General features: G+C 46.1%; 1 protein-coding gene across 3 annotated transcripts; it reads right to left on the bottom strand.

Moving 5' to 3' along the window:
- Window positions 1–17015: 17015 nt before the first annotated feature.
- Window positions 17016–44850, bottom strand: PMP22 (peripheral myelin protein 22). 3 transcript variants are annotated; one of them, XM_020878124.2, is made up of 5 exons: window positions 44701–44850; window positions 40432–40548; window positions 39148–39247; window positions 24580–24720; window positions 17016–18332 (listed from the first exon to the last, which is right to left on the bottom strand). In XM_020878124.2, the coding sequence occupies exons 2-5, from the start codon at window positions 40507–40509 to the stop codon at window positions 18169–18171; spliced, it is 483 nt and encodes a 160-aa protein (XP_020733783.1). In that variant the 5' UTR covers window positions 40510–40548; window positions 44701–44850; the 3' UTR covers window positions 17016–18168. The 3 variants fall into 3 exon arrangements, with proteins under 3 accessions (XP_020733783.1, XP_020733785.1, XP_020733782.1); XM_020878126.2 differs by lacking the exon at window positions 44701–44850 and adding an exon at window positions 42115–42283 and having other exon boundaries at window positions 40432–40543; XM_020878123.2 differs by lacking the exon at window positions 44701–44850 and adding an exon at window positions 42115–42282.
- Window positions 44851–72089: the final 27239 nt, after the last annotated feature.

A 72089-nucleotide genomic window follows, 5' to 3' on the forward strand; every position in this document is an offset into this window, starting at 1 on the left:
ATATTCTGGGAGGTGGGTCATAGAGGATCTTGCTGTGATTTATGTTGGAGAGTGTTTTGCCTATGTTCTCCTCTAGGAGTTTTATAGTTTCTGGTCTTACATTTCGATCTTTAATCCATTTTGAGTTTATTTTTGTGTATGGTGTTAGAAAGTGTTCTAGTTTCATTCTTTTACAAGTGGTTGACCAGTTTTCCCAGCACCACTTGTTAAAGAGGTTATCTTTTTTCCATTGTATATTCTTGCCTCCTTTGTCGAAGATAAGTTGTCCATAGGTACGTGGATTTATCTCTGGGCTTTCTATTTTGTTCCATTGATCTATATTTCTGTCTTTGTGCCAGTACCATACTGTCTTGATGACTGCGGCTTTGTAGTAGAGCCTGAAGTCAGGCAGGTTGATTCCTCCAGTTCCATTCTTCTTTCTCAAGATTGCTTTGGCTATCCTAGGTTTTTTGTATTTCCATACAAATTGTGAAGTTATTTGTTCTAGTTCTGTGAAGAATACTGTTGGTAGCTTGATAGGGATTGCATTGAATCTATAGATTGCTTTGGGTAGTATAGTCATTTTCACAATATTGATTCTTCCAATCCATGAACACGGTATATTTCTCCATCTATTTGTGTCCTCTTTGATTTCTTGCTAGTATTTCATTTCAGTGTTTTTGCATCTCTCTTCAGAGGTTAGGTTGTTCTCCACCTGTATTCTTTGTGCAATGCTTATCAGATTGCAAGACCAGGGGTGTGACAGGACTTCCATCGGCCCCTCCAGGGCCACCTCCACCTACCTCCACCTGTTGTCTCTCCCCTGGGAGGCTGACTCACAGGGATCACATCAACAGACTCCACTGACCTGTGGCTTCCAGTTGCATTTGACCAATGGGGAACCAGGAAGGAAATTGGAGGATGGGAGGAGAAGGGGGTGAGGACATCTATTCTCCCAGGCCTGCCCTGCAAGGTCTCAGGAAGCTGACTAGATCCCAGGAGCAAAGATCACAGCTCCTACCAGGCCCTTCTGAGAAACTCTGATAAAGCCTGCTTCCTGGTCCCTTCAAGCCAAGGTGGGGAACAGGACTGCACTGCCACCTAGAACTTCTGAATCCTCCCCACTCCTTAACTGAGCTCTCTTCAAATTAGCCAATGTGAGAGTGACATCTCTTTCCTGCCGGAAACATGATGGACACATGTGGTTAGGCTAACTTAGTAAAATGAGTTGGAAAGCCTTCTATTTTTATCTGTGCTGTGGAACACACAAAACAGTGCAAGAATCTTCTAGTCTTGGAAGGTCAAAGAGCTAGTCTTTAGTGCCCCCTTGGCCTAGAATTTTCGGGATGGGACAGTCCTTTGACAAATGCTTAAAAATTTTCTCATGGTGATTGCTTTATTTCAGTCTCTTCTTCTTGTGTCAACATCTGAATTTCCAAGAAAAGCATCCATTTCTGTAAGAATTTGAAATAGGTTTGCATGGAATTGTTTACAGAATCCTCTCTTTGCTCTTTTTACCCACTCAGAATCTATGGTCAGCTTTCCCATCTCACTTCTAATGTTGTCTATTTGTTGTCCCTTATTTTGATTAAGTTTATTTTGTGTGTGTGTGTGTGTGTGTGTGTGTGTATGATCTGACCCAGGTGTCATATGGGTATCAGGATAAAATATGTTGTAGTGCCATGGTAAAGAAGCCACCTGCCAATACAGGAGACTCAAGAGGTGTGGGTTTGATTCCTGGGTCAGGAAGATCCCTGAGAAGGAAATGGCAACCCACTCCAGTATTCTTGCCTGGAAAATCTTTGGACAGAGGAGCCTGGTGGGCTACAGTTCATGGGGTTGCAGAATTAGAAGCAACTGAGCAAGCATTTTGGTTACATTTACCCAGTTTGTGTGTATATGTTTATGTGTGTTTGTGTGATCTGCCCCAGGTCACATGGCTATGGAACCAAAATATTTTCCCTGTAAATGGCAGTCTTTCCAAAGCTTCTGCCTGCCAGTCATCCTGGCAAAGAATCAAAATGAGCCTCAGATCTAACCAGAGTCCCCTCCAAGGTGAAAATATCAGGAATCAACTGAAGAAGGAAGTTCTTTCACAGCTCTGGGTCCTTAAGGCCAAGTCATACCTTGGGTAGAGCCTGTGATGTGGGTGATGGCTCTTGGCCAGATCACCAGGCACATGAGAGAGAGGGCAGGAGAACCCCCACTCCGCTGATCAGGGTCCCTTGATCTTCTGGGCGATAATACTTTTAATTTTCATCAGCGTGAGATGCCGTCCCAAACCAGAAGGGGTTTGCCTAATTCATCATGCTCCCTGGCCACACAATGGGAGCCCTGACAGGCAGAACACTGGGCACTGAGAGAAACGGACATCCTGAACGCTCATGAATTGCAAATGCTTCTTCGTTAAAGGATGCTCTCCTGCTTGGGACCATCTGCTTGATGTAACAGGGCCCAGGTCCTCAGGCTAGAAACATCTGCCACTTTAATCATTTTACCTCTTAATTAAAGCACAACCACAAGGGGGCCAAACACAGCTATGACCCTGGACATGTCAGACCTCAGCCACACAGAGGAGAGCGTACATCTGCCTGGACAAGCCATGAATGAGAGCAGGTAGGTGTGCTGTTCACCCAATACATGTGCTCCCCACTGAGATAAAACAAATGTGGGCAAATGAATCCCCTTTCTTTATTAACTTTGTGTATTCTTTCAAAGACACTTTGTCTTCAAATTTAATTGATCTTCCACCCAGGGCCCCCTGACCAGTTGTCTCTGAGCTGCTCTGGCCTGAGGCATCTTTGTCAAGTAGTTAATGATCTATAAATAAACACATTAATACACAGGGGAGATGCCATTTAAAGGAACCCCATGCTAATCCTCTTGTACCACAAAGAATTCTTTTGTAATGCAAATAGTCACCCTTTAATTGATCTATTTTGTAAGTTCAGATTTTCATATCCATTTCCCACGCGGTGTCAAAGAAACAATGTGTGGAAACACTCCAGTGCTTGCCCAGTAAAGCACTGAATAAGTGGTGGGTGACACTATTATTTCTCAATTTGGGATGTGCCCGTATTGTTTTGAGCTTAGGTCAAATTGCAAGGATGCCACAGAGATTTTGGGTGTACATTTGTCCACCCTACCCCGTTGGTCTGTAGTCTCTCTGAGAGCCTAGATGCTTAGATTTAATTCATTTTGTTTCTCATAGAGCTGTTTTGTGCTTACTTCTGTACCCCAATTGGTAAAATGTTGATATCAATAAAAATCATATATGTATCTTTTAATATTTAAAATGCTAAAAAACACTATACAAGATACCTAAAAGAATTGAAAGCAAGATCTCAAAGAGACATTTGTACACCATGTTCACTGCAGCATAATTCACAACAGCTGAAATGTGGAAGCAACTCAAGTATCCATCAATGGATGAATGGAGAAGCAAAGTGTGGTCTAAACATACAGCGGAATATCGTTCAGCCTTCAAAAGGGAGGAGATTCTGACACCTACTGCAATAAGGATGAACCTTGAGGACACTGTGCTGAGTGAAATAAGCCATCACAAATGGACATGACCTCATTTGTACCTACTGTGGTCAGCTTCACAGAAAAAGAAAATTGGTGGTTTCCAGGGGTTTGAGAGAGGAGGAATAGGGAGTTAGTGTTTACTAGACGTAAAGTTCCACTTTTCCCAGATGGAAAGAGCTATGGGGATGGATGGTGGAGATGGTTGCACCACCTTATGAAATATTTAACACCACTGAACCGAATATTTAAAAATGATTGAGATGGCAAACGTTATGCATACTTCACCAAAAGAAAAGGGGAGGGGAAACACTCTAAAAGATCTTTGTTTAGACAAACTCTATAAAAAAGTAATGTGAGATTGGTAATACATGTGAAAATTAAATATATAACAATAGCACAAAATGCAAAAGACACAGAAGGGCTGCAAGGACTTGAAACAGATCAAAGTATGGTAGTTGTGTAACATAGCAGGACGCACTGGGCCCTCCTTCCCAGGACAGGTCTTTCCCCTCAGCCTCTGCTTTAGCTCCTCTCAGAAGTACCCAGATAATGGCATTTGATGCAGATTTCCTGAGTTATTTCAGTTCAGTTCAGTCGCTCAGTCATGTCCGACTCTTTGCGACCCCATGAACTGCAGTACACCAGGCTTTCCTGTCCATCGCCAACTCCCGGAGCCTACTCAAATTCATGTCCATTGAGTCAGTGATGCCATCCAACCATCTCATCCTCTGTCGTCCCCTTCCCCTCTTGCCTTCAATCATTCCCAGAATCCAGGTCTTTTCCAATGAGTCAGTTCTTTGCATTAGGTGGCCAAAGTATTGAAGTTTCAGCTTTAGCATCAGTCCTTCCAAGGAATATTCAGATGTGAAAACCTCCCACCAAACGGAAGATGTTAGATGACTCGAGGACCATGAGCCCATGGCCCCAGGCCTCCTGGAGCCTCAGGACTGAGAAGGTTAACCCCTGTGACATCACCGTCTTCTCTCACCCATCAGCCAATCAGAGAACTGTACCAGCTGATCACGTACCACCCCTTCCCTCACTTGACTTTTCAAAACGCTTTGCTGAAACCCTTCAGAGAGTTAGGGACTCTGGGGGATGTGAGCCACCTGTCTCCTTTCATGACCCTGCAATAAACCTTTCTCTATTCCAAACTCCAACATTTTGGTGTGTTTGGCCTCACCGTGCACCAGGCATGCAAACTTGCATTAACAGTAACACTATCTAGTTTCCAGACTTATTATAAAGCCACAGAAATCAAGATAGTGTGTTTTAGCATCAAGATAGACAAATAGATCAAAGAAACCAAGTACAGAAATAGACCTAGACTTGTCGAAAAACTGATTTTCCACACTAAGGAAAGTTTAGTGTAGAAAAGATTCTTTTCAACACACAATGGTAGGACAACCAGATATCCACATGCAAAAAAAAAAGATGAAAGGAACTTTGACCCACACCTCACACTATACGCAAAAATTAACTCAAAACAGATGAGAGACCTAGATGTAAAACCCCAAAACTATAAAACTCCAAAAGAAAATACAGGAGAAAATGATTACGACTTTAGGTTTGGCAAAGGTTTCACAGCCACAAACACCAAAATCATAATCCATACAATTAAAAAATCTGTAAACTGGGCTTTTCCAAAATCAAAAACTTCTGCTTTTTGAAACACACTGTTAGGAGAATGGAAAAATGAGTCACATCAGGAGAAAATATTTATGAATCCTGCACCCAACAAAGGGCTTGTAACCAGAATGAATAAAGATATACCAAAACCCAATACGAAGAAAGCAAACAACTCCATTCAAAAATGACAAAAACATGTGAGCAGAGAGTTAAGCAAATACATGCAGCTTGAAAATAAACACATTAAAAATGTTCAACCTTGTAAGTCATTTGAGGGTGAGAGTTAAAACTACAATGAGATACGACTACATACTGATCAGAATGTGTAAAGGAAGAACTCAGTTATCTATCTACCGCCTGTGTAGGGAAAAACCAAGTTCTATTTCTTCTCTGTACAATGTACACACGCACTTCAATCCTGACGCTTCTGGTCACCGAATGAGTGAAGATTCCCCCACCCCCATCAATTCTTGGTGACACCAGCTGGGGGTCCCATAATTTAACTCAATTCTGACACTAGTTACCCAGAGATAGTGTCAGATCACATGGGTTAAGGGCTCAGTCCCACAATATTCACACACACACACACACACACACACACACACACTCCCCCTCAGACCAGTGATAATCTGGACTTCTGACCAAGCAGCTAGAGATGGGAGATTTCAACGAATTCTGTTAATTTGCTCAAGTGGCTCACAGAGCTCAGGAAAACAATGGGCTTATGCTTATAGGTTTATTACAAAGAATATGATAAAGGCAGAGACATCACTTTGCCAGAGTCTGTATGGTCAAAGTTATGGCTTTTTCAGTAGTTGTGTACAGATGTAAGACTTGGATCATAAAGAAGGCCAAGCACCAAAGAATTGATGCTTTCGAATTGGAGAAGACTCTTGAGAGTCCCTTGGACAGCAAAGAGATCAAGCCAGTCAATCCTAAAGGAAATCAACCCTGACTATTCATGGGAAGGACTGATGCTGAAACTGAAGCTTCAATACTTTGGCCACCTGATGCAAAGAGCCCACTCATTGGAAAAGACTCTGATGCTGGGAGGGATTGAGGGCAGGAGGATAAGGGGGCAACAGAAGATGAGATGGTTGGATGACATCACTAACCCAATGAAAATGAATTTGAGCAAACTCCGAGAGACAGTGAAGGACAGAGGAGCCTGGTGTGCTGCAGTCCATGGGGTTGCAAGAGTTGGACACAATTTAGGGAGTGAACAACAGGTGAACATGCATGGAGAAGAGGGGTTAGGGCAAGCTATGGAGGAAATGGGGCTGAACTCCACACCCTACTCTGCCAGCATCTTCACATGTATATCAACCCCAACCCAGAAGCTCTCTGAACCCTGTAATGTGGGGATTTTATGGGGCCTTCCTCACATAGGCACAATCCATCATTAACTCCATTTTAGTCCTTCTTCCTTCTCAAGAGAATTGTAGTAGAATGGGGCAGCTGAAAATTCCAAGCTTCTAATCATGACCTGGTCTTCCTGGTGGCCAGCCCTCATCCAGAGTTGCCTCATTAGAACAAAAGACACTCTTATCACCCAGGAAATTCCAAGAGTTTGGGAGCTCTGTGTCAGGAACAGAGGTCAAAGACCAGTATTAGAATGAGGTGCTCCTAGTGTTTTTATCACTAAGGAAATTATGAGGGCTTTAGGAGCTCTGTTCCAGGAACCAGCAGGCAGAGAATGACATATATTTTCTATTATCTCCCAAAACTGCTAAAATCAAAGACTGACCTGAAGATGGTAAGAATGTAGAGGAACCAGATCACTCTTGCCTTGCAGGTGAATGTGTAAAATGATGCAGTCACTTTGCAAAACAGTATCGCTCCTTCTTATAAAGGTAGACTAACCCTGACTGTGAAGTCAGTCACTTTATTCCTACACCCCATGCTGCAGCCCATGGGGTCGCAAGAAGTCGGACACGACTGAGCAACCGAACAACAACAAAAAGGAAATATCAATATGTATTCATTCAGACTCGCACTTGAATGCTCATAGCAGCTTGATATATAATGGTCTCTAAACAGGAACAATCTTAATATCCATTAACAAGTGAATGGACGAAGTGTGGTAGCCAAACAGTGGAACACTTGTCCACACCTAAAAGGAACGAACCACTGACACATTTTTAAAATATATTTTCACGTATTTTTAAAAATGTATAATGAAACAATGAAGTTATTTCAAAAATATATTCAACCCAGTGTATCTAAAATATTATCATTTCAATTTATAATGTGTGTGTTAGTTGCTCAGTCATGCCTGACTCTTTGTGACCACATGGACTGTATCCCATCAGGCTCCTCTGTCCATGGAATTCTCCAGGCAAGAATACCAGAGTGGGTAGCAATTCCCTCCTCCAGGGGATCTTCCTAATCCAGGGATCAAATCCAGATCTGTTGCACGGCAGGCAGATTTTTTACCATGTGAGCCACCAGGGAAATTTTTTTCAATGTATAATAAATATACAAAAACACTGCACATGAATTCAATGTAAATTATTACTGAAGTTAAAAATTCAGCTCAACACACCTACCACATTGCAAGTGCCCATTGGACACATGTGGCTGCTTGTTCCTGGGCAGGAGAATGCAGCTCGAAACCACTTGAGAATACTCCACACTTTCCCTGGCTCTGTATCTATGCAAAAAACAAAGGTCAGTTTAATCTTCCCAGTGCTTGCTACCCGCCTACAATGAGTGACAGCGAGTCCACATTTAGCAGCTAAAAGGCAGACATCTCTTTTCTCCTCCTGGTGTCTTAACACTTCATTTTTAGAAAGTGGTGGCCAGTGGCATTTGGGAACAGCTGGGTGTGTCCGAGTGGTCCTGATCCTTTGAACTGACTGTCCCTCCCCACTGGAAGCTGCTAGAGCTCCCAGAAAATAGTCATTTACTTTTGCAACCTCAGGTTCCCCCCTGCACCCATCTCCATCAGTTCAAAGTGAAGAATTACAAGGAGAAGGAGCTTTCCACACCTCCTTCTAGGAGGGGTGTCCGCAAAAATAACCCCCAACTCAGCAACCCCTCCTCTTATTTCATTCCCTCCAGACCTCCGGAACATCCTTCACCCAAAAGGCAGATCATGTAAGAGATTAAAGGGAAAGGGGCAAAATCAATGGGGAAAAAAAAAGAAGGCTTAACAACAGCAAATGTTTCTATTGTCAAAGCAGAAATGAGAGTGACTCTCAGGAGAAGTCCAATCAATAGAGACCAATTGAAGATAACCAGTTCAGCCCAGAACATATGGATTAAAATCTGAAACTGGATATTGAGGGTTATGCTAATAATTTTAGGTTGTATTAGACAAGAATTTATAAGATTACATTGGTGTACATATATTTACAGGAGATTTTCTTCCCCCTAATTAAAAAAGTTTCCAGTGCCTTGAAGTAAGAAAAAGCAGCATTGGATCTGTCTTTGTAGGTTTTGCTTTCTAAGACATTTTCCTCAACAACTAAAACGAGATCTTGTGTCCACCCTCTGTCAACCCTGTCCCTCCCCACACCCTCTGCCCCGGGGTTTTGGGAGCAGGAGAAAGGTATGAGAACCCTTCAACTCCCTTTGATACCAAATGATAAATTATGCACACAATGTAAAGTGAGGGAAAAATTACATAGTGTATTACAAATGACAATTGCCTAATTATTCGTCCTACAGTTGTCAGCAAGCTGCAAGGGTGAAGCAGAATTAAAGGATCTCAGGGCAAGAATTTAGGACCACAAAGGCAAGTATATTGGATTTAATAAAAGCAACAAGAGCAATAATGCCTAACATATAAGGCTCTTATTATTTGCCAGCATTATGTCACCTGATAGTCAATATTCAACCCTGTATGGTAAATACTGACATTCTCTTGGAAAGGTTGCACAATGCATCCAAGTGACAGTCAGTGAATGGAAAAGCTGGGATTTGAACATAAGGCACCTGATTCTGAACCTCAGGCTCTTAACCTCCACCACCTTCAATTCATTCTCACCACAGGGCTCAGAATGCCCCTCTGGAGGGGACTAGTGAGGCCTAGACTGAGCTAGGATCCTCTGTCCATGGGATTCCCCAGGCAAGAATACCAGAGCAGGTTGCCATTTCCTTCTCCAAGGGATCTTCTCGATCCAGCGATCAAACCCGGGTCTCCTTTATTGCAGGCGGTCTCCTGCAGTAGCAAGCGGATTCTTTACCGACTAAGCCACAGGAATGGCCAATTACCAGGCACCAAAGCCAGGATCCTGAACCCTGGGCAATTCTTGCCCTGGGGTCTAGCTGTAGAAACAGTCATTTCGTTCATTTCTGCAAAAAAAAATAATAATAATAATTAGGTACTTAGTCTACACATAGAGCTGGAATGGTGCAGTGGTGGAGCTCAGTGATAGCGCATTTGACTACAAATAGAGCTGGAGGTGGAAAAATTATGCTAATGAATTCTATTCAAAATCTTCACTGTGAGTTTTAACGAAGGTAAAAGGAACACTCTATTACCCAAGCAGGGGCTCCCCCTGCTGGAAATCTACTTTGAAACCCATACAGTGTAATTGACTCTGAATTACCTCCTCGGGAACGGAATGAGAAAAGCACCCATAATTTAACCCTGCAAGACTGACATCCCCTGTCTATGTGGGTAATGAAAGCCTTTCTGGTAGTTATGAAGCCAAGTTGCTGATTTAGTGAAGTGAATGTTCACTTGCTCTAAGATGAACAGGGTGAGTATAGAAAGATGCTATGAGTTTTAGGGAGGCACTCTTAGAGAATGGTTTTCTTGTTGTTAGTCTTAATTTGGCAGGCAATAAAGTTATCCTGGGATATACCTAATGGAAACCAAAGGAGCACAAAGAATAAAGGGAATGATTTTTCATTCAGTTAGAAAATGTGTCTTGGCTGCAGTCCATCAGAGATGGGGACTCACCGTATATTTCTCAGAGATTCAGGTTCTGATAAATAGTGTAGGAGCCTCAAGATGATTCCATGCGTCTCCAGCTCTTAAACCTACATGCCTGCCCGCTATGGATCAGTGGGTTGAAGATTTTACGTTGTAAATCTGAGTGCAGTAATAAAGCTTGGGCATTTTGAAGTCTTGTTTTCGCTTTCTTCTTGGGTCCATTTGGAATTCCAAAAAGAAAAGGACCAATTTAAATTCCAGACAAGATCCACTTGAAATTCTAAACATGTGGAGTTAAATTTTGGAGTCCACTGATCAGACTGTGAATGACAGGGTCTAAATGTCACTATCAATTATGTCAAGTCGATAAGTCAATCGATTGTGAACTGTCTTACAATTTCCAGCAGTCACTTGCACAGAAGTGTGCTTTACATGAAAACTGCCAACTGTGCAGAAAATGAGAATCCCCATACTGTACCCCAGAAAAACAAGCCAATATTTTCTCTGTACTAATACAGATGGAATGCATGTCATTTTCCATCCTCCACACACACATATCCCTAAAAATCAATCTTATTTGCAAATGTAAATACCTTAATAAAATATAAGAAGCCTTAATAAAATGCTAGCAAAAATATTCCAACAAGGGCCTTCCCTGGTGGTTCAGTGGTGGAGAGTGCAACTGCCACGGCAGGAGACACGGGTTCAATCCCTGGTCCAGGAAGATTCCGTATGCAAGGGAGCGACTTAGCAAGTGTGCTACAGCCAGTGAAGCCCCAATGCCCTAGAGCCCACGCTTCACAGCAAGAGAAGCCACCGCAACGAGAAGGCCCTATACCGCAACTAGAGCGTAGTCCACACTCACGGCAACGAGAGAAAAGCCCTTGCGGCAACAAAGGCCCCAAACAGTCAAAAATAAATAAGTAAATAACCCATCAATGTCAAAAGAATGCCACTTTCCCAAAACTGGTCTTTATTTCATTTACAAAATGAATGAGTCAATGTTAAGAAAACTATTGATAGGGTTCACCAGAGTACCTGGTTAAAAGCATAACAAAATTAAGTCGTCTTGATAAAGATTGTGGAGAAGGAAATGGCAACCCACTCCAGTGTTCATGCCTAGAGAATCCTGTGGACAGAGGAGCCTGGTGGGCTGCTGTTCATGGGGTCGCACAGAGTTGGACACGACTGAAGCAGCTTAGCAGCAGCAGGAGCTTAAGACTAAAAACATTGGGTAATATGTAATATAAATTCCTGATTAAAATTTCTATTAAGCTGAGAATCAGAAATATGCACTTAGCAAAATAAATTATGTTTAAACAAGTTAACTATAAACATTAGCATTTCCATTAAATTTAGGGGCAAAAAGTGAAACCGTGTTTACCATCCCAACTATTACTTGGCATGTGCTGGAAGATCTAGAAAATCAAACAAATAATTTTAAAAATGAAGAACTGTAAATATGGAAAAGTGAAAAAAAGCACATTACCTCTCTCTTTTTTTTCTGTTTTTGCATTGCTGTGATTATCTATGTAAAAAGCCAAGATAATCAACTGGATAAATATGGAAAACAGTAAGACAATTCAGTTAAAGAAACAATTATAAAACGGGCTGAGAAAAATCTATGTTTCCAACACACGCACAAGAGCTAACAACAAAACACCACAGAATAAAAGAAATTCATAGAGGCCATAAAGCATGTTAATGCCTAGAAATAGAGTTAATATAAAAGTATAGAACCTATATAATGAAAACAAAAAAATGTTATGAAGGTGTAAACAAAGAACAGACTCATTAGCGTTTGTTCAGACTAGGAGTCTGCCTGAGACAATATCAATGTCTCCCCGTTGACATTCATTTATACATTTAAATTAACTCTTTTGGAATTTCCCTGCTAGCCCAGTGGTTAAGACTCTGCTCTCCCAATGCAGGGGGCTTGGGTTCAATCCCTGGTCAAGGAACTAGATCCCACATGCCACATAAAAGATCCTGCATTCAGATAAATAAATTTTAAAAATATTAAAAATTAAATGACCTCTTTCAAAATAAATACTGAACTTCTGTTTTCGAAACAAAAGGGCCTTCTTGTAGAATAGCTTGTAGCATCTTATAGAAAGACAGATTTTTCTGGCCAAGAACTGTTAGAAAATCTGGATTAGATTTTTCCTTCTGTTTAACAGCATCAAGAGATACCAAAGCCTCCAGGATTCAGGAGCTCACAGGTGTGAGATGAACCGCCACCCCCCCCCCCCAACTGGGACCAGTCCAACATCTCCTGAATTCCTGCTGAAAGAATTTGCCAATTAATAAGCAACAGACGAAGAGACTGAAAAACTGCCCTGAAACCACTTGCTGAGGGCAGGAAGGCTAACATCGTTCTCAGGAGCTCAAAGAGCTGGGAGACAAAATTGGACTTCAGGGTTTCTAAGACATGAAGGGTTCAAGGTCTTGGAGAGAAGACAATCGCAAAGAAGCCAGCCTGACCCCTCTCTGCACTCACCATTTCCTAAACGGTACCCTCCCTGAGTGCAAAGCACAAAGAAACTGTCAGGAGGATGGTTTTGAACCAAATTTCCATTGCTACAAATTCTTAAGATTGCATTATTTCTCAGAAGAGCTCAAGGACGGAAAATAAATGTCATTAAAACAATCCTCTGGGAAAACTCAAGATTCTGAGTGAAGAACTATGTTAACTGTTCATCTCCAATATCCTGTGTTGCTTTAAATTTCTCAGAAGGAGTAAGAATCTCTTCCCTTTAAAATATAGATCCAAAACCACAGAAAGAAAAGAGGTATTGCTTTCCAGAGAGAACAGACTGAATGAGAAAATTAGAAACAGCTAAAGCAGACAGCTGTCAATTTTCTTTTTTAGAAACTTTATTGAGATGTATTTCTCCTCCTATACAATTGACCCATTTTAAGTATACAATTCATTGAACATTAGTGAAAAGAAAAGCAACCATCATCACAGTCCATTTTAGAACATTTCATCAACTTGAAAGGAAACATCACATGTGTTAGTTTTTACAACCCTACATCCTCACCTGCCTTTTTGCAGCTCTAAACAAACCGTCAGGGACTTTCTGTCTCTAGGACTTTCCAGTTGAGAATTTCATGGGAATTAATCACATAAAATGCAGTCTTTTATGATTAGATTCTTTCATTTAGCATAAGATATCCTAGGTTTGTCCATGTTGTAGCACATAGCAGTATCTCATTTCTTTTTTCATGGCCAAGTAGTATCCCGGCACATGGATAGACAGCCTTTTATTCATTCATCAGTTGATGGACATTTGGGTTGTTTCCATCTTTTGGCTGCTATAAATAATGCTGCCATAAACATCCAAGGAACACACAAGTTCCTGCTCAGACATATTTGCTCATGTCTCTTGCATGAGGACCTAGAAGAGGAATTGCTGGGTCCTAGGGTAATGCTATGTTTAACCCTTTGAGGAACTATCAAGGTTTTCCAAAGTGGTTGTACCATTTCCATTCCCACCAGCAGCATATCAGTTTCCAATTTGTCTACCTCCTCATCACCCTATGCTATCATTACACTTTTCAACCCAAGTTCACCTAGTGGGTGTGGACTAACAGCACCGGACTGTGGTTGGATTTGCATTTCCCTGATGACCCATGATGCCGAACATTTTTTTCAGTTTCTCATTAGCCATTTGTATATATGTTGTTGTTCAATCACTAAGTCGTGTCCAACTTTTTGTGACCCCATGGACTGTAGCCCACCAAACTCCTCTGTTTATAGAAGTCTCCAGGCAAGAATACAGGAATGGGTTGCCATTTCCTCCTCCAGGGGATCTTCCCAATCCAGGGACTGAACCTGGGTCAGCTGTGTTGCAGGTGGATTCTTTACCATCTGAACCACCAAAAAGATCCCCTAATTGGATGGTTTGTCTTTTGATTGTTGAGTATGAGAGTTCTTATACTTGCTTGAAGCAGGAGAAAGGGATGACAAAGGATGAGATGGCTGGATGGCATCACCAACTCTATGGACATAAGTCTGAGCAAGCTCTGGGAGTTGGTGATGGACAGGGAAGCCTGGCGTGCTGCAGTCAATGGGGTCACAAAGAGTCAGATACAACTGAGTGACTGAACTGAACTGACTGATAAGAATTCCTTATATATATTCTGAATAAAGTCAATTTCCAGATAAACGATTTGCAAGTATTCTCACACTTAGAATAATCTATAGCAGACAGGTTCCCAGATCAGAAAGACTGGCTTGTGGATAGAAGATCCATCACAGTCACATACAAAAGAACTGGCAGCAAATACCTGTTTCTACTCAAGTGTTTTTATTTTAACATGCGTCTGTATTTGGCAGGCCTCATGAGGTATGTTTAGAAAATAAAGCTCACTGTCAGAGTTGGTATAATTTTTTTGGAGACTAAAGCTGGCCATAGCTAGTACATTTTTTAAAATATGCATGTCCTTTTCTTGGCAATATCCTTACCAGGAATTTAGCACTTGGATGTACTCTTAAAATGCACCAATACTCACATGTAAGGATGTTCACTGACATATTTTGGGTAATAACAAAAACCAGGACACAGTCAAAGTGCTTATCATCGAGTAGCTGGGAAGTCAATGTCTGTGCAGCTGCACAGTGAAATACTATGCGGATTCTGAAAGGATGAAGCAGTGCTCACTAAAAACAGAATAAGGTATATGTTGCTATAGAAAGATCTCCAATTTATATCCTTACAGGAAAAGAACAGCATGGTGTAGAATAATGTGAGTACTTTGCTCCATTTTGTGGAAATCTTACAAATACTTGAATAGATATCTATGTGGGTATCCCTTTTTATCCTGGAAGAAATCATAAACCATGTCTTCTAGTTACCTTTGGCAAGAGATTATAGGGGAAAAAAGGAGGAAAAGAGGCTTTCACATCTTATCTTTCCCTCTGGATAACTTTAGGATGTCATGATCCTAGACTTACTTTTTTTTAATGCCAAAAGATTTATCTGGATGGAGGAAGAAATGGCAACCACTCCCATATTCTTGCCTGGAGAATCCCATGGACAGAGGAGCCTGGTGGGCTATAGTCCATAGGGTTGCAAAGAGTCGGACACAACTGAGCAACCAAGACGCTTACCTGGATGGTGAGATTCGGGCCATTTCTGGTTTTCTTCTTTGTTCTTAACTGTATTCATTTTAAATTTCTAGTTAAATGTTACAAAGAAAGCTTATGAAATGAAAGTGTGTATCTTCAGTGTTCGAGCTCATGAAGTGAAATTCCCAGTTTTCTCAGTCACCTCACGGCTATCTATGCCAACTTACCCAATCTACCCAAGTCAAAACAGAGCATGTGGGTCACTATCAGAAACCTTGGAAGGGAGAAGGCCTTCCATCACAGATGTTCAAAGACATGGGAGCATGAGGTGCCTGAAGGTGACCTCATTCGACATCCTTGTTGCTCAGAGTGTGATCTGGGCCGGCGGCACCAGCATCTCTCAGGCTCTAAGTTGGAAATACAGCACCTCAGCCCCCACTCAGATCTGATTCTATAGGACTACAGGATTCCCAAGAGATTCACTAGCAGATTCAAGTCTAGAAGCCCTGGACGAGCTCAGAGCTTGTCACCCCGAGCTGAACGCTGCAGTCACTGGCGATGTTCTTTAAGACTATCCAGGCAAGATGGGTCCCACCACCAGCACAAGGAACCTGCATCTCTGGGTGAGCCCTGCACAGGCGATTCTAATATGTAGGTATTGATTCCCCAGAACAGCCAACATCTTCCAATACACCTCTAACATAACTTTGGGGATAAGCACTCATTTATAGAGTGCTGTCTACCGCTGGTCCCTAGGCTAAATGTTTTACACACATTGATCACCTCCTTTTAATCTCCACAATCCTGTAAGCTTGGAATCAGCATCTTCATCTCACAGACGAGGAAACAGAACCTTAAGAGTTTAAGGAACCTGTCCAGCCTCACATAGCTGGTAAGGGGCAGAGGGCAGGTTCAAAGCCAAGGTCTCTAATTTATGTGTACCCTGAATATTCACTGGGAAGACTGATGCTGAAGCTGAAGCTCCAATACTTTGGCCACCTGATGCAAAGAGTCAACTGATTGGAAAAGACCCTGATGTTAGAAAAGATTAAAGGCAAGAGGGGAAGGTGGTGGCAGAGGATGAGATGGTTGGATGGCATTATTGACTCAATGGACATGAATCTGAGCACACTCTGGGAGATACTGAAGGACAGGGAAGCCTAGCATGCTGCAGTCCATGGGGTCACAAAGAGTCAGACACAAATGAGCCACTGAACAACAAGAACATTGTAACATTGTTAACTCTCTGCTCTGCCTCTTACTAAAATGTGACCTTGGCGATCAAGAAGTATGTCCATCAATATATATGCTGGATAATGCTGAAGAATAGCAAGGTCATCATTAGCTCAAAGTACTGAGTAAAAGAAAATGTGTGAGTGAGACACAGCTTGGGACCCTGGAGCTGACAGCACTGTGACCCCACCTCCCTGGGGACAGCATGGGGAGGAGTTGGTGCTGACTAATGTCTGACCTGAAAGCCTGGCCTCAGGTCATCATCATGCAGATGGTCCACCGACAATCCACCGGATCACACCTGCACCCCAAAAGTTAGGGACCAGCACTGCTCATGCCAACATCTCATACATTACACTGAGTGTGTGCAGTGCCCCAGACCCCCTGTGGGTCATCAGAAATCAGAACAGGAGAAAGATGGTTCGGCTAAATAACACTGGAGTCCCTCCAGCCCACTTATAGGGTCTGTTTCAGCCACAAGGCCTAGCCTCTCCAGCTAGCAGATGTTTGCACAGGCTTCTAGAAGGTGTAAGATGCCCCTGCGAGCCTGGACAAAGGTGATCATTCTGGTTCCTTAGCACCAAACTACAACCCAGATCATCTACCCAACAGCAGCTTCACGACCCTCTTCCATCTGCTCCAACACACACCTCACACCCTCGCCCACAAAAACCCACGAGAGCTCAGTGAGTTACTCTGATGTTTATTTTAATGCATCTTAGTCCACACAGTTGGTATAAAATCAGAAAAAGCAAAGCAAAAAAGAGGGAAAAAACAAGGTCTGGAGTCTTGGCATCAGAAGGGCCCCGTATATACATCTACAGGTGGTGGCCAGTACAAGTCATTGCCAGACAGTCCTTGGAGGCAGGGGACAGTCTAGACTCCGCTGCATCCTGGGATCCCGCCGTCCCAGGGGTCTAGAAGCTTGTCCGGATGCTCCGACCATAAGGAAATGTGGGAGTGATAAAGGCGGTGCGTAGTTATGTATTATAGTAATAATAGCAGCCTAGCCAGGTACAAAAGCGGTTATAAACCATTTATATTACACAGAATTATTCAGGTCTCCGTTCGACTTTATGTTGTAAAATTGTTAACTGAATTTCCAGTGAGGCGTTTAGATGATTAGTGATCGTAAGGAATGGTAAATACATAGCACCACTTCGTAGGTTTGTTGTCACCGATTTCTAACCTAGACGCGTGACTGGGACACCTCGCCCTCTCCAGGGCAAGGATTCCAAGGCCACAAGCCACTATCCTCCGAGGGCTCCAGTTTGGGGGTTTTGCTGAATGCAGGTAAGGCTGCACACAGAGGCATGGGCAGCACATGTCTGTGTCACACAGCGGGCCACCCACAGTTAAAGGCTTTGGGCCATCCAGGGTTTCTACCCACACTTTGGTTTCCTAAATAAGGTGGAGTGGGAGGGAGGTAACTTCTTTCAGATGAAAGGGAAGGGGCATTGATGGGCTTACTTTCTTTCTGGGCAAAACAAACAAAGAAAAATGAAAAAAAAAAAAAAACTGAGCTTGATTATATGGTTAGGATGTCAAGTTCCTTAGCTACTTTAAGGTTCAACCCAAGGCTGATGGTCAACACGTAAAGCAAACAATACTATGTACATATATGTAAAAAGTGTTATAAATAGGTTTTATAAACCGTCGATATTATATACATCTTCAATCAACACTAACCACCCCCCCGCCCCCCGCACTGCTTTCTGTTTGGTTTGGTTTGAGTTTGGGTTTTTTGGCTAGCTCGTTTCTTTGTTTGTTTTCCTGGCTTCTGGTTTGCTTCCTCCCTCCCCACGTGAGCTCAGAGCCTGGGCCGTCCCATCCCCGGGCCTCATTCACGCTTCCGCAAGATCACATAGATGACACCGCTGAGAAGCGCCAGGGGGAAGGCCACCCAGGCCAGGATGTAGGCGAAGCCGTAGGAGTTGTCCGAGGTGGAATGCCACTCTGGGTGCCGGACCGTGTAGATGGATGCCGCACTCATCACGCACAGACCTGGGAAGGAGGGGGACCAGTTAGGAGCAGGAGGGGTCACGGGGCAGGGACCCTGCGCCAGCCCCAACCCAGACTCCCCAAGACCCCGGGCACCTCCCCCACCCACTCTGCTCTTCCCCCAGACTCCAGCTCACCTCACACTTGCACACACACACGCACACACACACACACACACACACCAGGGCACCCCTCTCTCTTTCTTAGGGAGATGGATGTAGGCTGCAGGGAGGGAAGGCAAGTCCATCTCAGGCAGGAATCTGCCACCAGACCCAGAACTGCGAGGAGGAACAGGAAGATACAGGAACCAGGCAACAGTCTCTCTCTGCGTCCAGTCCGCCTGACCCAGGTCACAGGCCCCTCAGCCTCCTCCTGCCGCATCTCCCTTAACTGTCACCCATGGCCAGTCAACACGAGGGCACCAGCGAGAATTCAGGTGGCAAGAGATGCCCGTCCATCTCTTTGCAAGGATGGCTGGCTGTGGAGCCCCTGGAAGCTGGGAAGCACTCGACAGACGGGTGGGAGCAGTCTCTGAAACCACGGAAAGTGACACTTTATCATTATCTGAGTGGGACTCACGCCAAGCGCAGGGCAGAAGGCTGTGCTGACCCCCTTGGCAGGGTCACTACATCAGAGACAGGGCAACGACGCCCGTGAGCACCGCTAGGCAGACAGAGGAACACATGGGGAGGAGCAGGGTGGTGGGGGGAGGAACGCAAGAGGAAGGACACAGCCAAGAGAGGAGGCTGTCACGGACAAGCTTCATGGCGCTGGGTCCCTTTCGACTCCCCATGGTCCCCCAAGGTTGGTCTGCAGCCCAGATGAAGGTAAGAAGGTCTCAGATGGGCAGGCTGATCAGGCCACCCCTGTTTCATTGACCATGCAGCCTCTGGGGTGGAAGGGACAAGAAAAACCTCCACCTGGGACTTCACGCAGCAGGCAAGTTCCAGCGTGACGGTCCCTGCCCACGAGGACGGTCAGCATCCCTGCGGGGAGGGGTCCAGTGAGGTCAGCGCCCCAGCCCCAGCAGCACAAAGGCCACTCTGTCCCCTCCTGAACACAGGGGCTTTGACAGGCTCTGAGTGACTCTATTATGAGTCCAGCAAGCATGTGGGATGCCTGTGGGTCCGGGGCCCCCTAGGCCGGACCACCTACATCTAACCTCAGTGCTATTTGGGCTATTTCACTGGACACTGTAGCTCTGTCTGAACAAAGTGCAGAGGTGGGAATGTGTCACGTTCAGCACCCCGATAAGACTGTCCTTCTGCAAGTCTGAGAGAGGAGACTCCCACTGCATTGCCCCCCCTCCGCCCCTTGAGAGAGCCACACAGCAGGCCTGGGACCCCAGGGGGGTCAGCTCCAGGACCTTCTACCTCCTGAAAGCCCGGGAGATGCAAAGACAGCTGAGTCCATGGGGATGTCATAGCTGGTGAACTGTCATGGAGGGGAACTGCAGTGTCGACCTGCTGGAGACACACCGTATTTGCCTTGAGGTCTATGGCTCACCTCAACAGTGTGCTAATTCATTGTCTGACCTCCTAATGAGGGCAGAGCTCTCAAAGGGGAGGCCTGACCAAGGGAGAGGGAGGTTTAAACAGAGCATCTGAAGGGTAGGACAGTGCCCACCCCCTTGGCAGGGCTTCCAGATGGGGCCCATGTCCACCCAGCATGGAGAAATGCCATGACACCTGTGCGGACCAGTTGGGCCCAGAACTCCCCAGCAAACAGAAAACAGCAAAGGGAAAACACTCCATCTGTGACCTGGGGGGAGGAGGGGCGAGAGAAACAGGACGCACAAGTGCAGTGACTGAGTCGATGGCTTAATTATATGACATACGCCCTGGGAGAATCTCAGAAGTAAAGGAATTTGTGCTTCGCTTCAAGAAGCCATAAGTTTATGCACTTGCAAAGCCAACAAGAAGAGACACACTTGTTAATTATCGTTGTCGGGAGACTGATGTTTTAGGGAATATATCATTACGAGGCTGTCTGTGTGCAAAGCAACAGACGTGCCCAGGAATACAGAGCAGGCAGTGACATACACGAATCCCAAAAAGACAAACACTTCCCCCGTAAGGGGACTGTGGCTCACGTTCTCAGCCACCAGTAGGTGGTGATGCATTTATGAAGGTTCCCGTGGAATAGATAAGCCGCTGTCCCTCCTTCCACTCTCAGCCTCCGAGTGACCCTGCAGCCTCACACATCACCCTCCAGCCTTACTAGATGCCCATCTTGGCCCGGCCAGGATGACAGCTGGGATGAATCACCCAGAAGCAGCGTTTCTAAACGTGGTCTCCGAATTCAAACCACTCAGAACAGAAACGGCCCTGGGTTTTTATTCCTCCCCCAGCTTTTTATTCTAAATGCCCTTTTGTTGCTGTTCAGTAGCTAAGTTGTGTCCGACTCTTTGTGACCCCTTGGACTATAGTCTGCCAGGCACCCCTGCCCGAGGGATTCTCCAGGCAAGAATACTGAAATGGGCTGCCATTTTCTCCTCCAGGGGATCTTCCCAACCTAGGGATCAAATCCACGTCTCCTGCATTGAAAGGCAGATTCTTTATCATTGAGCCCCCTGGAAAGCCCTTTTTAAAAGTACCCCCTTTTAAAAAAAAAATGTGATTCTGATGTGCAGCTAAGATTGAGAAGCACCAAAGAGGATGACAGGGTGCCTCTCAAAACGTCTCCAGGAAACAGCCGAACTGAGAAATATGTAATCAAGGAAAGATAGTTCTTACAGGTGAGACTCTCAGCTTATTATAAGTGGAGAAGGGATGATGCAGCAAGACAGGCAGTGCCAGGCAGAGACGGCTCCCAGGTCTGCAGCCAGCGGAAGAGCTCCACACACCTTTCACCTGCCTTCCTTGCACACTCACGTGCATGTCTGGAGTCCACATAGCCAGGCCCTCCAACAGGAAGCTCCACAGAGACCCTCCAACTGCACAGCCCCAGGGATGCTCAGCGGATTCTGGGGGCTTCCACCCAACAGGTTGCAGTGTTTGAAGAAGCACCTGCCCTGCCCTGAGTGGACCTTGCCTACGGTGGCCGACCTGCCTGTGGACTGCACCCCACGACTGTGGACCTACTTCCTACTTTCTCCTTCCTTCCTCACTCCGGTCTACTCTTCTTTTTGTTTACTGCTTGGCTGTTTTTGCTTTTCTGATTTGTTCCTTGATATTTAGGGGTAATTTCTCGGGCTATCACCAACCTTTATCACCAACAACCCTCCCCGAACTGTCTCCCTAGTTTGTTGCTGTTGTTGTTCACTCAGTCGTGTCCAATTCTTTGCAATCCCATGGACTGCATCATGCCAGGCTCCTCTGTTCTTCACTGTCTCCTGGAGTTTGCTCAAATTCATGTCCATTGAGTTGGTGATGTCATCCAACTATCTCATTCCCAGCATCAGGGTCTTTTCAAACGAGTCAGTTCTTCACATCAGGTGGCCAAAGTATTGGAGCTTCAGCTTCAGCATCAGTCCTTCCAATGAATATTCAGGGTTGATTTCCTTTAGGATTGACCGGTTTGGTCTCCTTGCAGCCCAAGGGACTCTCAAGAGTCTTCACCAGCATCATAGTTCAGGAGCATCAATTCTTTGGTGCTCAGCCTTCTTTATGGTCCAACTTTCACATCCATACATGACTACTGGAAAAGCCATAGCTTTGACTAGATGGACCTTGGTTGGCAAAGTGATGTCTTTGCCTTTTAATATGCTGTCTAGGTTTGTCATAGCTTTCCTTCCAATGAGCAAGCATCCTGTAATTGCATGACTGTAGTCACTGTCTGCAACCTCCCTAGTTACTGGATCCTTTTGATCATGAGATGAGAAACACACAAGAGCAGGGTTGTCAGATGCTGAAAGTCACGAAATCTCTAAGGGAAGTCCCCACTCTCTTAGATCCCAACTGGAGTGGAAAGATGATTCAGCAAGTTCAAATGCAACATTCTAGAAAGCTGAAGTTTCTTAGACCAGCTCTCGCGTTCTTCTGCCCAGAGGGAACAAACACAGAACACTCTTAGACGTATAGAATACAACTGCTATTCTGGATCAACATTTCTAATTCAGTAACTTCCTATTCACAGATGGACTGCTAAGCTGACAAACCAATAACCGAAAATGAAGTCTCATGAGAGATAAGAAGCTAGATTTGGAAGGGATAATGCAAGAACAAATCAAGTGCTTCTAAATTCAGAGGTTTTCGTGGCAGAGTACCCAACAGCTTGGACTGAGTTCGGAGAAGAATCCAAATGGTGAAACAAATAGGAATGAATAAATAAACTTTAGATTAGAAAAACTCAATGCCTAAGAGTATTCGGGCTGCAAGGAAGTACTCATCTCTGGACTCTAGTTTTGACTGAAAATGACCTTGCTAAAAAGACATTGTTAGAGAATTTTAAGCTAAAATACCTCAGAGGAAAAAAGATAACATACTCCCTGCCTTGAGATGCCCCTTCAACAGTAGCAAGGTCACTCTATCTGATGTTTTCAGTCTGACTACTCATTAGTTCTGACACAGACTCATTCATCACAGATGTTTGGGAACTTGGAGATCAAAAAGGATGTAGATTTGAACTCATCTTCCATGGTCAATCAGGTTCAATGAAAGATCACATAAAAAGCAGTTTCTGTCTTGGATGTTGTGTTCATTAAAAACTGAAGTGGATCCTGAATCTCTAAATATATTCATTCCATGTGGGATGGGAGGAAGTGGGGACATCCCAGGGTCCTTGCATGAGCTGCACTTTCATGTAGCCTCTCCTAGTCTTAGCTTATTTATCAGTAACATAACAAGAGTGTATAGAGCAAATATAAATATTTTATGAAACTTCTGCTTCCTAGGTCTGTGTCCCTTTTTCTTGAGGACACAGTCACTGATACAAAGGAGATGATAACCTCTGATATCAAATGGTAAATAGGGAGCCAAAAAAGAAATCCCAAAATACATCCTAGTTCTCTGTTACTTCTGGAAATGGGGTGACTGATGGTCACTGCTCCTAACATCCCCAGAAATGATTTCTCATGGCAGAATTAGTAATTTAATAGCGCTGGCAACACCTGAGAAGCTTAGCTGGTATAATGAAACCTATGCAACTAGCCAAGCTCTATTTGATTTTGAAATTCTAAACTGTGCACATTGACCTGCTGTATTTAGGGATTTGAAGAGAAGCAGTTTTCTAGTTTACTTCCTTTTTCCAAGAAAAGGGACTCTCTGTCTTCTAGAAAAGGGTCATCGACGTCAAACTTCAGGCTGTGTCTTGTCATACAGCCCTGCATAAGCCATGAGATCTGCCTGCCCACCCATCCATCCATCTGGGACATGTGGGTTGTTTTCAACCCTCCAATGACTGCTTGGGATCCAGCAACTAAACAAGAGATGCTACTCACTGCCCAATCAAGGGTCAGAATTGAGAATACTTCACAGTCCCCAGATGTACTCCAGCACATACAGGGTTTGTGGGTTATTAGCCTGGACTACAGAATCCACCACATCCACCTCCTATGTCTCTCTGGTGCCCTGAGGACTCAGTCAGCTGGTCATCGATGGACAGAAGGATAAGAGGCAATAAAGCGAGAGAAGGGCCAGAATCCAGAGACAAGAGCGGGAAGGCGTCACATCTAGGGCTCTGCACACAGACCGTGTGATTAACCTGTGCGACGGGGGTTGCTCGAGGCAGTTCAGGGAGGGGGCAGAGCAGACCTTGGTGTCAGGGCCCCATGTCTGGAACTGACCGTGCATTACATGTTACACAAAAGGAAGATGCCAGTAAACAGGAGCCCAGTGGACTCCAGGGGCCGGAGTAAAGGAGAGAGATTTGGCAGGTGGCTCCACCACCGCTTAGAGAGGGAGACACGCACCCTAGAGCAATCTGGGCAGTACATCCTGGCCATTTCCACCCGGGAGCAGGGATGCTTCCCAGGGCACACAATGTGAGCTACAGAAATCCAGCCTCAAGACTGGCCTCTGCTCTATGGACACTCTCAACATTTACCTCCGAGGATGCATCCTGGACTGTAGCTCCTTCCCACGGTTAGGGACCCTCCTTCCAGAGCCCCTAAGTCCTATTCCCCATGCACCCCTTTCCATGGAGAGTTCCCAGACTCACACCCACACACACCCCTGTGCAGTATGAAATCCATCCAGGGGGCGGACTCACGCACGTCAGTCATTCCGGAGCCACGCCCCCCTGACTGACCATCCTGCCTGCAGTCTTGGGGAGCCCAGCCCCCGGGGGGACTTGGTCCTCTCCAACTTACCAGCGAGGATCTGGAAGACCCCAGTGATGTAGAACCGGCCGCCCTTGGTGAGGGTGAAGAGCTGGCAGAAGAACAGGAACAGAGACAAAACGCTGAAGATGACGGACAGGATCATGGTGGCCTGGACAGACTGCAGCCATTCTAGGGGAGGAGACACGGGGTTAAGTAAAGGCAGCCCTGGCCAGCCAGGGGGCGGGGCTCTGCCACGGGGCGTGGCCTGGGCAGCAGAAAGCCACACCCACCCCCAGGCAGGAACAGCTGCCCTCTTCTGAATGAAACTCAAGCTATTCACTTTCCCACTCTCAAAAGTCATTCTTTAGTTCATGCTTTCTTTTGGAGGAAAAAAAAAAAGAGGTATTAATACATGTTTAATTGTAGACATTCTAAGAAAAGGCTGTCGGAAAATACTCAGTCCCACCACAAGGAGCTAAAATCAAGTTAAAATATATTAAATTTCCTTCCAGTCTTTTAGCCAAATGAGTTACTTACACAGATACGCCTGTGTTCAAGGGGCTCTGAACCCTGCCCTCTGCCTCCTCTCTCTCTCTGTCCTCAGGGGGTTTGAACGGCTTCTTGGAGCCCCTGGATTCTGAGAATAGTTACAAACCACCGTTCAAAATGTCAGCATCCCCCAAGGAGTCAGACAGATCCTGGGGACGGCTGGGACGAAGAAAATGACGTTGGAGCCAAGACTAATTTTGCAGAAAGTTGGAAGACGATGCTGATGGGAAGAGTATGCTTTATTTAGCTATGAACCACTCGCTCAGCCACACTGTGTCTGTTCCCAGCTCATCTCAGAGCAGTCAGCGCTCAGTCTGGTCATCAGATAGGAGCACAGATGACACTTCCTTATCTTAGCTGAACCACCAGCCTTAGATCAAATCTCCAAGTGTCCAACTGAAATTCAGGCAAGGAAGAGAACTCTGTAGTTCACCATCTACTACAAATGAATGTCAATTCCAGAAGGAACCAACAAGAGGCAAAAACCTGGGTTTGGCATCAGAGACAGGAACCCACCAGGTTCCCCCTGGAGACCTCCAGGGTCCTTGTCATCCTTCCTTCCTGCCTCCCTCCTTCCAAGTGCCAAAGAATCCTGGGGATGGGTGCTGCTCTAAATAATGAAGATCAGTTAGAGGAGACCCAGGGTCTGCTCCTCCACAGTCAGGAACAGACTAATGTGCAGTGACTTAGAAAAATACATGCCTATGCTTAGCACAGTAGAAAAAAGTGTGAAATATGGATGGCTTATCATCAGTACCTCACGAAGATGACACTGGTTTGAGTTGCAAGTAGTTCATAGAAGAATTTTAAGGATGCTGATTAGGTCAACTGTAACTAGAGTTTCGTGGAAGATTGGAAGAATCTTTTGGAAGCATTTTAGAGTTGGAAGAAGCCTGTGGGATCAGCTAACCGAGGCCCTTTGTACTGAGAGAGATTTCCGGAGATGTTCGAATGAGCCCCATTGGCATGGCCAAGGTTGGGAGGCCCTTGGTTCTAGTCTGGTGTTCTTTCTACCTTGATGGACCATATGCTTTTTTTAATCTTTGCAATTTCTTTGTCTATTAAGGTTAGAAAAGGATATCTAATGGGCTGTGAGCCATCCTGACTTCATTTTTATATCTCATTGAACCACTCTAACCAGTATAGTTGGAGAAGGAAATGGCAACCGACTCCAGTATCCTTGCCTGGAGAATTCCATGGACAGAGGAGCCTGATGGGCTACAGTCCATGGGGTCGCAAAGAGTTGGACATGACTGAGTGACCTTCACTTTGAGCGACTATCACTCACTCACTCACTCACACCCAGTGCAGTGGTTCTTCTGGAGGAGCAGTCTGCAACAAAGCTACTGCCGCCATAATATTATCTTTTTACTATTTATTTTAATTTATTTATTTGGTTGCACTGGGATCTTCATTGCTGTATGTGGGATCTTCAGCTGCAGCACGTGGGATCTCGTTCCCTGTCCAAGGATCAAACCCAGGCATCCTGCATTGGGAGCATGGAGTCTTAGCCACTGGACCACCAGGGAAGTCTCTACATTTTGAATAAAGCAATTATCCAGCAGTCTGGTAGGTGAAGCTGGAAACATAAAGAAATCTGAGCCACAAAAATAAATCTAGAACTAAGTATAGAACTAAAACAGAGATCATGGGGAATGTCCTTCAAGGCACACCCTTAGAAGGTGCACAGTTGGTGCAGGCAACATCCTAGATTTCTTTCTCCAATTCTGTGATCTTTTCCTTAGTCTCTACCTCCACTCTCATTAATAACAGAAACTTCTGCCAGGCCTCACATTTAGAGAAAACTCAAAATCATACAAGTTAAAACTACATCAATAGGAAAAGTCTCTTAAATTTAATAATTTTAAATATTAATAATTTAATGTCACTATTAAATTTAATTTAATAATGTCACTAAATTCTTCTCAAAACTTAAATTTTACCAGGAACTTGAATTTTAATGCCAACCTCATTACAACTGAGTTAATTTTCCATAAGTTAGTTCTCTAATCAAATCAGAGTTAAGGAATCAAGGAAGTTTTTATTCAGTGGGCCTTGGCTAAAAATCTACTGTTTTGCGCTCTGGGAATACGAAGTTGAAGAAGAAAGTTTTCAACCTGAAGCACAATAAATAACACACATACATGATGAAAGGAGGATAAATTCAACTATATTATCAGTCACAGTAATGTAAATCATTATAAGATGTAGAATTCCATCCTGAATTATGTAATTCCTATCTAGAGTCTGATAAGAGAGATATACCTAAAACCAACAATAGCTAAAAGTTAAAATGTTTTTTAAAAGAGGCACCAGGCAAATATTAACAAAAAGATATAGTAATAATAGCATCAGACAACTGGAATTCAAACTGAAAAAGATGAAGATGGCCAAAGAGGGATATTTCATAGGATATTTCATGGTATGTCCAGTTTATCATAAAGAAACAAGAGTCATAAACCTCTGTGCACAGTGTGACCTGGAAAAAATATAAAGCAACAAATGACTGAAGTATAAGATGAAACTGATACAGCTAAAAGCACAGTGGGAGACTTCAGCATACCTCTCTCAGAATAGGTAAATCAAGTAGATCAAAAATATGATAAGATATACATTATTTTATGTCTCTATAGTGATGATGATAAAATCTTCAAACACACATGGGACAGTCTTACCAACTACGCAGTAGGCAACAAAAAAAAAACCTCAATAAATCTCAAAAGAAAGCACACAGGATGTAAATATAACTAAAGAAAAACAGAAAGTAGAAATTCAAAACAAACCAGCCAAAATAAATTTGGAAATGTTAAAAGACTATTCCAGATAATCCCTTGGATAAAGAAACCAAGATGAGAAGTAAACCTTTCTTCAGCAAGGAATTCTACTGACAGTATGTACCTTAAAATTTCAGGCTGTGGCCCCAGCCAGGCTAGGCCATGTGCTCCATCAAAACAGGCCTGGGTACCCCCTGCTTAACTGGCTAACAAGAGGGACCAACTACCTCAGAGGACTGTAATGATCAAATAAGAATGTTGATATAAAAGCTCTGTACAATACAAATAGCCCCATTAAAAGGCTGAGCTCAGGAGCAGAGTAAATTAGTCGCTGTAGACTATGGTGGAGGGTGGGGAGGGGGTCCTTAGGATATCTTTATCTGTGCCACACCAAGGAATAAGGTGGACAACTGTGTCCATATAAGCCATTATAGGGTGCCAACCAGAATGCCACTTGAGAGCAGAGCCCATTTCAATACAATTCTGATACCAGTTCCTATGAGAGCTTCAGCACAGAGGTTGGCAAATTATCTGTGAAGGGTCAAACTATAAATAGTTTAGGCTTCTCAGGTCATATGGTTTCCACGGCAACTGCTAAAGTTTGCCATCTTAGCACAAAATCAGCCTCGTTTAATATGTAAATGAGTGGGTGTGGCCTGTTCACCTTAACAAAATCTTATCTACACAATCAGGCAGTGGACCCAACTGGATCTGCAGGCCATTGCTTGCCAACCTCTGTTGATGTTGTTCAGTTACTAAGTCATGTCCAACTTTGTGACCCCCTGCAGCACACCAAGCTTCCCTATTCTTCACTGTCTCCCAGAGTTTGCTCAAATTCATGTCCAATGAGTCAGTGATGCCATCCAACCATCTCACCCTCTGCTACCTTCTTCTCTTTCTGCCTTCAATCGTTCCCAGCATCAGGGTCTTTTCCAATGAGTCGGCTCTTTGCATCAGACGCCAACCTCTGCTATAGCCAAATACATCCAGTGTACGGAAAGCAGTGATTAGAGTGGAGAGACCGGGATGCAGAGGAAAATGCTGTCCACTGCAGTCCTGTTTTATACAAAGTCAAATTAATGTGAGGCCAACAGGCCAGGTGGCAAATCTGAACTTCTACCCAAGCCCCAGGCCAGTGATACTCTATTCTCTCAAATTGCAAGTTCAGGGTCATTAGCAGAGCCCATGACCAGCACCCACGGTCATTCTCCAGGCCTTGCTCAGTGCCCGGCAACTATCTGTGGAATGCCCAGTGACAGCATTTTAACCTCCAACGTTGTTGCCAAGCCTGGGAATTAAAAACCCCCGAATTCCTCGCAGACCTGCTGTTCTGACGAGCCTGTCAGGTAATAGGGTTGCTGACAGCTTTCTGACGTGGGCTAGTCTGTGGCGGCCAGCAGAGACCTGCTCCCCACCACAGAAGGGAAAGCTGGAGATGCCCAATGACCAAAGGTCAGATTCCTACCGCCACAGCAGCTAAGCTATGAAGGAAATACATCTGCCCCCTCAGCTGTATTCTTAGCCCAGGGCCAACAAGCCGGCAAGCAAAGGGCTCAGGGAGGCTGCAGCCCTCTTCAATGCACCGGCCCCTCTGCGTTCTTCTGCCTCCTTTCCTCCCAGCCTAGAGCCACACCCGAGTGCCTGCCCCCCCAACCTCAAGTCCCACTCTGGCAATTCACAAAAGCTCTCTGACTCCATCAAGAGTGAAAGGAAGGGCAGTGGCAGTTGAGTCAGAGCATGAACTGGGGAGGCCAAGCCAGGAGGAAGAAGCCATTGGGGTGAATCACCACTGGGGGAGTGAGAGCCGCCCTTGTCCAGAATGCTGGGCCGTCTTCAAAGCAGCTGACCCACCCGCTAACCTCCTTACCCACTGTTGTTGTTATTGTTGTTGTTTTGTCTCTCAGTTGTGTCTGGCTCTTTGCAACCCCATGGACTGTAGCACTCCAGGCTTCTCTGTCCATGGGATTGTCCAGGCAAGAATACTAGAGCCAGTTGCCATTTCCTTCTCCAAGGGTTCTGCCCAAGCCAGGGATCAAACCCACGTCTCCTGCATTGGCAGATGGATTCTTTACCATGGATCTACCTGGCACCCTCCCCACTGACATCCCACAAATTGCCACTTTCCTTCCTTCTTGGGATGGATGCCATTCCAGAGGCTGCTGACTTGCGAGCAGCCTCCATCCTATCCAGGAGGACTTTGCTGTATGTTTGCTTTGCCCACTGGCAGGAGCCTGAGCAGGGACCGAGTGGTCCTTGCCCAGGGTTCCAGCTTCTTCCCATCCCACCCAGCTGGGAGCTCTGAAATTGGGCCCCAGGTCCACTTTCCCTGGGACCCACAAGGATGCAGCCAGAGGGGAAAGCCATATGGGGTCTTTCAGCCCACAGACCCTGGCCGGGAGCTCACAAGGATGAGGAAGAGGCTCTTTCAACTCAAATCCTGGGTGACATTTCAACTCCAGCTAAACCTCTGGCTGACGATGAGTGAACTCATGTTCCAGGCGCTCAGGCTGCACCTGACACTGTCACTCTTAACTGCCCTCCTGACCAAGAGGCGCCCTCGTGGGCAGAGGAATTTGTTCCAGAGTCTAATTTATAGGTGTGGTTTGACACCAACAGTCTTATTCCCACTAGTCTTCAGACTGGAACAGGGAATATAATACAGTCATTGAGGTTCCGAGGTTACTGAAAATGTCCAGCTATTTCAGGCTTCCTCCATTCCCTGGTTGGAAAACTCTAGTAACAGGAGGGTCAGATTAGGCTGTGTGTCCCCCAAAATTGTTGTTGATTAAACAGAAAAATGGAGGGCTTCCCAGGTGGTGCCATGGTAAAGAATCCACCTGCCAATGCAGGAGATGTGAGTTTGATCCTTGGGTCAGGAAGATCCCCTGAAGAAGGAAATGGCAACCCACTCCAGTATTATTGCCTGGGAAATCCCAAGGACAGAGGAGCCTGGTAGGCTATAGTCCATGGGGTCACAAGGAATCAGACAACTGAGCCACCTCACACACACACACACACACACACACACAGAAACAGAGGAAGTGGCTTCCATGGTCAAGTATATTAACGTCCCTCCTTGGACACTGCAACATACAGTAAGGTACTCAAGGTTTTGAAAAGTCTTACCATTAAAAAGAATAGCCTGAGTAGATTTTAAATAGTCTTTTCCAAATTGATTGATCAGAGAACCCCTTGTGTAGGTGTTGTCAAGAACACTTGAACATGTGGAGTCTGGCCACAGACAGTGACTTCAGAAAGGAAGAGAGGAGAAAGACATTTCAATTGCCCAGGAGAGGTAGGGGATGTACAGAGAAGAAGGGGACGCTTGGTGGAGGGAGGTGTTCAGGATCTTTGGGTTTAAAAAGCATTCTCCATATGCAAACAATCAGAGGCCTTCTGTCCAAAGCATCATGGAAATTAAGAGCCACTAGCCTACCAAACTCAGTAAACCATGCACTCTCCTCTCTCCCCATACCTACTGAAGTTCTACCCAATTTCCAAGGCCCAGCTCAAAGGCGGTGTCCACTCAAGATCCCCCCATGTCACAATTATATCCTGAATGGGAAGAGGACTCAGGATGCATGGGACGTGATGGGCAACCACCCCAGGTCTTGCCTCCACAGTCACCCTATTAGGCCATGAGGGCACTTGCCCCAGGTAACCAGCTTGTGAGAGGCAGATCCCGTGCAGAAAAGCAGGGACTCCTGGTGCCCATCCACTGGGGTGCTGAGAAGTTCAAAATGTTGTTAGTCTCTCAGTCGTGCCCAACTCTTTGCAACCCCATGGACTGTAGCCCACCAGGTTCCACTCTCCATGGGATTTCCCAGGCAAGAATACTGGAGTGGGTAGCCATTCCCTTCTCCAGGGCATCTTCCCGACCCAGCGATTGAACCTGGGTCTCCTGCTTTGCAGGCAGATTCTCAACTGTCTAAGCCACCAGGGAAGCCCAGGAAATTCAAAAGCATGTTTGAAATCTAAGGAGTTAAATGATCCTTCAGCCTTTCTTTAGGCTTGGCATCCGCAGAGCCTGGCAGGGAGGAGAAGTAATGGGGTGGCCACAGGAGAGAGCCCCCGCTCTCTGTGCATCTACCTGCCAGGCCAACCATGAGCCAGCAGAGACAACACGTAACATAGGCGGGGATGGGGGGCAGAGGACTCTCACCAGCAACAGAAAGGTCACTGCAAGGAGGAAGCACCACCTGGAGAAGGGGAGACCCCGGAAGATAAAACCACAGCTTCCAGGGACACGACAGGGATTTAGACACCTTGAGGATGAGGTCCAACTCTCCAGGTATGAATGAAGACAACCAGAAACCACTGAAAATTTAGGGGACTGACGTGGCCTCAGCTGAGTGATTTCTTTCTTTTTTTAAAGTTGTTTTATTTTTTTATTTGCTGTACTATACATACAGCATGTGGGATCTTAGTTCCCTAACCAGGGATCAAACCCATGCTCCCTGCAATGGGCGCTCAGAGGCCCAACCACTGGACCACCAGGGAAGTCTCACAGCTAAGTAGTATCTTAATGACAGTATCCCACAGCAGTTTGCCCCCTCTACATCATGGGCCCCTCCTCCCCAACCTTTCTGCCCACTCCTTCCTGCCCCCATCAGCCACCAGATGTCACAAGACTCACACTGGACCCCTTGCTCCTCCTGCCTCTCCTCTCATCAATTCCCCTGAAAACATTAAATACCCTCCTGCAGACACCGAAGACCCCAAATCTGAATGTCCATCCCAGACGTCTACCCTGAGCCACAGATTCCTAAATCCAAGTGCTTTGCTGACACTGTACCTTCTCAATGTATCAGCCAGAATGCGTTTTCAAAACACAAATCAAATCACACCCCCCTTCTGCTCCAGACCCTTCCGTATGTCCAGCCTGGCTTTTTCAGCATCAGAGCCTGTCCTCTCCACCTGCAGCCTTGCACTCAGTCATGCTAGCCCAGCACTGGTGGACACACCAGACTCCTCCCTGCCTAAGGAGCTGGCCCTTTCCGGTACCTCCTGGAATGTTCCTCCGGTGGTTCTTCATACAGCTGGTCCCTCCCATCTTTTAAGCCTCTGTCCACGTGACTCTGGCAGGAAGAGGCCTTCCGTGACCAGCTGCTTCCTCCCCAATGGCGACCTACTATTCGTTGCTCTGGCCCTCTCCTGCAAAGCACTGTCCACTGCCCACAGTGACTCATTCATTGTCTTTCCTCCGTCTCCCTCGAGTAACTGTGAGCTCCATCCACTGGGGCAGGGACTGGTATTTCTCGTTCAGCTCCATCAGCTCCGTTTCTGGAAGAGTGCCCAGTACCTAGCACATGCTCAGTCTAGTTAAAGAATGGATGAATGGACCAATCTGTTAGCTCTTCGAAATGAAAGGGAGTCTCTTGAAAGGTAGTGAGTTCCCCATCACTGGTAGGATGAGCATATAATGCTCATTGCAGGGGGGTCTGAAGTGAGTGACATGGGGCAGGCAGATGGGTCTGATGACCTCTTAGAGCCCCTGCCAGCGTCAGAATCTACGTGTGTGCTGAGGAGCGCATATCAGAAGGCTTCCTGCCAGGCATCCTTTTCTTGGGCACCAAAAGCCAACATCCATGCCCTCAAGCCACCCTATGGCCAATCCCGGCTTCTGAACTACAAAGGATGCTTTCTCAACACTGGTAAAATCCCAGGAAAGCAATTTACATTTTTTAAAAAGCAAAGACTGAGCATCCAGCACCATATGGTGAGACACAGGTCTGCACAAGCCTCTGAATTTACTCCTAGGTGCTGGCATCTGATGAGAGACTCCAAGGGTTGAAACATCAGCATCAGGATGCCTCATCCCACCCCTGCACACCTCCCTTGCCTGCCAGGACCTCCACATCTCGCAAGGGCGTGTAGAATCCAGAGGCACTGCTGGGGCAGAGCTTGTGGGTTAGCCCAAGGAGCCACAAAGATGCTAAATTGCAAAACATGAGCCCCTAAGTGCAGAGGGCCTCCTGTGTTTTTAAAATTGTTGACCAAAAGCTGAGCCACAGATGAGGAAATGGTCTGATGTCCTTGCCGAAATGGTGATGCCACCAAACGGATAAACAAGATAAACCTGGCAATCATAGGAGATACAGTCCCAGCATACACAGAGTGCTCAAGTCAGTGAGGGGCTCCTGAGACTGGCCAGACTTATTGTTTTCTGACTTTCAATCCAAAGGACTGCTCTAAGGCTGGCCACAACCTACTGCTGGCCATGAGGTTGCTACTGCTGGAAATAGATAGGTGGGTTTCCACTCTGTAAGATTTCTGACATATTCTGCCTTATAAAGGCACAGGATTGTTACTCCAACTTAGAACAGAACAGCTGAGAAATGTATACAAGACAGAGCAGGTCTAAATGAAATCAGGAAACTTAGAACCCCATCCACACGCCCCAGAGCCCTCCCTGGGATCTAGAAGGCCCTGCAGGCTGGCTTGCTTCTCCATCCCCTGTGTCCTCTGCCCATCGACTTTGCCAGGCTCCTTCCCACCCCAGGGACCTTGTCCCTGGGAGCCCCACTGTCTGGAATCTGCCCACTGATGTCCCTGTGGCTGACTCCTTCCTGGTCATCCTCAAGAGGTCATTCCTTCCCCACCCCAATCCCTCACATCACCATGTTTTATTCTCCTCCTCCTTCCTATCACTGCCTCCTGATTACCCACATTTATTGATGGATCTACCAGTAAAGATCATTTATTTACTGATCTTCAGTAAAATGGAAGCTCTCATCCACTGGCACCCTAAGTGTCTGCAGCGGAATCTTCTGCAAGACAGGTGTTCAGTGAATAGTCCTGCATGAAAGGACACAGGAGAGAAGGGAGGAGACTGGGGAGAAAAGGGAGAAAGGAGGACAGGGGACATCCTGAGGCAGGAAGTCCATGATCACTGAAGTGAGAGAAGGCTGAAATTCCTAGATGAAGGGGAGAGGAGATGGGGTGAGGTTTAACAGAAGCAGATCATTCAGGTAGACATATGGACCTTAGCAAAGATGTTCACCTGAAGATGAAGACCAAAGGGACCTCCGAGAGGTTTTAAATTGAGAGTGATATGACAAGGTTTGTATTTTTAAATATCACCCTGGATTCAGTGTACAAAAGGAAGAACAATTAAGAAAGATCGGGAGTAAGGAGGCTGCTGCAGTGGCCCTGGTGCAATGTGGGTGGGGATGACCAGTGACCAGTGGGACCAGGATGATTCTGAGGAGCAAGAAGAGACACATCCAAGGCAGACTCTGAGTGTGAAGCTCACTGGACGGTGAGACAGCATCCACTAAAATATTGGAAACTGTCAAAGGAGGAGACTGGGTGGAGGAGGACGGAGGCTGGCTGGTTTGGGGACGCCTCTGAGACATCCCAGCAGAACTGTCCAGTGGGTGACTGGCCAGGCTGGTCTGGAGGTCAGAAGAGAGGACCAGACTGGGAGGAAACAAGGATTCAACAGACGTCATGAAACAGTAAAAGCTGTTAATGACTGGGGAAGTAGAGAGAAACAGAAGGAAGTCGAAGGACGGTCCGATTGCCAACATGGGTCATTGTGCTACTGCGGGGACCCAGGACACGGCAGAGATGGACTGTTTGCAGAATCCTAAAGTAATTTGGCTCCACTCTGAAACAGCATAGGACACACCAGAGCTATTGTCAGAGTACGACTGGGTATGGACCGGGGGTAGTCACAGCCTTGAAGAGAAGTGTTTCACGCCAGGCTTACTGGGAGGTGCTTGCTATTAAATTTCTGTGAATTAAGAAGTCATGCATCCCATAAAGTCAAATGACTCCATGCTCAGCCTCCCTTGACACTGGGTGTGGCTCTGTGACTGACCTCCAGGAAAAGACAAAAACAGAAGTGTGTGGTCTATCTGAAGATGTTTCATTAAAAAGGAGGGGGACACATTCTTCTCTTCCTCCTTTCTCTATTCTGTGGCTTGAAGCAGAGATGAAATGGCTGGCGCTGTAGCAGCTGTCTGCTCCATAAGGATTAGACAAAGAAATGAGGTAGAAAGTGCCTAGGGCTCTGACAGTTTCTTGGAATTACCATATCTATGTTAGGCTGCCTATTTCCATACTTATTTTGAAAGAGAGAGAAATAAGCTATCTTATTTAAGTCACTACCATTTAAAGATATTTTGTTTTATGGGGTCAATCTTAATCCCAACCAGAATGCTAGCTGCTTTATCTAATGCGTCCCCCCATTGCCTTTCCCCTAGCTTTAGGTCATGTCATTGCCTCAACAGGGAACTGCCTCCTCCTTGCCTGTGTTTATATAAATCCTGCCCATCCTTTGGAGGATGGATCAAATCCCACCTCCCACAGGAGACCTGCCTTCCACTTCCTCCCCTGAACTCGGGCTCTGCCTGCCTGCCCCGACTCCTCGGGCATCTGGCCTGTGCTGTCTTCATCCCCCCGCAGTGATCTCCTGACTCCTCACAGAGCTCAGGACCATCAAGGCCAAAGTCCAGAGTCTATAAGTCCTTGTAGGCCCTGGGCCAAGAGGCACTCAAAACAAGGTCATGATAAATATTCCCTCACTGGCCTCCTTCACCTCTGCCTGCAGCCAGGATCAGGATAGAGCCAGGGATTTATATTTTAAATGTATGTAAATGCATTTAGATAATTGAAAAGCAGACAAAGTTGAGGGCATTTAGTGAGAAATCTAAAACCAACTCTAATACAAAGAGGGAGTTCAAGGAAAATCTAATATGTCTCCTTCCAGCTATGTAACACAGATGTTTGACTGTCATGCAGTCAATGTGGTAACAAGCACCATTCATATAAGAGAAAAAAAAGAAGAATGAAGCCCTGCAGAGGTGCAGGGCTCCAGCACCACTCACACAAAGACATGCCCCTTCAAAAAAAATAGCAAGTCATGTAAACCAACGTATTTTCACATAACAAGCTTGCTGACATATTCTTCACAAACAAGTATCAACAACAAATTACTTTCAATGACTTAAATAAAAGGTATGTTTGAAACATTCTAAGAGCAAATACAAACCAAGGTGACTGGTTTATGACTAAGAGGGTTCATCTGTAAAAGCAGTCTAATTTTTTTCTTAATTATGCTTTTTTTCACCTCTTGTGTGGCACAGAAATGGTTAAACACAATCCAAAAGGCAAAGGAGGCCTAGTGGCTTCAAATCCATTAGAGCTTAGACTGTAACACAAGCTGACCCATTAGAAGAACAGAGATACTGAGACACTGACCACCGGGGAAGCTGAAATGGGAACATCTTACTTAGAAGTTCAGGTGCAAACAAACACAGCTTGTCCAGAACTCCTCAAAAATGCCCTTCCTGGGAGAGACGAGAAGGCAGGTGTAGGGGAGAAGCAGGATCTTGGAACTCCCCACCCCAGGAAAGCCACAATGTGGATCTGGATAAAGACCCAAGATGAAACACTCCAAGGTCACTGTCAGCAAATCCAAGAAGATGAAGTTGAACACAAAGAGCCAGCTGAGCAATGGGAAGTTCCCAACTGAAACGACACTGATGCATCTTTGGTAGCTGCTGGGAGGACGGTACAGTAGCCATTCCTAACCTATCGTGGCCGATGCAGAAGGCAGGCCAGCAGTACCCGAACATCGCTGCCCTGCTGCAGGACAATTTAGATCCCTGCTCCTCTGCCGACTCATCCCTCTTGAAACCCAGCCGGGTTGGAACATGCCTGCCAAAACTGCCCCTTCCGGGCCTGTGAGTGTAGAATCCGCTGCCAACTCCACATGGCCACACACCACTTGGGGGAGGTGTGAGTGGGTACCCGGGGTCTCAGGGAAAGCCAGCCCTTGTGGGCGGAGTCACCATGCATGGCCACCAGGTGTCAGTAGGGAGCAGAGCACCTCCCATCCTCAACCTTTCAGGGAACTTCAGCCAGACCTTGCCCAGGAGACACCGGATGCTGTGGCTTTCGGGCCAAGCAGTGCTCCGGCCACATGCTCAGACACTCCTGAGGGTGTCAGTTACTTGGCTACCAACTCACCACGCAGTGGTTTTAATTCAATATCCTTCACAGACTCAGAGAAAAGAATTAAGGACTGCTCCCTTCCACAAGGGCTGGGATCTCTCTCTTCTTGCCCCCAGGAAAGCAGACTCATAAAACAGTGTTTTCTACTGCTTGGCTATCCTCCTTGAGTACTTGTAGCAGTTTCTGTTTATGCTGAGGTTAGAGATGTTTGGTTAGTGATGCTTCAGGGACAATTTGGGTACACAGCCCAGAGAAGGAAAGTCCAGCAGTGAAACTGGACTGTGAGAAGCCAGAACCAATGGCCACTGCCCTGCCTGCTTGGTTCAACTGCATCTGAAATGATTTCTCTCACTGGCTACAGCATCTTCCACAGAAATATCTGATCAAGGGGCAGCTGTGGCCACACTGAAACCTCATGTCCAGGCTGAGGACACATCCTTTGGACCATGAGACTGTGAAGAGCCTGGCCCACTGTTTTCTCAACACCAGGCACTGTGGCCCCTGCCAGGGTCCACACTGCCACCAGACACTTCCCAGCCACCAAAAAGACTGCATCATATTTGTCACTGCCTCTCTACATTCACAGACCCCAAGTCCCTGCTGAGCCCTCCTTCCCTCTGGATACTGCAAGGATCTAAGGCTGTGCTTCCGCTGCCAAATAATCTCTTTAACCTGAACCCAAGAAAGCCCGGTTTCCAACATCTCACAAGCAAAGATGCTGAAGACAGAGTAAAAATACCCCAGGGCTCAGCTTGGGGGTGTGCAAACAGTGTCAGTGCCCCAGCTTGCAACAAGGAATCACTCTACAGCTCTGATGGCTAAATGGGATCACTGAGGCCCAGGACCCAGAGGAAGTCCTGTAACTGGAGACCAAAAGGGGCCCATCGATCCCTAGGACAGCCCCTCAATCACTGCACCAGGAAGACCCAGGGCACCCCTGGATATTTCACCACCAAACCAAACTTGCTTGTTGGATCAAAACTACCAGAAGAATCTGCCTGAGATTTTGCATCATCATTGCTTATCTGCATCCATATTTCTTCACTCACTAAAAGAAGTACACTAAGTGATGAGCAGAACAGGCGGGCAGGTCTAGGGCTTCTCTCCACGTAGAGAGAATGCACAATTCCCTGAGATCTCAGCTTAGCCAGTGAAGCTACCGCCCCTCTCCTTTCATCTTGGCTTCCCAGCCCCTGGCCACATCTCACCCCAGCCCAGCAACACCGCTCTAGCTTTTGAGTCTTCCAAGAACAAGTGCTTCTAAGTCTGGAGAGAGAGGCATGTCACCGACAGACCAGGACGAGTTTGTGGAACAAAAAACCATCCTCACCATTTGCTGATGACGAGAAACAGTGCTGGACACCGCCCATCGAGGAGGTGCTACAGTTTTGCCAGAGGTCAGTCGCGTGTCCATTGCCCACCATCCATTGCTAGAAAGAACAGATGCAGTAAGTCAGAAGAGGCAGTGAGGAGTGACAGAGAGGGGGAGGGAGAAGACCAAGGCAAGGCAAAGAGCAGCCTCATCCACTGTCCAGCCAGAGCCCACGGTGCTAGAGAAAGGGGAGAGGTGGTGCTCTGACCCAAGCCTTTTGTCCAGGGGAGGGCCAGGACTTTGCAAGTATAAAGCACTTTGTAAGTGGAAAAGAACCTCACAAATATGAGTTGCTCTGTGCCAAGGTGTGTACGGCAGTAGAAGGAGCCATGGACTTAAGCCAGGACACCTGCATCTAAGCCGTCTCTCCTCCCCTGATCTCCTGAGTGCCAGTCCCCATGCCATGAACTTATTTCCTTATTGGTACTTCCTGTCAACCTACAGTTAAGATGTTGGGAAGATGCTGGTAAGTGATGAATCAACGCATCAGTCCCCCAAATAATTGTTTTTCAACCTTTGAACCAAGCAAGAACATCATACCTGTGACTTGTTGTATATTAAGAAGTTAAGACCACAGTTGCATGACTGCCCAAGTCTGGGCTCATTTTTAAGAATATAAATTTAAAACCTACTGAGCTGGATGTTTGCTGATTTTGTAATGCAAGTTATCCCAATGATCTGTTTGTACTGGGGAAGGCTTTTTTCTAAGAAGGTGCCCTGTCCACAGCACAAAACAGACCTGGGACTATGAACCATTAAGGAAAATCTAGTTTTAACTTGCCAGTTTCAAGTCCTAAAGGCCGTTTTATGAACTAAGTCACCTATGTGATGGATGCCATTTGGAGAAAAAACAGACCTTTCTAAATTCTCCACTTCCTTCCTCAAGGACAACCACCACCGCCCCTCCTCCCCTGCCCCATCAAGAAAAATGCTAAACAAGCTTATCACAGGAAGGGGGTAGGGGGGACCCTGGATCTGCACTGACTTTCTTTAAAGAGAGGCCTGCGTGCTGATCTAGCCCAGCGCTTGCTTGCTTCCTCCCCTCCCCTGAATCCGCTCTGATTTTCTCAAAAACTACTGAAAAGGCGCGGATTGCCAGAAACTGCAAAAGGCCCGAGGATGTTTGAGACTCGCAGTCTGCAAACTTGAGGGGGCGCGGCGGGAATCGTGGTCCGGAGGCCAAGCTCGGGGTGAGCTCCGGGCGCCCCGGCCCGCGCGCGCACTGCCCGGCCAGACACTCACGCTGACGATGGTGGACACGAACAGCAGCACCAGCACGGCCACGTGGAGGACGATGATACCCAGCAGCAGGAGCAGCATTCTGGCGGCGGGTTCTGCTCAGCGGAGTTTCCGTCTGGTCTGACAGGAGACACAGCCGAATTGGACGTGAGGTCCGGCGAACTGGCCCGAGCGGGCGAGCGAGGGAGGGAGGGAAGAAGGGAGGGGAGGCGGGAGGAGAGGAGGGAGGGTCCTGCGCTCGGAATGCCCGGGCTTGGCTCGCCGCCCGCCCACCCCGCCCCGCGGCCGCCGAGAGAGGGCAGCAGCCGACCGCAGCATCCCCGCCCCGCAGTCCGCCGGGCCGAACATCTTTTGCTTTTGGAACAAAACAAGCGGTACGCACGACGCACGTCGAAGTCTCCCCGGGAGGGGAGGTTTTTCCAGAGTGCCAAGCAGAGGCTGCAGGGCGTCTCCACCCACCCGGGCGCTCCGGGGGCGGCCCAGCTTGTGGAAGGGGGGCAGATAAGGGAGAGCCAGCGCTCTCCCGGTGGAGTGGAGGTGGGGGCCAGGGCCAGGGGCCTAGGTCTCTGCGAGAGGCCCAGTGATACCAGCGGCGTGCTGGGAGGGAGAGCGCGCGGCGGGGAGCCGGGTCCCCAGACCCCAGAGCGCTCCGCATTTCGTTAGGCTCCGAGTTTCTACCCAAGTTTGGCCCGCGCCGGGGAGCCGCCCCGACCCCAGCACCGCTTGGCAAAGACGCCCGCGGCCCCGGAAAGAAGGCGCAGAGCCGAGGGAAGAGGAAAGAACCGCCCGGGAGAATTGCTGGGGCCGGCGCCTCCTGCCCTCCCCGGGCGCTGGTCCGGCCGATGCGCTCAGGGGCCTGGCTGGAGGGGAGCAAGTGTCCGTGCGAAGGAGAGGCGGTGAGGCGAGGGGTGAGCCCCCCAGAAATAAGTGCAGCCGCACGGAGCCGGCAGGACCTCTTCTATCCGCCGCGGTGCGGTCCTCACCCCACACCTCACATCCCGCGTCTGATCTGCGGGAAGATCCGCCTGTTTGCGAAGACGGAGCTGCGTTTAAGGAACTGCTGAAGGACAAAGTCTTGGGCTAGAAACAACGATTCAATAACTTCAGTGTTTAAAGTACCCAGTCACAGGCCCCTCCGTCCTCTCCTTCAGCGACACTTAAAAAAAAAAAAAAAAAAAAAACCCTGGAACGTGCAGAGGAAATAAGCAGGGTTTTCTGACGTCTCCCAGAAGGTTTAAATTAAATCCAGTGACTCCTCATGCCGAGGAGGCGGGGGGGGAGTGGGGGGAGACAAGAGAAATAAGAACGGGTATGTAGCTAGAAATTGTGTGTGTGTCGGGGGGGGGGGGGGTCCGGGGACCCTGTACCCTGAAGATGTCCACCGCAGGGACTGCTTTGCCAGCGAGTCTCCGAGTAGGCGACTCTCCAGCGAGAGGAAAAGTCCTCCGCCCTTGCCCCACATCCAGACATCAGCACCCGCGCTCCCGGCGGTTCACAGACCCACAGGCTCTCCATACCAGACCCTTGCAAGCCCCGCAGGAACGACGCCAGACAGGCGGTGTTCTGCCAGCGATCGGGGAAGGCGCCAGCCCGAAGCCCCCTTTTCTCCGCGCGTTCTGGCGCCGTCGATGGAAGATGCCCACATTCCTCCTCCGTCTCCTCCACTCTCCCGGCCAAAGCACTTACGGCCCAAAGGATAGCTGTCCCCGATCCTCAGAGATCCTCAGAGCTGCCTCGGGCACACACTCCGTGCGTCCGCTCAGCGGCTGGCGTCCGCAAAGACAGCTGCGCTGCGGGGCTACGCGCGCCAAGCGAGGGGCAGGAGGGAGGCTCCCGGCGTTCCCCTTTAACGGGAACAACGCCCTGTCTGCGTCGCTGCAGTAGGGTGTGTCCCTGGGTCAGCGTGTGCAGGGGGGCGGGCCTCGGGGAGGGGAGAGGGCAGCGGGGAGAGAGGGAGGGCAGGAGACAGCCTGGGCCTTACGCTGCGCCCCGGGAGAAAGTCGATGACGGCAAAACTGCTGGGACTTATCCTGGAAACTAGCAGACCGCGCAGCTTTCTCACCTCCGTTTCCCCTGACTTCGCTGACTTTACCGAGACCAAGAGTTGACCGATATACTGGCCCCTCCGCCCACGTGGGAAACTCGACCGGAGGTTGCCCCCGCGGGTGCCCAGCGCCGGGGTCTGAGGCGCACGCATTCGGACCGCGCCCACGCGGAGGCCCAGCCTGGATGCCCCTCCCACGGATAGGGGGAGATGGCTCTTAAGCGCAGGCAGACATCCCTCCCCTGGAGTCCTGGCGCCCCCGGCCTGCCCCGGCGTCCTAGTGCGGCTCACCCGCACCAAGCCCGCCCGCGCGATCCCGTCTGAGCCCAGACGGTGCGCCAGGTGCCTCGGATTCCCGGGACGGATCTAGCGGGCCTGTCTGGGGGAGAGTTGGAGGAGGAGGGAAAAGGTTGCCCACTGCAGGACAGCGCGCCCGGGGGTCGCTGGGCAAATCCAGACCACAACTGGGTACGCTCCAGGCGAGTTTGCTGGCTTGGTGCCCGGTCTGGGCTGGCGTCCCCGGCCACAGGGTGGGGAGTTGGCCATTTGAGGTGGGGGAAGAGCAGCCAGGGAAATCAGCTGATTCATAGCCGCCTGAAGGCGGTCCGCCCAGCGTCACGGGGAGAGAGGATAGCCCTTCCGGGCGCAGGGTGGGTGCGCCCCGGTAAGAGAGTAAGACGCTCTGGGAGCGCGCCTTAATGCAGGAACGCGGAGCGGGAAGGTGGGCGTTGCAGGTCTGCCTGCCAACGCAGCAGGTCATACACAAGTCACCAGCACCTGCCAGGGCTCTGTGTCACAGAACATCACCGCTCTGAATGACTCAACTACACCCATCTACTTATTTTACTATCTGAAAGCAGCTGCCTGTGGTGGCTAATTATACATTCTTCAAGCAAAGATAATTTGGGAATTTTCTTCAAACAATGGTCTTTCAAAAATCCTTAGATTAAAAAGACGAATCCTTGGGAAATTTTTGTTCACTGCCCAGTGATATGGCAGGTGGGTTAGCAGGACTCTGAGGCAGTGTGGTCCAGTGGTTAGGCATGGAGGCTCAAATAAACCTGATTTGCCTGCTTACTCAGGGCTGTGGATTTGATCAGTTTGCTGAGGTTTGGGGTGCTTCAGTTTTCTCATCTGCAAACAGGACTGAGAATGCCCATTTTAAAGGGTTATGGTGTTGATTAAAAGAGATAGTGTGTGAAATAGCATAGTGTCTGGAACCAAATAAAGGATCGGTAGTACCCAAGAAACTGTCACTATTATTATCATTTCACATTTAATCCTCACAACAACCTTTTAAGGAAAGCCCGACCCCCTAAACTAAAATCGCTTATCAGCCCCCTAGACTGAAAGCCCATTCGTAGGTAGAAGGACTAACTAAACGAATGAGAGTGATCACTTTCCTCCTGGGTCATATTCTAGGCTGGGTTTGCCCTGGGAATTATTGCCTGCCTTTGTGCCATTCAGACTTTTTATTTATTAAACCAACATTGACATGATCACCAGGTTCCCAGGACTGTTCTAAGCACTTTATAAATATTAGCCTATCTACTCAGGATTTTCTTCCCTTCTTGTCTTTTTTTCCAGCTAAGCTTCTGAATGAAATATAGACATCTAGAAAAGTGCACACATGGTAAGGTATAGCTCATTTCTTCCTTTCCTTTGCACCCAAGGTTTTAGTCATTAACCAGGTCACACAATAGTCACACTGCAGGACATCTGAACCCACCCATCCCTGTCAATCAGTCACTTCACTGCCCCTCGCCTGCCTCCTACCCACTCAGCTCGCAGCTGTGGAAGACAAATGCCGCCACCTAGGGCGCTGTCACCAGCTCGGCCACACCCAGGTCCCGGCCGGGGCTCCATTAGAAGTGGAAGCCTCTCCCCAACCTGCTTACAATCCAAGGTCACCTGCCAGCCGTGTGCGTGGAGTTGTTTTCCATCAGAGCAGGCATGTCTGGTCCCCTTCCTCCCTTCAACTCTGGATGTGCCGGAGTTTCTAGGTGCTTCCAGAGGGCCCTTCTGGCCTCCCCAGCCAGAGTGTATATCCAGCTCTTAGCCAAGGATTTTAGAAACCCTCGGATTCTCTGGTCATTTCCAACACACACGCGCTGTCTCCCCTGCGATCCTTTCCATTTGTGGTTTGCAGGGCGTGGAGCTGGGCAGCAAGTGCTCTGTAAATCACGAGCACACACCATCCAGAGGCACAGTCTGCCAGGACAACTCACCAGGCCAAACAGGGTCACCCCTTCCTCCACGCGGCTCTCTTGGCACTCAGACGCGTGTCAGGCAGGCCCCTCCCAGGACAGGGCAGCCGAGACACCAGCAGCTGGCAGGTCTAGTCCTGCTGCTTCCCACCGGGATCCCCGAAATGCGCCCTGGTGGTGCTCCCCAGTAACTGAAGCCAGACCAGGCGTCCATCCAGTTTATTCAGGGGCTGGTCCAATGCTGGGATATGTCATGGTGGCCTGAGAGCGGCTCAGCCTCTACTGTTTAAAGAGACAGCACCCAGCTTTGTGTCCTCACCAGAACACAGTGATCCCAAGAGGCCCTTGGGGCGTGGGGAGCCTGGACTGGAGGGAGAGGAGCTTCGGGTGTGCCCAAAAACTGGGATGCCAAGGCCATTCTCACCACCAGTGCCAGCCTGTGTCAGAGCAAAGAGAGCAACCAATCCTCAGTGCCCCCCCCACCCCCAGTGAAGTCTGCTGAGATGAAATCTAGGGTTGGCCAAAAGGTTCATTCAGGTTTTTCTTTTATGGCGTATGTACAAGTTCAAACAGACTTTGAGGCCAATGCAGTACCCTATGTGTATAATGTGTGTGCAGGTAGGTTTCATCTTTATCAACAACATCATTTTAAGGCACTCAAACATTTCACAGGTCATCTCTTCACAGGATCTCATCAGGGAACCAAATCAGGGCCCCTGTCCCAGCCCCCAGCCACAAAGGGCTCCCGACACCTGCCATGACTGTCTAGACCTCGCTCCGCCCTGTCATACGGGCAGGCATTGAAACGCAGCTCCTGGAAATGGGTTCCTACAGCTCTGTCTTCCGTGGGCTTTTAATCGAGTCAGGATTAAATGTGGACCTCCGTGAGATAATTCAAATAAACAAGCCTCTGTTGAGAATAGTCTAACCTGTCGGGCAGGACAGGTTGGAAGAATGATGGAAAAGCTGCAGAGGCACACAAGAAAGAAAGGAGGGTGCTTCTCGGACTCTTTGCAGCTTGGACCCCTTCAAACTCTCAGAAAACGTTCTCCAAGCGGTGGGAGAACTGGGAGGCTGGGATGGACACATTTGACAGGTTGATACTATGTTTAAGATAGATAACTAATGAGAACCTACTGGATAGCACAGGGAATTCTCCTCAATGCCCTGTGGTGACCTAAATGGGAAGGAAATCCAAAAATGAGGGGATATATGTATATGTATAGCTGGTTCGCTTCATTGTACAGCAGAAACTGACGCAACGCTGAAATACAACTGGACTCCAATAAAAATTAATTTCAAAAAATAAAAAGAAAGAAAGTGTCCTCCATCTCTAAGCAAGTTCCCTAGGTGGAAGCTTCCGGGCAAGGGGGCTTGGTTTCAGTGAATGAGTTTCCTAAAATTCTGGCAGTTTCTCTGCCTCTTCTGTGAAGGGTCCCCCGTCTGCAGCACGCATGCCTGCAGGGAGGTCCTCCTCTGCCACAGACACTTTGTCTTCTGTTCTGCTGGACTCCATAGTCAGGAGGGAGTTCTGCCCCCAGGCAGCATCTCCCCAGTCACAGGGAGACAATTTAGTCTGTTTTCATATCTCAGATTTCAGTTCTGGCTGCTCCTCAGAGTCAGTCCTTGATTGGGAATGTCCTTGCCCAGACCCAGAGCCACACAGGGACACGGTGGTCTGGGAGGGGGCTCAGGTGTGGGACATTTCTAACATTCACTGGGATGTTCCAGCATCCAGTCAGATCATCATGTGGCATCAGTTCAGTTCAGTTGCTCTGTCTGCCTCTTTGTGATCCCATGGACTGCAGCACGCCAGACTTCCCTGTCCTTCACCATCTCCCGGAATTGCTCAGACTCGTGTCCATAGAGTCGATGATGCCATCCCACTATCGCATCCTCTGCAGCCCCCTTCTCCTCCTGCTATCAGTCTTTCCCAGCATCAGGGTCTTTTCCACTGAGTCAGTCCTTCACATCATATGGTGTCAGGTGGTCCCAAATTGAGGTAAGTCCCAGTGCAGGCTGCTGTGTTACACAGCTGTGGTCAGTCTTGGTAGGCATAGCAGGTGCTTGTGTGTATATCTGATAGGTGTGTATGTGTGTGTGTGAGAGAGAGAGAGAGACACAGAGAGAGAGAGAGGAGTTTCCCACAGTCCTCTGCTGACATGGTGGTGATGGGGACCAATGAGCATGGTGTCCCAGCAACCCCCCCCCCCCCCAGACACCCCACCTTCCTGGATGCTCCCAGGATCTGACTCTGAAGACTGTACTGCAGAGGCTGCTGCCACTCAGGCCAGGACTCAGCCTGGAGATTCCTGCTCCAGGGCCTAAGAGTTCAGAGGACGGAGACTGGGGCAAGATGGGGTGTGGGGGAAATCAAGGCACAGTAAGACATGGAGTGACTGTCTCAAGATGCCCCATGAGGAAACTGCAGAGGACAGCTTCAATCTGGGCAGCTGGCTGCAGAGTCCACTCTTTGTACCCACTGCTTTTTGGAGCCTCTTATTGGTGTCTGGGGGCCTCCCTGGTGCCTCAGACAGGAAAGAATCTGCCTGCAACGCAGGAGACCTGGGTTTGACCCCTGGGTTGGGAAGATCTCCTGGAGGAGGAAATGGCAACCCACTCCAGGATTCCCATGGAGAATCTTATGGACAGAGGAGCCTGGTGGGTTCCAGTCCATGCAGTCACAAAAAAAAATAAAGAAGTCGGACACCACTGAGCAACAAACACACATAGCTGTCTGGATTCATAGTACATCTATACTTTTTTCATGGTGCTTCCATAGATGTTATGTGGTCTAATTCCCTTTTTTCACCAAAGATACTGACATGTTTTATCTGTTTATGCATCCCAGTTTATTTTCTCATTTAAAAAAAAAAGTAAGAGAACGTCTTACTTCTACACATTGCCCCATCCTGTGTGGCCCCCATCCCAGTGCCCTGACTCATCCTGCCTCCGAGCTATCAGCGTCACTCACCTGTGCAGCCGGCACAAGGTGGCCCCAGCACACGGCTGGCGGTTTGATTTCATGAGACCCTCACTGCTCTCTACAGGGAGGAGAATCAGAGTAGATGCATGGAAGTGAGAGGCAACCCTTGTCTTCTGCTCTTAGAGCGGCCAAAATGCCATTCCGTATAGTAGGAATGGGAATTGAAGGGAATTCAGGGACTATTTTCTAGCTGGAAACTGAGGCTTGGAAAATTGAGGGTCTTTCCTCTGCAGACCAGCAAGTACCTGCTGGGACTTAAAACCAGCTCCTCTGGTTTCCAAACCTGTGATGTTTTTCCATTATACAGAATTCTCCAAAGGAAAAACAGAAATGAGTCTTAATTGGGCATTTGTCCAGGGGATGAATGTCGTTGGCGCATCAGCCCCACCAAGCACTCAGTCAATATCTGGGGAGTGTTTACGCCAGCAGGGTGGCCTTTCCTGTTTCCTTACAGCCTGCAGCCTGTGTGGGCGTTCCTGGCGGGGCTGGGACACAGCTGGTCTGAAAGGGCCTCGGAAGGCTGGTTACTGCCCCATCCAGACCCATTTAGACTCTGAGCAGTTTGTTATTAAGAGAGTGAGCCTAAGAGGGGGATGAAGGAAGAGAGGGAGGGAGGAGAAAGGGAAGAGGAGGGGAGGACTGAAGCCAGAGTTGACTTCCGCGTGCAGATTCCGCTATAGCTGGACGTGTCTGAAGTTATGTCATCTCCAAGCCCCTAGAAGATATTCTCAATGAGCCACGAAGACGCAGGTAAAAAGCAGCCTAGTCACACAAACTCAGGCTGGCACAGGGCTATTCCCTCAGTTACACAGACCGGCGGTTTATCATGGGATACATCGCATCTTTAGCTGCCCCACCTATAGGAGATAGAAAGTACAGAATGGTCGTGTGGAGCCGTTGGCATGATCCGAAGTACAAAGAGCTCTTTGTTCCCAAACACATTGTTGCTGAGAAAGGCCGAATTCCATAGATGCAAGTGGAGGGCAAGGCGGTCTTCCCTGGCATCTCACGAGCAGGCGAGAGCGGGGATTCCGAAGCAACCCAAGAAAGAGAGGGTCCCATGTGGATTTGCTCTTGGGACTGAGAACTCTGAAACTTTTCTAAAAACTCTTACTCCTAAGGAACGTTTTTCTTCTCCTGGTGGAGAGAGGCTCCCTTGGGTGGAGGAGGTGACAGTCTTGAGGTGAGGGGATTGGAGAGGCGTGGACGGACTTTCCAAGTCCCGCAGTTCAAGCGACACAAGGCCAAGAAGGAAGCCTGGGCTGGGTGGCAGAGGCCGGTTGTTTTTGAGGGAGGTGGACAGGAAGGTCCACTCTAAGCCAAGGGAATGCTTGATTCAGGCAGGTGGACCACACCAGGCAGCGAAGCATTCAAACAAAACAACGGGCACACACACAAAGCATCTCAGCAAGGGACCTGGAGGAGCATTCCCCAAGCTACCTCATTGTCCCCATGATGCTTCCTTTTGTTCCATGAGCACTTCTGAGCTGGAGGAACGAGGCTGCACTTCAATTGAACTTGAAAACAGATGTTTTCTTGCTCGTGACCTCCTGAACCACTTATCCAGTGGGAAACCTCAGCGAAAGCCTAGGAAGTTCACAGATCAAGGTCGAAAACTTTGGCGAGGTTCAAGGCAAGACTGGGCAAAGCTTCAAGTATTTTTACTCTTCATTGTTTGAGACTAAGAAATACCTCTCCGGGAGACTTCAGTGATAAATCCCAGACCTCCTGTGGCAATTACCTTACAGTTTTGATCCAGAAAGGAAAATTCTAGAAATATGGATATGCAAGAAAAAAAAAAAGGCAGCTATTTGTTGCAGCACCTTTTTAATGAAGGAAAATGAACATGCTATATCTCAAACAATATGGAATAAAGGTTGGTACAGTCATAACATGAAATGCTGTGAAGGTATTAAAAATAATGTCGAGGAAGACAATTTAATGAAATGAAGAAAAGTCAGCATCATGTGGTTGGGGAGGGAGTTACAAAACACGATCCCTATAACTGATCAGGCACTCCCCAGATGCTATGATGAAACCTCGACTTTAATACCTACAACAATCACAGGAGGGATGGACCGCTGTGACCCTTTCAGCCCCCAGAGGTTACCAGAGCGCCCAAGGGCACACAGCTGCAGGTGATGCAGCCCAAACATTCACTTAGACCATAAGCCACTACATCCCATAAATGTGCCTCTGTAGACTCACCAGTTTTCATAGTGACAAAAATGAAAGTATTGGACTTCCCTGGTGGTCCGGTGGTTAAGAATCCGCCTGCCAGTGCAGGGGACATGGGTTCGATCCCTGGTCCAGGAAGATCCTACATGCCAAGGGGTAACTAAGCCCATGCACCACAAATACTGAGACCACAACTATGAGGCCACTCTATCCGTGGGATTCTCCAGGCAAGGATACTGGAGTGGGTTGCCATGCCCTTCTCCAGGGGATCTTCCCCACCCAGGGATCAAACCTACTTCTCTTACATCTCCTGCATTGACAGGTGGGTTCTTTACCACTAGCACCACCTGGAAAACCTAAGAATTGTTATAACCCTCAGCAAAAGCAAGGTCAGACATGGTTCAGATAAAAAGTGTGGTCCATTCGACCAGGGGGGTTAAATGACTCACTTGTCTTGTTGTCTTTTTCTTTTTAAGGATTTCTTTATGTGCACCTTTTTTTAAGTCTTTATTGAATTTATTACAATATTGCTTCTGTATTTTTATGTTTTGGTTTTTTGACCACGAGGCATATGAGGTCTTAGCTCCTCGACCAGGGATCAAACCTGCACCCCCTGCATTGGAAGGCGAAGTCTTAACCTCCGGACCATCAGGGAAGCCCCTCCCCTTGTCTTACTATCTTAAGTCTCTGAATCTCTCTCTGTCCCTCTTTCACTCTCTCTCCATCATTGCTCTCATAGCTCATCCATCCTTTATGCTGTACAACCATAATGAAATCAAAACACCATTAAAATATGAATTTCACTACCTTGTCACCTTCTCAGTCCTTGGAAGACCTCAGGACTCTTTTGCATTTTCCTCCCCAGCAAGGTCCTTTCCAGAATCTCTCCAAAGGATGCCCTGCACAGCATACTCACTCCGTTATCATCTTGGATCCTTGAACCTACAACTGTGTCTTGGGAGGCCCTAGGAGGGGACTAGGTGATGAAGCCTTTCCTAGATGTATCAGAGCACTGAATGCTTGGTCTCAGATTGTCTCCAAGGATTAGATTCCCTGGAACTCACCACTGGAAACACTGGGCTACATGACCCTCCTGGGCCCTGACATTCTAGCCTAAATCAATGGAGACAAATGGAAGAGATGGCTCCAGGCATTTCAGGAAATGAAGAGGCAGGTGTGGGGATAGGAGGCATCGGCCAAGGCCTCCCCACCCCCGGCAGGGAAGAGGCAGTGTTCATAGGGGCTGTGATCCCCAGTAAGGAATAGGGAGAATGTGGTCTGAGGCCATTTGGGACAGGTGGTTTCCAGTGACCACTCAGGCTCTCCCCTGTCAGGTGATCATTCTCCTCTCAGGGAGACCACTGAGTCTTAGCTCAGGGTGTGGCCTCATCATGGACTTTGGAAGAACACCCAGACCCCAGTTACGGGGTTATAGGAATGATCTGAAGGTGGCCTCTGGGTGGTTTACATCTTCACTGCAGGCTGAAACCCATTACTTAAAAGCTCCCTGGCATCTAACTCCAATGATTACACATCCAATTATTTAAAAATAGCCCAAAAGTTTTAGCCACTTAGAACTTGGCTGCTTTGCAAGCCCCATGAGACCTCACCCCATGACTCCAAGCCATTGATGAGAGAGTCTGTGGTTTAAGACCCCCACAAACCGCTACAGTCCTTGGGTCCTCTGACCCAGAGATGTCCCACTGGACACACACGTAAGCCCTCGCTCCTGGCCCCCTCCCAAGGAGTCCCTTTCCCTCCTTCCTTTCTGGATGGTGGTCCCTGTGTATGGTCTCTAGCTGTGATGAACTGACCTTGTCTCTCATGCAACCCTGTCCAAGATCCACTGATGAAGCTTGCTGTGTGTTGCAGACTCTTGTGGCCATGTCTTTTCTCCTAGGTCAGCTCCGGGACCCCTTGACACACCTCCACACCCAGAGACCAGTGACACACAAAGGAATATCGAGCCGGTGCCCGGAAGCCCAGCGATACCCCAGGGATGCAGGCTGCAGGGGAGGGCAGGAACTCCTCCAGAGAAACAAAAGCATCCTGATCACATTGTTACTCAGATCACCCCAGGTTTCTCAAATAACCCCCTCCCAAGAGGTTCTTCCAGAGAATCCAGGGTGAGAGTGGCTGGCAAGGGTTGTCGGGGATGGACCCCCAACAGGAAGACCTTCTGAGAAAGATGCTCCACTCCAGCAAGTTGAGGAAGATGGCCATTGAGGGGCTGGATACCAGAACCCCTCAGCTATGGAACTAGAGAAAACAGGAACCTGGTCCACCAGCCTATGCACCAGAGCCCCGCATTCAGACAGCGCACCAGCAGGTATGCATCCACCCAGGTGACTGGTGGAGCCATTTTCCTTTTTCTTTTTCCTGAGAATGTGTTTATTAGAAAAGGCAATAAGACTTTTTCTGTAAGTTCAATTTTTTCTATCCTCTTTTTCCTTTTTTTAAATTGAATTATAGTTTATTTACAATGTTGTATTAGTTTCACGTGTATGGCAAAGGAATTCAGTTATGCATGCGTATGTATATTCTTTTTCAGATTCTTTTCCTTTATAGATTATTAAAAAATATTGAGTAGAGTTCCCTGTGCTATACAGTAGGCCCTTGTTGATTATTTATTTTATAAATAGTAGTGTATCTGTTAATCCCACACTCCTAATTTATCCTTCCTCCCTGCTGTTTTCCCTCAGTAACCTTAAGTTTGTTTTCTTTTCTATATCTGTGAGTGTATTTCTGTGCTATAAATAAGTTCGTTTGTGTCTTTATTTTTAGATTCATATATAAGCAGTATCACATGATATTTGTCTTTCTGACTTAACTTCACTTAGTGTGATAATATCTAGGTCCATCCATGTTGCTACAAATAGCATTATTTCACTCTTTTTATGGCTGAGTAATATTTCATTGTATACATATGACATATATACATGACATCTTTATTACCCATTTCTCTGTCAATGGACACAGGTTGCTTCCATGTCTTGGCTGTTGTGAATGGTGCTGCTGTGAACTTTGGGGTACATGTATCCTTTCAAACTAGAGTTTTCTCCAGAGATAGGCCTGATAGAGCCATTTTTCACCCAATAATTTTAGCGGCTGATTCTTACTCCCTACTCCTTGTACACAATGTTATGTGTGAATACCTGGGTGGAGCTGAAACCAGTTGGTGTTGTTTTAACAACCGCACAATGGATGAAGACTGAGTTCCCAGTCCATGCCAGTGGCTGCTTCTATAAAGGAAACAAAAGCTATACAGTTGCTCTAACTAAGGTCACTGGACTTTACTGGCTTCTTCCATGATGACAGAGTAAACAGACAACTAAGCATTTTTGGCATCCAAAGTCAGAACCAGCCTCTGGGAGCAGTGTATTTTGAGCATCTTAACCTCAACTATGTGAAAAAGGAGGAAAAATAAAGTCTTAAAATCTTATTCATTTAATAACTCTTTAGTGAGCAGCTACTATGAGCCAGGGGTGAACATTGTCACAGGGTCTCGTCAATCTTCATTAAATGCAAAAATAGCCAGGAAAGCTTCTGGTCCCTGTATGCTCGCCTCCTTACCATGAAGCTTTTTTGTTTCCTCCATGAGGTGGTACAGTCTGTTTCTGCACCTTTTGAATCCAGAGCTGACCTGCTTTAGCCAATGGGATGTTAGGAGGCTTAAAGAGCACTTGCCCATTGAGGGTTAATCTCCTACTGCTGGGGACTGTTCCCCCATCATCACAACAAGCCCAGGGAAGCCTGCTAGGTATGGGGAGACCTCATGGAGCATGATCTCAACCATCCCACCCAACTCTGAAGACCCCAGACCCACGAGCCACCCTGGATGGGACAGTGGGTTTGGGGCCAGATCAGAAGGGATACCAAATGAAGCCCAGCCAGCTCTCAGAATCTTGATAGTCAATAAATTGTCATTGTAAGCCACTGAGTTTAGGAATGGAGACTTCCCTGGTGGTCCACTGGTTAAGATTCTGAGCTTCCAATGTAGGGGACAGAGGTTCAATATCCGGTGGGGGAACTAGGATCCCACAGGCCGTACAGTTCAGCCAAAAAAATAAAAGTTTGGGGATGATTTCTTATGCAGCTAAAGCTAACTGATACATGACGAATCATAGAGTTAGGATTTCATATCAAACAGGTTATAATCAGAAGCAGGACTCTGTCAGCAGAGGCAATTGGAACCCCCCCACTCTGGCCCCACCCACGGTCATGGATAGACTTCCTCACATTCCTGGTTCTTTGGAGCCTAGAAAACAGGCTTTCAACACTGGCTCAGCTGCATCTCTGAGGAATGAGAGTGATAAATAAAGAGACTGAGAAGACTCCAAGGTTCTATAGGATCCCATAGATACGCCAGAGGGACATGTCCCCTGGTCACACACTGGGTGTCATGCCATGCAAAATCGCTCTAAAAGCTTCTAAAGTCTCACTCTCAATATGTACTTCCTCATGGCAGCCCTGTTCCAGTTGGTGAGCTGTGTGCGCACAAAGCTTCCAGCAGCATCACCGTGGAGACAGCTGAGGCCAACCCGGCAACTCATATAGCCCCCTGCCTGGAACCATGAGCTCTCCTCTGTGGCATAAGCCTGACTACTAACACTTTTCCTTTGATGCAGGTCTTCAATCCCCAATGCAAGGCGTATGGAAAATCAAGTAACAGGCACATTTTTATGAAAAACAGCACCCTTACTTGGGAAGAGCACTGAATAATGAAAAGAATAACTCTCAACGTTCAACATGTCCTTGGCCAGAGAAAATAGTCATACCAGGAAGCATTGCTCTATCACCACCATCTCTGAGCCACAGTCTATTTTTTAAGTATTTATTTGCTTACTTTTGGCTGTTATCAGGTCTTCCTTGCTGTGCACGGCTCCTCATTGCAGTGGCCTCTCTTGGGCAGAGCGCAGGCTCTAAAGTGCAGACTTCAGTAGTTTTGGTGCCTGGGCTTAGGTGCTCCGTTGCATATGGGATCTTAGTTCCTGGACTGTGTCCCCTGCATTGCAAGGCAGATTCTTAACTGCCAGACAAGTCCCTGAGCTACAGTCTTGATGGCAGCACTACTCTGAGGCTGGCCCTGCCTGGAGCACTGGGCGAGGGTCTCAGGGCTGCAGGAACCACACTCTACCACACGCTGAGCGGTCACCCCCCCTCCACGGAGCCACACTATCTTAACAACCTGCAGACCCCAGGACCATAAAGCTGTCATTTCCAGAGAAAATCTACAAAGCGCTTTAAAGAGTGTCCCTTGAAGCACCTTCCTGAGGCAGAGTCTTGCAGCCTTAAGATATTCCTCTCACTGGTGGAAACAAAGCTTGACATGTTTTGTCTTGCTCTGTGGAAGCGAGGAAGGTGAGAAGAGGATCCGACATGTCAAACAGTCAGGGCTGCTGCAGCTCCTTCACTACGAAACCGCTTCGGGTCCAGGACATTCTGGAGCCTGCTCTCCTTCATCCAGAGAGGATGGGCCCCTCTGAAAGGTACCAGCATCCAACCATCCACTGTCAAGACCGGAAGCTGCAGCATCACCCCAGACTCTGTGCCTTCTCTCAACACCAGTTACCCGTGGATCACCAAGTATGAGCAGCTCCACCTCCAAACTGTTTCCACCACCTTCATTCTCACGGCAGCCACTCTATTTTAGGCCCTGGTTTAATTTCTCTGAACTACTGCCAAAGCCAAATGCTCTCTCTGCCTGCACTTTGTCACTATCTAATGACCATTAAAAATAACCATCATCACCAACTTGTTATGTTCTGGACATTGTATTCATACAGTAAGTCCCCTACATACGAACCTCCACGTTCCCAACTTTCAAAGATGCAAACATGTGTTTGCGTGTCCAATCACTTGAGTTAGTTCATATGTCTATAAGATTATTGTACTATTAAATTTTAAGTGTTTTATTTTTTCTTTGTTTTTTATGGAGTGTGTGTTAGTCATGTCCAGTTCTTTGCGACCCCATGAATTGTAGCCCGCCAGACTCTTCTGTCCATGGAATCTTCCAGGCAAGAATACTGGAGTGGGTTGCCATTCCCTTCTCCAGGGGATCTTCTCAACCCAGGGACCAAACCCGTGTCTCCTGCCTTGCAGGTGGATTCTTTACCATGTGTGAAAAGTATTATAAACCTATTTCAGTTCAGTACTATCAATGATGGACAGGGAAGCCTGGTGTGCTGCGGTCCATGGGTTCACAGTCAGACACAACTGATTAACTGAACTGAACTAAACTATCAGTATATAACCAATCATGTTAGTTGGGTACCTAGGCTGACTTTATTGGACTTATGAATGAGTTGGACCTAGAAACATGCTCATGGATGGGAACTCATTCATGTGTAGGGGACTCACTATACTGAAATTGACCTGAGAAGTAGTAATTATTACTTTTCCCCAACATTTTATGATGATAAAAAACACAAAAAAAGTTGAAAGAGTGGCCCAGTGAACACCCAAAGTCCTACCACTTAGAATCTACAATTACTACCTTTTAACAGCATTTGTTCTATCACATATGTATCCATCTATCAACTCATTTTACTTTTTATTCATTTAAAAGTTAGTTGCAGATGTCAGGTTATTCATTCTTAAGTAATATGACATGAAAACCATTAAATAAAGTGCAATACATGCTTAACATTTTTAAGGTAAGATTTACATACAGTAAAATGTGCACATCTCAAGGGCACCACTGATGGAATTTGATGACTGTCTCCACCTGAGTAATACAGCACATTATTGTCAACCCAGAAAATTCCATCAAGCTGCTTTCCAGTCAGTTCCTAGCCCCCAGGGGCAACCACTGTTGACAACTATTATTTTTGGAACTACTATTCCAAAATAAAACTAAAATAAAATAAAACTATTATTCCAACTATTGTTCCAAGTTTTCCCTTGCGAGGGAAGCAAAGCTAGAAAAATTGAACATTTTGCTCATAGAATCGAAGTCAAAAAGCCTGGATCTTTCTAACTCCAGAGACCATGTTCTCATCCTGGCTTTGTCCCAAAGCTTTAGCTGAGTGTCTCTAGTGAGGTGGCCTGCCCACCAAGGCCTCCGTGGAATATGCCGAAGGTTTCTTGAGAGAGAAGTCCACTAGAGGATTTCCTGATGGATATGAACATCTAAAAGAATTTCAAAGGTTCTGAGAAGTCCCGCAACAAAAAATATCAAAACAGAACAAAACAGAAACCTGGTGATAGCCTGCTTATTGTTGTTGTTTAGTCACTAAGTCAAGTCTGACTATTTGCGATCCCATGGACTGTAGCCCACTGGCTCCTCTGTCCATTGGCGTCTCCAGCTAAGAATAGCAGAGTGGGTGGCCATTTCCTTCTCCAGGGGATCTTCCTGACCCAAGGATCTAACCCATGTGTCCTGTGTTAGCAGGTGGATTCTTCACCACTGAGCCACCAGGGAAGCCCGTTTATTAGCTGACTTAAATCCTTTTCTCCTGTAACAAAACATGCTGTGATGGTGCTTTGAACTATTCCCCAGTACCTTCTGTACTCAGTGACGGGTGGGCTGCAGTTTGTAGTGTCTCTAGCAGGCGTGTTCTGTCCTGCCTTCTGACCCCTGCCCTGCCCCTTCTCCCTGCCTGGAATTCTCTCGGCCTTCATCACCACTCTGACTTGTGCTGGTCCTCCAGCTCTCAGTCTATTACTTCTTGGAAAGTTCCCAAATGCCCTGAAAGGACCGGTTAGGAATGTATCCCCTGTGTTGCAATGGTCCCTGCCCCCGCCAACATCCCCACAAATAGCACTCCTCTCTGTTGCCTTGGAGATGCCTTTTTATTTGTGTCCTTTTTTACTTATATGTTCTCTGTTTGCTAAATATCCACAGACCCTATGACCACCCAGACATATTTATTTGCTCTTATCATCTTATACCTGGGTTAGAAGGAACTGTATCAAGCTGGAGAGTCTCTGGGTCCATAATAATTCCCCAGTTCCCCCTTCAGGGCAGCCAAGAGCCTTGGACAGCCCTCTCCAGGGAGGAGGAAGCCTCAAGTGCTTAGAAAAGACCTTTACCCACTGACCAAACAATGCCCAGCTCTTCCCAGAGGCCAGACCTGTCCTTGAACCTCTCCATTTCCATTTCAGCGGATACCTGGCAGCATGTGAAAGGACTGTTAAAATGATCATTGTTTCCTTGTTCTTCTGGTCCCTCAACATCTCCTTCAGGACAACAATGTATAACATGGGGAGACTGTGTCTTCAAACCAGGCTATAAAACCTACTTAACAGAGAATATCGTTGAAATTCCCTCATATGGAGGAAACAGGATTTTATGCATCATCCAGGAATGAAACTGTCCCTTAAAACCAATTCTGTGGGGGAAGATATTTCAAGGACAAACAACCAGCTTATGAACTTTCCTTGCCATGATCACTTTGGGTCGTTTCTGGTCAAAGGGTAAATCCCTACCACCCTCCTTGGCCAGAAACAGAAGTCCCTTTGTTTGGTTTCTGCCCAGTATTTTCCAAACAGGCAAGGGTCTTTCTGAACTTTTGATCTTAGCCACATGGTCAGTGCGTGACTTATCTTCCAAGAATCTGCTCCAAGTCACTCCCTTCAAGAAGCTTCTAACACTTTCCATCTACCATCACACACTTCATATAGAATAGAGCCTTTCTATTCATGAGGAATACATTCTGAGCCTGAGAAAGAACCTATTTTAGTTAACTAGCACCAAAATGCCCACCAGGCTCCTCTGTCCATGGAATTCTCCAGGCAGGAATACTGGAGTGTGGGTAGCCATTTCCTTCTTCAGGGAATCTTCCTGACCCAGGGATCAAACCCACATCTCTTGCATTGCCGGCAGATTCTTTACCGTCAGGCCACCAGGGAAGCCCCAAAATGCCGGTAAGCATTCACAAAACATAGTTGCTTCCCATTTGGAACTGAATGCTCTTTAGGAGAAGTGTGCTACCAAAGACCCAAGCACACAGAAGGCAACCTACAGTCCATCAGTATCAATGGTTACTGTCAACAGTCATGTCTTTAGGGGTCTTTCATTTCTTCTCTTCTCCATCATCGCCGCTAGCAACTGGATTTTTCTTAAGGTTGTTTCTCACTACACTGAGATAGATTCTTATCAGTCACACTATGAAGGTAACTGTGCCAGTCACCACCACACCCCTCCCTCCAACCAAGCATCAGCTGGTGGTGGAAAGTCAGCTGGTCTCCTCATTTTTTGGTGACTTGTTCCTGCCCATACATTTCACACTGTGTCCTCAGCCACCCAGGTCACACAGCACCCGAGCAAAATTAAAGTCATTGCATGTGTAAGTGAACTGGTATATCCAGACAATGGAATATTATTGAACACACACAATGAGCCATCCAGCCTTGAAATGACATGGAGGAGGGTAGCTCAGTTGGTAAAGAATCCACCTGCAGTGCAGGAGACCCCAGTTTGATTCCCAGGTCAGGAAGATCCCCTGGAAGACAGCATGACAACCCACTCTGGTATTCTTGCTTGGAGAATCCCCATGGACAGAGGAGCCTGGTGGGCTACAGTCCATGGGGTCGCAAAGAGTTGGACATGACTGAGCAACTAAGCCCAGCAAACTTAAATGCATATGATTCAGAAAAAGAAGCCAATCTGAAAAGTCTACATACTGTATGACTCTGACTACATGACTTTCTGGGAAAGGCAAAACCTCGGAGTCAGTCAAAAGATCAGTTGTCAGGACTTTGGGGAGCAGTTAGGAATGAATAGTTAATAGCAGTTAGGGCTTCCCATGTGACTCAGACAGTAAAGAATCTGCTTGCAATGCAAGAGACCCAGGTTCAACCCCTGGGTCAGGAAAATCCCCTGGAGAAGGAATGGCTACCCAGTCCAGTATTCTTGCTTGGAGAATTCCATGGAGAGAGGAGCCTGGCGGGCTACAGTCCATAGGGTCCCAAAGAGTCAGACATGATTGAGCAACCTACACGGACACTAGGAATGAATAAAGTACAGAAGGTTTCTAGGGCAGTGGAAATACTCTGTATGGTATTGTAATGATGGGTACATGTCATTATACCTTTGTCCAAACCCATACAATGTACAACACCAAATGAATGCTAAGGTAAACTGTGGACTTTGGATGATTATGATGAGTCCTTGTAGATTCATCAGCTGTAATAAACATACCATTTGGTGGGGGACATTGATAATGGGGAGGCTGTGTATGTGGGGAGGCAGGTAGAAGCTGTCTGGGGAATTCCTATACTTTTTTCTCAATTTTCCTGTAAACTTAAAACTTATCTTTAAAAATAGTCATTAAATTTAGCTTCACAGTAATAAGAGAACAGACTCTCTATGATTTCAATACTTTTAGACCATGAAATTTTTGCACCTTGTTTTATATCCTTGGGTATGTTCCAACATCTCCTAGTTTATAGTCTATAGGAGCTTGAATACAATTCATATCCTACTGTTGTATGAAAATTGCATAAATCTTAATTGCTTTGAATTGGTTTATGGTGCTGTTTGAGTCTAGTATATCCTTTTCTGTATATTCATTCTATTAATTTTTGAGCATTTGATATTGAAACTCCGACCAAAAATCTTCAATTATCTACTTAAAAAATAATCATAATATATAGTGGAACTATATATAACTTTGTTCTGTATTTTTCAAGTCTGCTGTAAAAGTGTTAACATACTTTGGCAATTTAAAAAATAAAAAAGAAAGGGAAAAAATAGTCAATAAAAAAATCACTAGATGGCACAGGCCTGTGTCCTTACTCAGATACTGCTGACACCCTGAATACCAAGTCCAGCTGTTGGGAATCTAATTACACTTTATTGCATTTCTTTCTTTTTTTAATTTCCTTATTGATGTTCTCCTTCTAGGCTCTAGTCTTGGAAGGCTGAGACTTGTCTTACCACTCTTCCATTCCAATGGCTAACTTCAGTCCCTGGCATAACATAGGTACTTTATTAATATTTGTTGAATGCATGAATGAAGGAGTTGTTGAAAAAACATACAAATCTCCAAACCTCTGTGTTTCACTAGAAATCTGCACATGAAGGTGGGGATCCCGGGTTTATATGCACCACACTCTGGCTGTTAAATATTGCTTTGAATTGCTTTACAACTCATTTATTTATGTTACTTCAAACATTTAAAATTTCCAACCTCATGGCTCATCCACTATCCTTTCTGTTGCTTGGACTTCGAGTTGGGTTTAATAGACTTTGGTACAGTAGAATCATAGGATGTCTCAAGAATGCTGGGACATGGAGAAGGAAATGGCAGCCCACTCCAGTATTCTTGCCTGGAAAATCCCATGGACAGACGAGTCTGGTGCACCACAATTCATGGGGTTGCAAAAGTTGGACATGACTGAGCAACAAAACCACCACCACCACCATGTATATGAGTGTTTGTTTATTCACACAAAGTCATGAAGTGTGACCTTGTTAAATGCTCTTAATGCCTGAAATTTTATTACCAAACAGCAGCAGAGCACCCACCCATAATAGGAATGACCTTCCCACTCTTTTATGTTTCTACTACATGCATTCTCATGCTTTCTTCTCCCATGTACTCAAAGCATCCATCTTCCATCATTCCTGGTTACAGGAGGCAGCACTACTAATGGAATGAGTAATTTGGGGGACATTTATTTCCCAAAGAAGAGAGAAGATATATAGATAATAAAATGCATTCTGCAAAATATAGTTTTCTTTCAAAAATAAAGAGTTTTATTTTTAGTTATGTAAAATGAAAATGTTATAATTAGTGGAAACAAAGTGCTGCAATGCATTTCCTTATTCTGAGATGTGATTCCCCCAACATATCAGCAAAGAGACTGGTGTACATAAAGTAAGAGTTAGACATAGTAAATACAGTTGTTTTAGAAATAGCTGTGAAAAAATATCAATTGTTTTTTCTTTGGCTCCATAATTTTTTTTCTGGGAGGAAATTCTAGTGGAAAAGATTTTTAATGGAGAAAAATCAGTATTTACAAATATATTCAACACAATTTTTAAGAGCTACAATGATTAGGGAAACAAATAATGAAAATATACTGCATCTCTAAATAATGTGTATCTTTTAACACAGGTGTTTTAAAAAATTGTGCAGCATCATAACGAAGCTCTTATGTTGTATAATTAATTGGGGAAAATTGTGGATGCCAATTTGAATTGTATAATTACTTTAAATTATGACATTATTTTATTATCCTAATTTAAATATATATCAATATAAAAAAATAATGCTGGGACAGTGATGAATGTGTTTTTGTAGGTCTTTATCACTTCAGCATTTATCACCTTTCTCATCATTTTCTATGTTTCTTCCTGAAGGCTAATGTGTGCATGAACTTTGAGAGCTTCCCCACCACAAAGTAGGAACTCTCTTTGCTTTTTAATCTGACTAAAAACCTAGAGCATGTATATGAAGACACACTATTATTTTATTTTTTTGGCCACACCCTCCAACATGCAGGATCTTAGTTCCCCAACCAGGGATTGAACCCATGTCCCATGCACTGGGATCATGGAATCTTAATCCCTGGGCCGCCAAGAAGTCCCAAGACACACTATTATTATCAATGTGCTTAGTCGCTCAGTCGTGTCCAACTCTTTTCGACCCCATGGACTGTAGCCTGCCAGGCTCCTCTGTCCATGGGGATTCTCCAGGCAAGAATACTGGAGTGGTTTGACAAGCCCTCCTCCAGGGCATCTTCCTAACCCAGGAATTGAACCCAGGTCTCCCAAATTGCAGGCGAATTCTTAACCATCTGAGCCACCAGGGAATTATCATTTTATTATTCCCATTTTAAACATGAGGAAAGTGGGGTTTGGAGTATAAAGAAATGTCCAAGTCCATTAGAATTGGACTATCCTGCCACCAGCTCCATCTCAAGTGTCAACTTTCTCCCGGTTCACTTTATCTCCAAGGATAAACACTTCATGGTGCTCAGTCTCTCTAACAGTGGATCTGATAACCCTTGACGAGCCGCCGCCTGGAACAGGCTCAGGATTTTCTGTGAACTATTTGGAGGCCTCTGATGGAAGGCTGTGCGGTATGAACATTCAGTCATGTTCAAAACATCTGAGGGACTGAGCTATGTTTATCCAGACCTGGCAGTTCTTATGTTCAGAACTATTTTCCTGGAGCACGCTGGAGGGGCTCGCCTTTGCCAGAGAATGTTCCTATAAGGTTTCCCTCGAGTGAAAGGAGAGCATCGTTCCTGCTCTGAGGCTCTCCTAGGGGTGTGGGAACATAGTTTTCATCCGATGCTTATGGACACCTTGCTCCCAGCCTTCCCACATGGCCTTCCCAGCACACATGTGGAAACGCCACAACCATACAGATTCACAGCACGTCCACACCGGCTTGAAGACAAGCCCAGGGGTTGTGATGCTGGGTTCTACCGCTCTTTTCTTGACCACGAACTCCAGCCACAGGCCACTTGTGGTCTGAGTCCTAACCCAGCTCTCAGCACGTGTGACCACATGACTTCTGGACAAAATGACAGGCCGTGTGGGTGGGGATCCAGCTCTGGACCCAGGCAGCCGCTAGAGGACCCCGGGATGCAGGAGGCATCAATTCTTTCCTGAATGGGATGAGCCATTAGTGAGCTTAAAAAGCAAGCCATTTCTTACAAGCCGGATGACCTAGTTTTACCTTAGTGTGTGAGTCTGGTTCCTTTTTGCTGTGTCGCAAACTTTATGAATAGTTAAAGCTGGGCTTTTTCTAGTAGCCATGTATGGATATGAAGGTTGGACCCTAAAAAGGTTGAACACCAAAAAATTGATGCTTTCTCATTGTGATGCTGGAGAAGACTCTTGAGAGTCTCTTGGATGCAAGGAGATCATGACCGTCAATTCTAAAGGAAATCAACCCTTAGTATTCACTGGAAGGACTGATGCTGAAGCACCAATACTTTGGCCACCTGATGCAAAGAGCCAACTTATTGCAAAAGACCCTGATGCTGGGAAAGATTGAGGGCAGGAGGAGAAGGGGGTGACAGAGGATGAGATGGTTGGATGGCATGACCAACTCAACAGACATGAATTTGAGCAAACTCTGGGAGATAGTGGAGGAGAGAGGAGTCTGACATGCTGCAGTCCATGGAGTCACAAAGAATCAGACACAACTTAGCAACTGGACAACAATAAGCTTTACAGAAACTTGCCTTAAATGTTTGCTCTCAGCTATGCTCTTAGACATCAAAAGAAGTCACTTTCCACCCATTGTGTATTATTTGCCAGGATGGCCCTAACAAAGTACCCCAGAGAAGACGGCCACCTTCTCCTTGTATCTTCACCTGGTCTCTCCTCTATGTGTGTCAATATCTAAGGCATCCTCCTCTCATAAGGACTTCAGTCATTGGCAACCCACTCCAGTATTCTTGCCTAGAAAATCCCATCGACGGAGGAGCTTGGTGCAGGCTACTGTCCATGGGGTTGCAAAGAGTCGGGCACAACTGAGCAACTTCTCTTATAGGACCTCATGGTAACTTACCTCTTAAAGAATCCTGTCTCTTTATACATCCCATTCTGAGGTACTGGGGTTAAGACTTGAACATGGGAATTTTAGAGAACACACTTCAGCCCATAACACATCCCTACACAGGACAGTGTTGGAGGGCTTGGTAATTAATGAGCAATTCTTCAAAGGGAAGAAAAATTTGAGAGGAGAGAATTGGAGCTTCATTCCTGAACTCCCTTCCCCCCAAAGGAACAGACTTGGGGTTTCTGGGTTCCTTGCTTTTTTCTTTCGGGGTGACACACACATTCAAACCATAGAAACCAATGAACACTAGTGCCTGAGAGAAGCAACGTCTTTCCCTACTTTTTCATACTTTGGTTCACAGAAGGATAGACTTTCTCTCTCCTCTCTATAGACAACTTTTAGAGGGAACCTGGCTGACTTTTCTCTACCACCTCCCAGGGTCCTTCCCCTAGGTAAGAATGGGATCACTGACCCATTGAACATGAAATTCATTTAAGGCACTGGGGTCACAGGGTTCAGATCACTGCTCATGGGCCACACTGTGGTATTTTCAGGGGATTACATGTAAGGCCAGCTAGCTATCCTCACTCCTGGGTGAGAGACAGTAGCTGAGGCAACTCCCTATGGTGGTCCAGTGGTTAAGAACAGACCTTCCAGTGCAGAGGACATGGATTCAACACCTGGTCAGGGAACTAAGATCCCACATACCTAGGAGGAAACTAAGCCCACTCACTGCGACTACTGAGCCCATGTGTCCCAGCAAAAGATCCCATGTGCTGCAACTAAGTCCCAAAGCAGCCAATAAATAAACAGATAAAATAGATTAGGGGGGAAAAAGTCAGTAGCTGAGTCAGGAATTTTTGAGGCCTTGCCTCTCTCTCTCTCCATTGCCATCTGAGAATGTGGTCCCAGATTTCAATTCTGGGGTAAAAGCCAGGAAGTGAGAGACCCCTGTCTTTGATCCCAAGCTTGAGAACCCTCTTCTAATTACCCACACTTTGCATTGGGATATTGGGCTCTGAACTGGTGTACTCAATATGCCATTAAAAAAGGAGGCATGCAAATGAAAATGTTTCTCTGTTGTTTAGTGAGACCTGTGTATATAATCAAATAGCAGGAGGAAAAAATATCCCTCCCAATCTCTTTTCATGCCATAATTAGAAGGTTAAAGGGAAGATTAATTAAAATAATTTGGGCATCTCTTGCAATAAAGGCCAAAAAAACCCATAAATTGGTTGGAGGTATTGAGAAGAACATTGTCTGATAGAATGGGAGGATCATATTCTCTGAGGAACCACAAGCTTTGAACTTTTCAGATTGTTCCTGTTTCCTGAAAATAAAGACAGAAAGTTTTCTACATTATCTGTCTCTAGGGGTACTGAGTGTTGCGTATACTATTTCCACAAGTCAACTTTTACTGAATATATATATCCATCCTGTTCAAGGACATCTACCTAATTTATTTAAGAACTTCACTTTGTTTTCTGTTTATTCTTTTTCAAAAATTTGTCATTTTTTTTTTGTTATCATCACTCTGCTGTTTTAAATCCTCAGTTCACAGAAACGAATCAACAGCTCCAAAGTGGTTTGTTAAGAATAAGAGTGTATGGAAAATAGAAATGTAAATACGAGAGCTCAAAATAGCATCATAAATATAAATAGGAAAGAGGATTCCAGTCTAGTTCAACTATAGACTATGAATCTGCATGTGCCAGAGCAGATTTCCTACAAACAACTCCAGCTGGAGGGTTGAATGAAAAGTCTGACAAGTGAATTTTTAGATAGGATTTCACTGGGTGAAGGAATTTATTTCTTTCTACTTCTGCACTGATTTTTCCTGTTCAGAAACTTCGTTAAATAGGAGTATGAAGATTTTGCATCATTTTCCACCAGTAACCTCTTTAATAAACCCATTGAGTGATTTTTTTCTAGAATGACCACAAAATACTGCTTTCCAGTCTTCAATGGAATCTTTTTCTCTAAGAAGTCTAAAACTTCAAAGCCAACATTCAAAGCCTTCTCCAAAGTATCAACAGGTTGGAGTCAAAATATTTTCCCAAAGTTCACAAAACCAATTTCATAGCCTTTGACACATTTGTGCTCAGAGAGGAAGTCAAATGAGCATGTGGAAATCATTAGGGCATTCACTACCCATTTCTAGTTCTCTGCCTCCTGCGTTCCTGACAGCACTGCATCTCCCAGCTGCCTTTGAAGTCAGGCACAGCCACATGACCAGCTTCAGTCTGGAAAAAAAGGGTGGATAAACAATTTTCAGAGTTCTCTCTAGCCTGCTGCCAGGACAACTTGTCTGCGTTCCAGCAGTGGCTGTTCCGCCACCCTGGGTCTCAGAGTTAGGATGACGTGCAGCAGTCTTCAACTGCCTCGTGCCATTCACGAACTTTGCTGAGTGAGATCAGGGTCCCACTTGTTACTGCGGCATAACTTAGCTCAACCTGACTGATGTGTAGTGATGGGATTTATTCATCAGTGGACACCAGATGGATGATGCCCTGTATTAATAACATCTAATGTGAAAGAGCAACGTTCTGAAGGCTGGTGGTAAGGCGTGTGTTTGTTTTTGGTTTGTGGTTGGATAAAACCCTGGTGTACCAACTTTTGAACTCACTTGGAATATGAGTGACCTATCTTCAAGGAAGAAGAAGCTGACGACTTTTTCTGTTGGAAACTTATAGTACAAAAGAGGTATTTATTTTAGTGAGCAATTATTGTGTGAGTCACGGTGAGGATTGGAAAATGTGCGTTGGGAACACTAGCTAAGTAGGTATGGTGGGAGGAAGAGCTGGTGAAAATAAATGTCGGGATTACAGTGCGTGTGTTAATCATGACGCAGTAAAGCAGGGAAGACGCTCAAACTGGAAATGTAAATCAAGCGGTGTCCATTCAGCATAGGCCTTTTGACAGATGGTGTGAAGGTATCAGCAGGAAGTATAAGATTTTATTCTCTACAATAGACGGTATTGAGTAAAAGGCACTCAAATGAGTATTTAGATTTAGGAATGAGCTTTTGGTTTTTAAAAAAACATTACTTTATGGCACTGATAATATCTCTTAAGGCCATCTCAGTGATGTCCAGGGCTTTGCACTATATATTTGGAAATTCATGAGGATTTTTCAGGAGATGGACAATTGGTAAAAATGAGTAAGTGAGTGATAGTCGCTCAGTTGGGTCCAACTCTTTGCAATCCCAGGGACTACAGCCTGCCAGGCTCCTTTGTCCTTGGAATTCTCCAGGCAATAATACTGGAGTAGGTTGCCAGTTCCTTCTCCTGGTATAAATGACTTAATTGCAAAGAATTTGACTTTTTCCCAATGCCTGTTGATTTTTTTTCCATTATCAGAGGAAGAGACAGGTGACATTTTTGGGTAGACAACATTTTAAAACTGGAACCAAAATGATGTCACAGAATTTGAAAAATTCAAAAACTTAATTCAACCAAAAAGTGCATGAGGAAATGTTCACTGATCCTTCCCAGCTTTTGACTTTCACTTTTATTGTTCTTCTGGATGTTTAAATACATACAGAGAGTGTATACTTTCATGATACTTAAAAATCTATAGTCATCTAGAATTTATACTAGTTTATCTTACTAAATTACAATCTACATTAATTTTTTTGGCAAACTGCTATTTATTGAATAATCCATCCTTCCTCCTACTATTACGGAGCATCGATTTTATTAGATCCACATATATAAGGGCATGATTTTGGACTTTCTGTTTTCACTGATCTGTCTGCCTATCTCAGTTTTAGTTACTATAATTTTAAAATGCTGCTTCTGTAATAATAAGTAAGAATAGCTGAAAAGATTTTTAAGGACATTTAGAGAAGTTTTACCTTACAGTAACTTTAAAATTGTTATCAAGTAACTCATCACTTTAGAAGATAATATATGCAATCTGACTCCTGCAGTCTGCTTGATTTCTTCCTCTCTATACTTGCAAACGTGAACAACTTTTTCATATCTTGAAGAAATTTGCACTGACTATCTTGTGTTTTTCTGGATGTTGCCTTCCTGCATTGTCCCCAGCACCTCTGGACATCTTCTGGGTGTGGGAGAACGGAGCCCTTAATGGGAGAAAACCTCAACACGTGGTTTTCCTAGAAGCTCTCCCATCTTTCTGTTCTGACCACCACAAGTGTGTCCTTCCTTCTTCCTTGGTAGCTTCCACTAAGAAGTTCACCAGAAGCTTCTCTGGCCTCTTACTGCCAATAGGTCAAATCGAAATCTCTCAGCCTGGCACTCAGGACCACCAGAGTAAGAGCACAAACTTACTTTGCAGCATCCATACCCATTGCTACCCTAGTTAACACTGGGGCTGAAAGGATCTGGGTTCCAGTAGCTGTGTGATCTGGGGCCCTTAGCCTCAGTCCCTACAAACCCAGAACTCCACCGAGGAGTGGCTTAGCCAGTGGGATTTTGAGTGAGTCAGCCACTAAGGAACCTGCGGGGTTGGGAGCCCCGTCTTGAGCACACATGCAGAACACGGCCCGTCTTGTACAGTGGTAGCAGCAACATCTCTAGACTCCTGGAGGTAAACACTGGGATTCTCCCTTTTTCTTCTGTGTTCTTAGAGGTCACCAAGTGATTCTCTTTTCTCATTGCTCACCCTTTTTTGACCCAATGAAACTATTTTATTTCTTGGCATCCCCACACCCACAATTACCCTTAATAGATGCCCTATAAAGCTTTGCAAATAAATAGAGACCACATGGTCACAACACAGAGAAAAGATCCCTGAGAGTCAGAAGGTCTGAGCTTCATCTGGATTTGTCCTCTTCCAATTCTGTGGCACTGAACCACTAAATCGCTTTCCTGAGTTCCAGTGCCCTAAATTTTCATTTGAAGTGGTGTTAATTTCCTGTGTTTAAGAGTCACATGTGGCTGGTGGCTAGTCGTTGGGACAGAGAAGACAGAGGACATTTCCATCATTGCAGGAACCTCTCCTGGATGGTGCTGGGAGTTAATACAGCCCAAGAAGATGCTGTGACTGGCAGACATGTCATAAGATAATCTTTATGGGAAATGCCTAGAATAGAAGCTTCACGGACAGCAGAAACACGGCTGCATTGAATGGAAGAGATGGTCAGTGTCTGTGAGAGGCACTCTAGGGCTTCAGAGGAATTAGATTAGTGGAGATTCAGAAAGCAACTGAGAAACCTCACCGGAACCATCTGGGAATCATCTGAGCTCACTGAGTCATAGGGAGGAAGAGGGGAAAGTGGCCCCACCTCATGTAAGAGTCTGCAGCGTTCAACTCAAGCTATGGGGCGGCTCCCCCAAAGTATGTGAGGCTTCAAATGGGAAACTGTGGTATTCAGATCTTTAAGCTTCTTAATCGATTTAAGAAATTGAGCTTGACGAATGCAAGGAAGTGATTACTGGCCTTAAATAGAAATGTTTTGATGAAGTAACAGAAATGGAAGCCTGATCGCAGGAGGCAGCGTGAATGGACACAGCCTATCATGAAAAGACTCTTCACAAATGCAATGAATTCTCCAGCTGCAATATCAAATCTCAGAACCAAGGTCCTATGCCTGCATTCTAGCTGTAACAACTACTGGAGAAAAAAATCCTAAAAGGTGCCTAAAAACAAAAATCGAATTGATAGAAAGAAGGCCAATATCTTCAGAAGCATAACATCTTAAATTCTGAAGCATTGTGCTCTGAGAAGGATACGAAGAACAGAAAAGTTGGAAGGAAGTTCTGGGAAGAAATCAGATTTATTCCTCTTATAATCTGAAACCTAATAACAGTACCTTTTATTTGTATGGTACTTTAGAGTTCAAAAACGGCTTTTAATACATCTTTCTCTGAGCAAAAAAAAGAAAAAGAAAGAAAGAAATTGAGCTTGAGTTAAAGAGGAAAAAACATGGTGGTTAGCCCAAAGAAAAGAAGACTGGGTAGACACATATAAGAGATGATACCTTTCCCAACTCAGGAACATCCTGTTAACCTCTTAACCCTCTGCTCAATTCTCAGGACCCTCTTCAAAAGAGTCCTATAATGCGCTACTTTTAAGAACACCCCTTGGCCAGGTTTTGTTGTAGCAGCTGTACTGTAAGTTTCTAAAGGGCAACAACCAAGACACCACTCCCCTCCAGTCTTCACATCACAACCAGAGCATCTTTCAGGAACAGAGACGATGACCCTCCTTGAGTCACACCCTCCAATGGTTACACATCACAAGTAGGGTCAAGATCAAACTCCCACAGCCAGGACCACCTATGAAAATGCAGGGCTCCTTGTTCAAAAATTATTAAGAATCTCAAGATGGCGGCAGCAGACCACTGACCCAAGTATGAGCTCCCCCGAGCCCAGGGCCTTGAGTGACTGTGCCGGCCTCACGCCCATGAAGCCAGCCCCACCCGTTTGTAAGTCCCTCATATTAGCGCTGTCGCTCAGTCATGTCCGACTCTGTGATCCCATGGACTGTAGCCCACCAGGCTCCTCTGTCCCTGGGATTCTCCAGGCAAGAATACTGGAATGGGTTGCCATGCCCTTCTCCAGGGCTTCTTCCTGACCCAGGGATCAAGCCCGGGTCTCTGTCTGAGTCACCAGAGAAGCCCTGTATGTAGCTCCTCAAATGTTCGGGATCTTTGAAAATGCACTTCTCTGTGCCCTTGTGGGCTCTCCCACCCCCAGCACATTGCACATTGATTCTGTCCCTTTCAGATAGTTGCTTAAATGTCACAATTTCAAGACAGCCTCCCAAGCTTCAATCCCTCTCATAAATTGTTATAATTAGCTTAGTTCTTTGTTAAGAACTAAGGGTTCTTAATTCTTAAATTTGATTGAGTTGCCCATCAAATACACAGGGCTGTCACCTCCATGAGGGCAAAGACCATGTCAATCTTGTTCAGTCTTATTTCCAGAGCTCATTAAGCACAAACATATGGAAGGAACTCAGTAAAAATCTATTGAGTGAGTGAATGAATAAAGAATGAATTGCAAACAACCCACGTATTTTCTTTCTTTTTTTTTTTTTTTGCAAGTGCAATGTGCCACTTACCGATTCAGCTTAGCTATCGAATTTTTGCTATTGATTTCTAACATAATTCCACAGTGATAAGAGAACAGACTATGATTTCAATACCTTTAGACCATGAAATTTTTGCACCTTGTTTCTCTTCTTGAACAATAAACACGTCTCAAAACTTCTCTATGAAGGTAATTACTCATCCGACCAACCAGAACTCAAATGACTCTTGAAATTCTCACTAGATAGCTCTGCATCGGTAGGTTTGAGGTTTTTGTTGACTCCTCATCTCTAAATTTCATAATTAGAGCCCTTTCTACATTCCCTAACACTGCTACTCCACAATGCTTACTACCTATTTTATTAATATATTCCATGCAAACAAATGAAAATGTGTCCTTAGCTAAGGGTCTTAAAATCCTCAAGATAAGATGAACAGAAACCAAACCAAGGTGAGAAAGGGAGGGACCTACTTCTAAATTCTCTTTTCTGTCTAGAGGAAGTTAGCTATTTCTGTTGCTATAACTCCAGCTCAGAAGACAGTCCAAAATGCACACATACGGGAAAGAAACTATTTTAGTTAACTAGCACTAAAATGCCGGTAAGTGTCACAAAACACAATCGTTTTCCATTTGCAGCTGAACACTCTTTAGGAAAAACATGCTGTCAAAGACACGGGCATATGGAGGGCAGTTCCACAGTCCATCAGTATCAACGGTTATTGCCAACAGGATGCTAGAAGAGCTTGATTCCTGGAACTGAGTACCTCTGTCAAACTG

The sequence above is a fragment of the Odocoileus virginianus genome, chromosome 17 (assembly GCF_023699985.2).
Source record: "Odocoileus virginianus isolate 20LAN1187 ecotype Illinois chromosome 17, Ovbor_1.2, whole genome shotgun sequence".
Lineage (NCBI taxonomy): Eukaryota > Metazoa > Chordata > Mammalia > Artiodactyla > Cervidae > Odocoileus > Odocoileus virginianus.

Bases quoted from the DNA above. Each gene is read 5' to 3' on its own strand.
- PMP22 (XM_020878124.2), bottom strand. From the start codon at position 40,509: ATGCTGCTCCTGCTGCTGGGTATCATCGTCCTCCACGTGGCCGTGCTG. The intron at 39,248-40,431 runs GTGAGTGTCTGG...TGTTCTTTCTAG, and splicing joins TCGTGTCCACCATCGTCAGC to CAATGGATGGTGGGCAATGG. The intron at 24,721-39,147 runs GTGAGGATGGTT...CTCCTCCCCTAG, and splicing joins TTTCTCGTCATCAGCAAATG to AATGGCTGCAGTCTGTCCAG.